Source organism: Vulpes lagopus, chromosome 7 (genome assembly GCF_018345385.1).
Source record: "Vulpes lagopus strain Blue_001 chromosome 7, ASM1834538v1, whole genome shotgun sequence".
In the NCBI taxonomy this organism is placed as follows: Eukaryota; Metazoa; Chordata; class Mammalia; order Carnivora; family Canidae; genus Vulpes; species Vulpes lagopus.
Genome location: NC_054830.1, coordinates 17,287,061 through 17,349,224, shown reverse-complemented (window position 1 = coordinate 17,349,224; position 62,164 = coordinate 17,287,061). Strand labels below are relative to the sequence as shown.

At 45.7% G+C, this 62,164-nt stretch overlaps 2 protein-coding genes across 6 annotated transcripts; one reads left to right on the top strand and one right to left on the bottom strand.

Moving 5' to 3' along the window:
* Nucleotides 1-351: 351 nt before the first annotated feature.
* On the bottom strand, nt 352-2,320 carry LOC121495894 (cathelicidin antimicrobial peptide). The gene is made up of 4 exons (XM_041763963.1): nt 2,073-2,320; nt 1,338-1,445; nt 1,129-1,200; nt 352-553 (listed from the first exon to the last, which is right to left on the bottom strand). The coding sequence occupies exons 1-4, from the start codon at nt 2,268-2,270 to the stop codon at nt 413-415; spliced, it is 519 nt and encodes a 172-aa protein (XP_041619897.1). The 5' UTR covers nt 2,271-2,320; the 3' UTR covers nt 352-412.
* Nucleotides 2,321-35,156: 32,836 nt separating this feature from the next.
* Nucleotides 35,157-61,057, top strand: CDC25A (cell division cycle 25A). Of its 5 annotated transcripts, none has more exons than XM_041760442.1 (16): nt 35,157-35,191; nt 35,339-35,773; nt 37,149-37,222; nt 38,395-38,437; nt 39,145-39,181; nt 39,741-39,770; nt 41,747-41,866; nt 44,782-44,916; nt 45,529-45,603; nt 49,135-49,308; nt 53,465-53,563; nt 54,717-54,779; nt 54,875-54,973; nt 56,480-56,610; nt 58,774-58,885; nt 59,112-61,057. In XM_041760442.1, exons 2-16 carry the CDS (start codon nt 35,604-35,606, stop codon nt 59,250-59,252), a joined length of 1,503 nt encoding a protein of 500 aa, XP_041616376.1. In that variant the 5' UTR covers nt 35,157-35,191; nt 35,339-35,603; the 3' UTR covers nt 59,253-61,057. The 5 variants fall into 5 exon arrangements, with proteins under 5 accessions (XP_041616376.1, XP_041616375.1, XP_041616373.1 ...); XM_041760441.1 differs by having other exon boundaries at nt 39,672-39,770; XM_041760439.1 differs by having other exon boundaries at nt 39,669-39,770.
* The last annotated feature ends 1,107 nt before the right edge of the window (nt 61,058-62,164 follow it).

Here is a 62,164-nt window from a genome sequence, read left to right as displayed (position 1 = left end):
ACAAAATGTCTGGCCCCTCCCTCAGCTGTCATCTCTATATGAGCAGGAACAGCTCTACAGCACCTCCACTACCACTACACACAAGGTAGATCTCCTCCATCACTACTGGGTGTTCAATGAAGATGGTGGGAGGCATGTAAAGGGCATGGGGAAGAATCCTGAGAATAGAGACACTGTCCTGGCCCTCCTGGCCCTGCAGCCTCACCCCTTAGCTGCCCCCACCTTTGTGTTTTGCATGGGCAGGTGCATGCACACATGCACACACATGCATAAGTCCTCCCAGAATTGAGACTTCGGTCATGGTAAGTGGAAGGAGGCAAGATAAGTAAAATTGAACCTTGGAGGAGGAAGTTGCTTTCACAAAAATTTATTTTTCAGGGTCCAGAAGCCTAAGCCAGGGCGCAGCAAGCCCTTAGGACTCCCCCCCCCTGGGCTGAAGATTCTTTAAAAAATCCTTGATTCTCTGGCCAATTCTCCTGATCTTTTTGCCAATCTTCTGCGCCCCTGTCGTGATGAGCTCTTTCAGCTGGTCAATTTTCTTGACTTGCAGGATCTGTGCATCAGAAGGAAGCAGTTTCTTTATGGGGGCTAGGCTGGATCCAGGGTCAAGACAAAACCCCTCCCCTCCTAGACACCCCCCTTCTTGGGCAACCCTAAGAGCCTTGGGGCTCCAGTTCATCCTCTGGCTATAACCTTTAGAGTATGTGGTTGATTGAATCCCTACACCCATAGACAGATGAAGAAACTGTCCCAGAGACGGCAGAGGGCTTCCCAGGGTCTCACAGCTTAAAACTCATTACTCTAAGTGGCTCTCAAGCTTCTACAGGAGTCAGAATCCCCTGGAGGATTTGTTAAACTCCAGGTTGCTGGGCTCCACCCCAGAACCTGATTCTCTAGGTCGGAGTAGGAGCTGAGAATTTGCATTTCTAACGAATTCCCAGGTTCTCAGGACCACACTTTGAAAACCTGCTGTTCTAGGGGATTGTAGAGCCAGTCCTGGAGACCTGAGGTTCAGGTTGAGGGAGAAGCCAAGGGTAGAAGAGGCTTTCTCTGCCTGGATGCGAAGGTGGCTAACTGGCCATGCACCACCACCCCATCAACCCCTACAACCCAGAAGGGATCACTCACTGAATCACAGGTGAGGTCAAAGTAGCCCGTGTCCTCGTCCAGGATGACTGTCCCTTCACACTGTTTCACCAGCTAAGAAGAGGAGGCTCCAGGTCAAATTGGAACGCCCGTGCCATAACCTCCCAGCCTCACCCCCGCGGCTGGAAACAGTCCCAGGAAGCCTCTTGTTCAGTTCCTTGGGGGGCATCTGCCAGGGCCCCCAGCCTCACCCCATTGTCCTTGAAACCACACTGCTCCAGGGGCTGCTGTGTCGTCTTGGGACACACAGTCTCCTTCACTGTGAAGCTCACAGGCTTTGGGATGTTTGGATCCTCATCCTGGGCAGAGGAGGAAGTGGGAAGACGAGAGTCAGGCTCATGCTTACCTTCTCTAATATGTCTCCCTGCCCACCCCACCTGCCTCCCAGCTAAGAGAACAGCTTTTTAACAACCCCTGCTCTCTGCCTGGCACTGGCTTTGTGCTAAGGCACAGAGATGAGGAAGACAGAGCCCATTCCTGCCCTCACCAAGATGAGAGAGCATGAGCGGACCTCAGACAGGCTCTAATGCATAGCGTCTCCGGCTCAGGGGACCAAGGGAAAGCAGAGGCCTCCTGGAGGGAAAGATATTGCCACTGGAATCTCAAGGCCAAGCAGAGCCCATCCCTGGGCAGGGAACTCACACCCCAGAGCCCGAAATCCAACTCTTATCCCTGGAACTTCCAGAAGGCTGATGGGGAGTGACACCTTTTTATACAGTAAAGATGCTAAGGCAAGAAGCACTCATGCTGGGGGGCAGGTAGTGGCACACAGATCTGGGAAGTTTTCCTGGAAGAGGTGGGACTACACTTAAAGGGAGAAAAGCCATCTGGACCTGAGCAAAGCATGAACAAAGGGAGGGACAGTATGGCCAAGACCTGCTGGCTGGAGCAGAGCCTCTTTCCTGACTGCCCCCTCCTCGACTCACTCCCTTGGGCTGTGAGTTCAGCTGCACGAGACGGTAGAGATTCTCCTCCGAGGACCGCTGGTTGAAGCCATTCACAGCACGGAGCACAGCCTCCCTGTAGCTAAGGGCCCGGGAGGCAGCCGGAGTGATCACCAGGCCCAGCAGCAGTAGCAACAGTGACCACCGCCCCAGGGAGGGGCTGTCCTTCTGGGTCTCCATGGTCCCCAAGTCTCCCTCCTCCCAGCCTGCAAGTCTCTCCTTTATGCCCAGCCTGGGCCTGATGCAAAGACCCAGTCAGGAGCCTTCCTGACCCACCTATCCCTGGCTGTCTGCCAGGATGTGGGCCGAGGCTTGCCTCAGTGGGCTGTTGTTGCCCCACCGGGCTTGCTGGGCAGTGCGCAAGTCTGCCTGATGTGCAACTAGAGAAATAGTTTCTCCATCTCCTTGGCAAGGTTTGGGCCTCTCCTGGGCCCCACAGGAGTGTTATTGCCAAGGTTGCTCAAGAGAGTTGAGTTCCGCAGGAGAGAAAGAGAGGCAGACGGGTGTCCTACATCCTTCTCCCCAGATGGCCTCCTCAGGAATCATGGCAATGTAGTGTATTCACCACTCAATATCCAGCTCTAGGCACTGCCTCGTGCCCAATACACACTCAGCAAATGTTTGATGAATGATTAACAGTGACCACCCCTGGTCTAGAGCCTGATGCACTCAGTCAGCCCTCAGCTCTGGCTGTCCTCCTTTCCTGAGTTCATCTCCACTGCCTTCTCAGTCTAAAAATGGCCCCAGCCACCATCAGATGTGGCCCATTGCACTGGCTCCCTGCTACCCTCTGAACCTGAGGTCCTCTACCTTCACTGACCCACTTCCTTGCTCTCTCAAACACAGGCCACTACAGGCTGGCCAGCCCTCATTAGATGGCAGGGTCACTCTGAAGCCTTGTCTTTACCTGTGCAGGCATGATGACACCTGTTTCATTGTCCCCTGATGCTACCCTCCTGGTTTCCCTCTCATCTCCCAGGTACTCCTTAGTCTCCTCCGAGGACCTCTTTTAATATGTGAGGCTTGCAGAATTGTATCCTGAGTTGCTTCTCTTCCCAGGCCTCACATCTCCCTGGGGACATCCCCTTTTAGGATACCAGTTATTGGAGACAGTTATGGTCTGTATCTCTAAATTCAAGACTCCTATAAACACCCCTGGTTGTCCCCACTGGGCCTGTTGACCTGCTGTTTTGCTCAGTGCCATTGCATGAACCCTGAGATGAAAACTTAGGGGGTACCCCATCTGCTCCTTTTTCCCGGGAATACTCCCTTCTGACCTCTCCCAATGTCCCTGTCCTGGTTCCTACCACCATCTTCTCTCCCCTGAAGTGTGACCATATTCTCCAGACTCCACTTTCTCTGAGTTCCAGGCTCTCCCCAGACCACAATCTACCATCCACACCAGCTTTCCAAGGGCTCTTTCAAACTTCTGCCTTTAGGAGCCCACATGCCTCCTGGGCTGCCATCTTGTTGCTTCCCATTACCACCTCCCTGCCCCCACAGTCCTGAACACCCCAGGCACCAGGATGCTATATACAATCCAACTGCTCAGACTCCTAGAGCCTCCTTCTCTTTTTCAACCTCTGCACCAGAATGGCTCATTGGTTGAGCGTCTGCCTTCAGTCCAGGGCATGATCCTAGAGTCCTGGGATCAAGTCACACATAAGCCTGCTTCTCCCTCTGCCTCTGTCTCTACCTCTCTCTGTGTGTCTCTCATGAATAAATGAATAAAATCTTTAAAAAAAAAAAAAAAAAAAGCCTTCTGCACCGGATCCCTCTGTTTGGCGTGCCCTTCCACCTTGTGAAGACTTCCCTGACTTCCAAACAGACACAGCACCCTCCTCCTCTTTGCTCCTCTTTGCTTCCTCCATAAAGTCTCCTCTGAATTGACCCCAAATGACTCTAAGTCCAATGCTCTAGTCGAGATGCCAGGTTGGGAAGGCTGGTTCTGGGGAGTGGAGAGAACACCACTGGGAGAAGTGACAAAGGGGTGACAGTGACAGAGGGGTCCAGAGGCCATGAGGCAAATGCTCATCCCAGCTCTCCTGTGAAATGGCTATGAGGCTGTGAGGCTGGGGGTAGCTCCTGGCTCCAAAGGCCCATGGGACTCTTGGGGGCTCTGGTGGGGCACCTCGGAAGGTGTAGCCTGGATGCGTGCTGCTAGTTGTGCAGTCAGCCTTGGGAAAAGGAAGGAAATGTGGGATGCTGTACAACCTAGTTTCACAGACCAGCTGTTGCCCCAGTGGCCTCTTGTCAAGCAGGGCTTCACATCAGGGCCTTTTATAGCAGTTTTGCCCACTCTGCAATTGCCACTGTGTGCCTTCCTCTCACCTGCAGGATTGTTCTGCCAGAAGACCTGGAATGGGGGTCCTGGGCACCGTCATTTCCTAGCTGTGTGATTTTGAGCAAGTTGCTTTGTTTTCCTGGGCCTCAATCTCCTCATCCTTAGGATGCAGATTACATGCCCTGCAATGTCTGCATGGGGACCGTGTGACAGCGAGTAAGAAAGTGCATGTTTCCTGTCAAGTCTTGCACTCCCGGGGCATTTTTTGTGAGTGAGGTCAGGGGCAAGTCTCCTTGCTCTACAATGACTCTAGCTCAACTGTTCCCCAATAGATATGTGCCCACATGCAAGTTTGGGAGCTGTGCCCTCCTTGCCAACAATACCACCCACTTCCCCAGGCCCTGTGACATTTCTACTCAGGGTCAGCCTCTCCAGGAGATCTGTCCCAGTGTCACCCCCAGTTGGCATCCTCTATGATATACCCCACACCCAACACCAGGATGGGAAGCAGCTCACCGACCTTACCTTTAATCTCAGACTGGTCCCCAGGATAGGACTACCTATCTCCTTAGGCAAGAGTCATGAAGACCTGAGCTGCCCCCTTAGTCTGGGACTCACCAAGCCATCCTTTCTATCCAACCTCTGCCCGACCAAGGGCTTCCCAAATGTGAGAAGTTTGTTCTACAGACAGAGGCTTCTGAGGACAATACTCTGCATTCCTTCATCCCCTAGAGTCTCTAGGGGACAGGACCTGTTTCATCTTTGGGTCCCTCTCAGGACCCAGCACTGGACTCTGCCCTCCGAGGGGCCCAGCAGCCAGCAGGTACAGAGCCAGAAGAAAACATCTGTTGAAAGAAAAACTATACATCGTGGGGGTGATGATGGGTAATTTCTAGCAATATGACTTTGTTTCCTGGGGTGATTCCCAAGAGGGTCCTGGAACATGGTGTCCAGGGAGATGGAAGCTCTGTCCAGCCAGGAGGGGGAAACCCAGATATTGCCCAGCTGTCAGCTCCCAGGGCCCATCTGTCTTCCTCTGGTTGTGGTTGCAAGATGGTGGCTAGAGCAGGAAGTGTCAAACTGAAGTATGTGTCATTCTGGGAAAGGCCAAGGCAGCTGTGAGCAATCACACCCTGTCCTGTGCAAGAATACCCACCCTGGGCCAGGGATACATTGCAAAATCAGATTTCCCATCTCCACATTGCCTCCCATGAGAAAGATGAAACCTCCAGCTTCCTAACCTGGGCAGCCCTTCCTGCTTGCCAGGTGACCTTGTCCTGCTCCATTCCCCATTCCCAGCCTCTCCTGTGGCAGCAATCCATAAGCCCTGTGCAACTCCAACATTTCTGTGCTTCCACATGGCTGGGGGTGGTGCCGCAGGAGAGAAGCCAGCCCCCTGATGAGCCTCCTTCTTTCAGCCTTCCCTTCCAGCCACCTGGCACCCCAGGGAGTCCCCAGAATTATGTGACCCAAGTCAGGACTGGCCCATGACCTCAGTCTTCCCTTCTTTCATACAGGCAGGGCAGCATGCGCCTGTAACTCATATTCATTGCCTGTGGCTGAAAGGATTGGGAAGCAGGTGTCTTCTCCCAAATCAACTCTTTTCTGTTGTAACAGCTTTACTGAGATACGACTGACATGCCACATAGGCCACCCATTTAAAGTGTCAAGTCAATGATTTTTAGTATATTCACAGAGTTGTACAACCAGCACCACAGTTGGTTTTAGAACATTTTCATCATCCCCAAAAGAAACTCTCCGTTAGGTGCACCTGGGTGGCTCAGTCAGTGAAGCATCCAACTCCTAGTTTTGGCTCAGGTCATGGATCTCAGGGTCCTGAGATTGAGCCCCATCTTGGGCTTTGCACTCAGCAGAGTCTGTTTGAAATTCTCTCTCTTGGGATGCCTGGGTGGCTCAGTGGTTGAGTCTGCCTTTGGCTCAGGGTGTGGTTCTGGGGTCCCCGGATCGAGTCCCACATCACGCTCCCTGCATGGACCCTGCTTCTCCCTCTGCCTCTCTCTCTCTCTCTTTCTCTCTCTGTGTCTCTCATGAATAAATAAATAAAATCTTAAAAAAAAAAAAAAAAGGTTGTGGTCATCTAAATGCTCCACAGCCTTTAAAAAAAAGAAATTCTCTCTCCCTCTCCCTCTGCCCCTCCCCCTGCTCACACATATGCATGCTCTCTCTCTCACCCTAAAATAAATAAAGAAATCTTATTTTTTTAAAAGATTTTATTTATTTATTCATGACAGACACAGAGAGAGAGGCAGAGATACAGGCAGAGGGAGAAGCAGGCTCCATGCAGGGAGCCCAACGTGGGACTTGATCCTGGGTCACATTGATCACACCCTGGGCTGAAGGCGGTGCTAAACCGCTGAGCCACCAGGGATTCCCAATAAAGAAATCTTAAAAAAAAGAAACCCCCTGTTAGCAGCCACTCCCCCCCACCAAGCTGCACCCCCAGCCCTAGACAACCACTAATTTAATTTCTGTCTCTATGAATTTTTCTATTCTGAACATTTCGTATAAACAGTTCGGCTTCTTTCACTTAGCATAATGTTTTCAATATTTATCCATGATGCAGCATGTATTGGTTATTTCATTTCTATAGCCAAATAATATTCCATTGTACAGTCATCCCACATTTTGTTGACCCACATATCAATGGGTGGACATTTGACTTGTTTCTACATTTTGGTTATTACAAGTAATTCTAATTGACTCTTTTTAGGTTAAGATTTTATTTATTTATTTTGAGAGGAGAGCACGAGCAGGGGGAGGGGTAGAGGGAGAGGGAGGGGAAAAGGGAGAGAGATTCTGGAGTAGATCCCACTAGGAGTGCAGAGCCTGTTACCTGACTGATCCCATAACCCCAAGATCATGACCTGAGCTGAAATCAAGAGTCAGACACCTGGGTAGCCCAGGTGGCTCCGCGGTTTAGCGCCACCTTCAGTCCAAAGCGTGATCCTGGAGTCCCAGGATTGAGTCCCGCATCAGGCTCCCGGCATGGAGCCTGCTTCTCCCTCTGCCTGTGTCTCTGCCACTCTGTGTGTGTGTGTGTGTGTCTCTCATGAATAAATAAATAATTTTTTTAAAAAATAGAAATTTAAAAAAAGAGTAATTTAACTGAGTCACCCACCCCCTCTAATTAACTCTTCATGTTTGCCAACAGCACAGTGTTGAAGTGGAACCATGCATACCACATTCCAGCCCAGGACCACAGGGGCCAAGTGTTGCCCTCTAGCTGGGCATTCAAGGTTGTCCATCATCTGCCAACCTGTCCACCTTCCTCACTTCCTGAAGAGGAACAAACATCTTAAACTTTGGAACACCACACTGGCTTCTGCCTATAAACCTTGCTAAGGCCTCCCCTTTGCCCCTCCTGGGTGTCTTAGTTTCATCTCATGGCATACTTGAACCCAACCCATCTGTCAAGGTCAGCCCAAACCACACCTCCCCAAGATGCCCTCCCTAATTGTCAATGGCCCAGAGGGAATTCCTCCAGCCACTCCCTGGGGGCCCAAAGTATACATACTATCCCTAAGTGGTCTCACTGGTGATACTTTATCTTTTATCCTTTACCCCGGAGAGTGAAAGAGACCACAGCATCAGAGGAAGAACCTGGGAAAGAGTAACTCAGAACTGAAAAAGAGCTCCAAGGCCAGAGGTACAACCTGAGCAAAGGCACAGCAGCCAGCCAGGGCCATATGAAGAGATAAGAGGGGAATGGGGAGTGTTGAAAGCACTGACAGAGGGGAAAGAACAGTGGTCCCCAAGAGATTCAGTGGGGCCCCAAGGCAGGAAACGGCTTGTTCAAAATCTGAGCAGGATTTTGTGGAGGCAGGTGGGTCAGAAGGCTGCAGAGGCTGGGACTCCTAAGCTCTGGGGTAGCCTGGGACAGAACCAACCTAGCTAGGACATTACCCAGCACAAGTGGTATCAGGGATGCTTGAAGAAAATCAAATGGAGAAAAAAATCTCTTAGAGTCAAAGACCAAACATTATTTTTCCAAGTGGCTCATTCATACAGTTGACTAAATTTACTGATTTGTCCAAAAAGTGTATCATGGATTTATATAGGATAAGGCAAGGAGTGGAGTCACAGGGCCTGAGAGTATTAGAGGGGCCTGGCCTCCAGTGTTCCAGGGACCCCTACCCTCACTGTGTCCTCAGCCTCCACATCTCAGTCTCCCACTTTCAGGTTCCCCATCCCAGATTATGTTTCCATGTCTGCTCAAATTGATTATGAAGAGAAAATAAAAGCAGATCTAGTCGAATTGCATGGAAATCTTCAAAATGTTCAAACCAATCTCCTATAATATGAATTACTGTAAATGGTATAAAATGTTTGAAGACCTTTGAATAATTCTTAAACTTGCTAGATTCTGTGAATTGCTCAGCCTTAAGATATTCTTAAGATACTAAAAGAAGGTACATCGGAAAATTACTCAACTTTTAAGAGACATCAAATGAACTAAAATGTTCATTTATAAAGAGCTAGTTTTTGTTGTATCACAAAAAAGACTATATTAAAAAGACAAATCTGTAAGAAGAATAAATTCCCCAAGCTCAGCATTCAATCTCTTTAACAGATCTGAAAAATATCACTACAAAAACCATGTTCAGGGACACCTGGGAGGCTCAGCGGTTGAGCATCTGCCTTCGGCTCAGGGCATGTTTCTGTGATCCTAGGATCGAGTCCCGCATCGGGCTTCCTGCATGGAGCCTGCTTCTCCCTCTGCCTGTGTCTCTGCCTCTCTATCTGTGTCTCTCATGAAAAAATAAATAAAATCTTAAAAAAAAAAAAAAAAAAAACAACAGGGGATCCCTGGGTGGCGCAGTGGTTTAGCGCCTGCCTTTGGCCCAGGACGCGATCCTGGAGACCGGAGATCGAATCCCACGTCGGGCTCCCGGTGCATGGAGCCTGCTTCTCCCTCTGCCTGTGTCTCTGCCTCTCTCTCTCTCTGTGTGTGTGTGACTATCATAAATAAATAAAAATTAAAAAATAAATAAATAAAAATTTAAAAAAACATGTTCATAAGAATATATTAGGAATGAAAAAAAAAGAATATATTAGGAATGAAGGGTCATTAAAACAAAATGTTAAAAAAAAATGTGGCGGGGGGAGGGGGGGCGCCTGGGTGGCTCAGTGGTTGAGCATCTGCCTTTGGCTCGGGTCATGATCCCGGAATCCCGGGATCAAGTCCTGCATGGGGTCCCCATGGGGAGCCTACTTCTCTGTCTGCCTCTCTCTCTGTGTCTATCATGAATAAATAAATAAATAAAACTTTAAAAAAATGTTGGTAACGTGGTGCACTCTGATCATATGGGGGCCACCAAAGGTGGGGAGACCCTATTGGGTGGAGGCCAGTGGTGCAGGAGGTGAAAGAATTCATCCAAAGCAGAACAAAGGAGATAGAAGTTAACCGAATATACTCCAAGGGATCCTGGGACAGGACAGGGGTAGGGGGCTGTAGTTAAGAGGGAAGATGAAGAGGAATGGGAACATACGGAATTTCCCTTTTTTGGTACCTGTGTCTGGGTGTAAGTAACCCATTGGTCAGCTAGGGCATATCAATATTTTTGGGTTTTGTTTTTTAAGATTTTATTTATTTATTCTTGAGAGAGAAGAGAGAGAGGCAGAGACATACACAGAGGGAGAAGCTGGCTCCCTGGGAGGACCTTGATCTGGGACTCGATCCCAGGACTCTGGGATCATGACCTGAGCCAAAGGCAGATGGTCAAAACAACAACAACAACAACAAAAAACAAAAAACAAAAACAAAAAACAAAGGCAGATGCTCAACCACTGAGCCACCGTCGTACCCCTAAGGGTTAAGAATTTCATTTAATAGGGGATCCCTGGGTGGCTCAGCGGTTTAGCGCCTGCCTTTGGCCCAGGGCACGATCCTGGAGTCCCGGAATGGAGTCCCGGGATCCAGTCCCACGTTGGGCTCCCAGCATGGAGCCTGCTTCTCCCTCCTCCTGTGTCTCTGCCTCTCTCTCTCTCTCTCTATGTCTATCATAAATAAATAAATAAATCTTTAAAAAAAAAGAATTTCAATTAATATATGTAACTAAAATTTCTGTATACAAAGAAAGTAGGATATGTTTTTGGGTAAGAAAGATATGAGGTAAAAAAAAAGAAAGATATGAGGTATGGAGATGAATTTTTAAGGGAAATTAATTTTGTCATCAAGCTAGTTATTTCAGAATTTGGGAAAAAGGAGAATAAAGAACAAAATGGTATAGAAATTTGGGAAGAGAGAGGGGTGTCCTAGGTGGCTCCTTAGTTAACTACCTGCCTTTGGCTCAGGTCATGATCTCAGAGTACTGGGATTGAGCCCAGAGTTGGGGGTCCCTACTCAGCGGGGAGCTTGCTTCTCCTCCCTCTGCTCCTCCCCTGACTTGTGTGCCCACACTCTTCCAAATAAATAAAATCTTTTATTTTTCTTATTTTTTTAATCTTTTTAAAATAATTTAAAAAGTAGAAATTTGAGAAAAGAGAGAAAAAGAATTTTACTTTGTGTGGGCAAGTTGGCTAAAACTGACTTGGATAAGGATTTTTTAAAGATTTTATTTATTTATTCATGAGAGACACAGAGACAGAAGCAGAGACAGAGACAGAGAGAGAAGTAGGCTCCATGCAGGGAGCCGGATGTGGGACTCAATCCTGGGACTGTGGGATCATTCCCTGAGCCAAAGGCAGATGCTCAACCACTGAGCCACCCAGGCATCCCCCCGCCATTTTTTTTAAAAGATTTACAATTAAAAGGATTCTTTAAATAAGCTTTAATATCAATAGTATACTTATGAAATTTTCTTGGTTTTTAAAAAGATTTTATTTGAGAGAGACAAAGATAGTGACTGAGATAGCACAAGTGGAGTGACAGAGGTAGAGGGAGAAGCAGGCTCCCCACTGAGAAAGGAGCCTGATGCAGGGATGAATGTCAAGACCCTGAGATCATGATCTGAGCCAAAGGCAGAAGCTTAACTGACTGAGCCACCCAGGTGCCCCTGAAATTTTCTTTGCTAAAAGGACAAAGTTTTGAGTACCAGTCTGCTCCTAATAAGAGATCGTGAAAGGTTTTTCTTTATCTTTTGAATAATCTGACTAGAAAGCAAGGAATTTGTTTTTTCTCAAAACAATTTTCTGTGCTTCATGTTGTCTTTATCCCATCTTTGGTTATCTAAGACAGTTGAATCTTCCCTATTAAGAGCTAAACTCAAAACAAAAACAAAACAAAAACAAAAAAAAAAGAGCTAAACTCAGGGCACCTGGGTGGCTCAGTTAGTTGAGCATCAGACTCTTGATTTCAGTTCAAATCGTGATCTCAGAGCAGTGAAACTGAGCCCCATGTGGAGCTCCACTCTGGGCGTGGAGGCTGCTTGGGATTCTCTCCCTCTTCCTCTGCCCCACTCCACTGCCCACTCACACATGCTCTTACTGTCTCTCTCTCTAAAAAAAATAAAATAAAATTTAAATGAAAAAAAAGAGGTAAAGTGTTGTTTCTTTTTACAGTTATGTAACTTTCTATATTTGCCTACAGAATCTTTTATTGTCACTTTGGTTAAAAGTATAACCATAGGGATCCCTGGGTGGCGCAGCGGTTTGGCGCCTGCCTTTGGCCCAGGGCGCGATCCTGGAGACCCGAGATCGAATCCCACGTCGGGCTCCCGGTGCATGGAGCCTGCTTCTCCCTCTGCCTGTGTCTCTGCCTCTCTCTCTCTCTCTGTATGACTATCATAAATAATAATAAAAAAAAAATTAAAAAAAAGTATAACCATAAGTATAGTTTCACAGTGACTTACAATCCTATTTAATCGAGCATCCAAAATTTTTGGTATTTTTTACAAATTCCAAATGAAGACTTACAGACTTTAACTGAGATTACCTTGAACCATCTCAAAAGATTTGTTCTCTCTCCTTATAGAAAGAGAGACATTAAACTAATTAGGCTTATTTGATATGTTAAATTATATGGGAAACATTGTAAGATATATTTGTATAAGTATATAAGTGCTTGAGAAATTGTATGAAATTCAGTCATAATTCTAGTTATTATCTTGAAATGTGTGTCGCAGAAATAACCAAATTTCTTAGTCAATCGCATTTAATGAACTCTGAGAAGATCGTTAACCATGACTATTTTTAAGCCTTTTGTTATCTACAGTTATTGTTTTATTCTGAAACTTTTGCAAAAGTGCTTCATCTTCGGTGAGATTCATGGAAAAGGCCCTTTCTGAACAACAACAACAAACAAAAAACAAAAAACAAAACAAAAACAAAGGCAGATGCTCAACCACTGAGCCACCGTCGTTACCCCTAAGGTTAAGAATTTCATTTAATAGGGGATCCCTGGGTGGCTCAGCGGTTTAGCGCCTGCCTTTGGCCCAGGGCACGATCCTGGAGTCCCGGAATGGAGTCCCGGGATCAGTCCCACGTTGGGCTCCCAGCATGGAGCCTGCTTCTCCCTCCTCCTGTGTCTCTGCCTCTCTCTCTCTCTCTCTATGTCTATCATAAATAAATAAATAAATCTTTAAAAAAAAAGAATTTCAATTAATATATGTAACTAAAATTTCTGTATACAAAGAAAGTAGGATATGTTTTTGGGTAAGAAAGATATGAGGTAAAAAAAAAGAAAGATATGAGGTATGGAGATGAATTTTTAAGGGAAATTAATTTTGTCATCAAGCTAGTTATTTCAGAATTTGGGAAAAAGGAGAATAAAGAACAAAATGGTATATAAATTTGGGAAGAGAGAGGGGTGTCCTAGGTGGCTCCTTAGTTAACTACCTGCCTTTGGCTCAGGTCATGATCTCAGAGTACTGGGATTGAGCCCAGAGTTGGGGGTCCCTACTCAGCGGGGAGCTTGCTTCTCCTCCCTCTGCTCCTCCCCTGACTTGTGTGCCCACACTCTTCCAAATAAATAAAATCTTTTATTTTTCTTATTTTTTTAATCTTTTTAAAATAATTTAAAAAGTAGAAATTTGAGAAAAGAGAGAAAAAGAATTTTACTTTGTGTGGGCAAGTTGGCTAAAACTGACTTGGATAAGGATTTTTTAAAGATTTTATTTATTTATTCATGAGAGACACAGAGACAGAAGCAGAGACAGAGACAGAGAGAGAAGTAGGCTCCATGCAGGGAGCCGGATGTGGGACTCAATCCTGGGACTGTGGGATCATTCCCTGAGCCAAAGGCAGATGCTCAACCACTGAGCCACCCAGGCATCCCCCCGCCATTTTTTTTAAAAGATTTACAATTAAAAGGATTCTTTAAATAAGCTTTAATATCAATAGTATACTTATGAAATTTTCTTGGTTTTTAAAAAGATTTTATTTGAGAGAGACAAAGATAGTGACTGAGATAGCACAAGTGGAGTGACAGAGGTAGAGGGAGAAGCAGGCTCCCCACTGAGAAAGGAGCCTGATGCAGGGATGAATGTCAAGACCCTGAGATCATGATCTGAGCCAAAGGCAGAAGCTTAACTGACTGAGCCACCCAGGTGCCCCTGAAATTTTCTTTGCTAAAAGGACAAAGTTTTGAGTACCAGTCTGCTCCTAATAAGAGATCGTGAAAGGTTTTTCTTTATCTTTTGAATAATCTGACTAGAAAGCAAGGAATTTGTTTTTTCTCAAAACAATTTTCTGTGCTTCATGTTGTCTTTATCCCATCTTTGGTTATCTAAGACAGTTGAATCTTCCCTATTAAGAGCTAAACTCAAAACAAAAACAAAACAAAAACAAAAAAAAAAGAGCTAAACTCAGGGCACCTGGGTGGCTCAGTTAGTTGAGCATCAGACTCTTGATTTCAGTTCAAATCGTGATCTCAGAGCAGTGAAACTGAGCCCCATGTGGAGCTCCACTCTGGGCGTGGAGGCTGCTTGGGATTCTCTCCCTCTTCCTCTGCCCCACTCCACTGCCCACTCACACATGCTCTTACTGTCTCTCTCTCTAAAAAAAATAAAATAAAATTTAAATGAAAAAAAAGAGGTAAAGTGTTGTTTCTTTTTACAGTTATGTAACTTTCTATATTTGCCTACAGAATCTTTTATTGTCACTTTGGTTAAAAGTATAACCATAGGGATCCCTGGGTGGCGCAGCGGTTTGGCGCCTGCCTTTGGCCCAGGGCGCGATCCTGGAGACCCGAGATCGAATCCCACGTCGGGCTCCCGGTGCATGGAGCCTGCTTCTCCCTCTGCCTGTGTCTCTGCCTCTCTCTCTCTCTCTGTATGACTATCATAAATAATAATAAAAAAAAAATTAAAAAAAGTATAACCATAAGTATAGTTTCACAGTGACTTACAATCCTATTTAATCGAGCATCCAAAATTTTTGGTATTTTTTACAAATTCCAAATGAAGACTTACAGACTTTAACTGAGATTACCTTGAACCATCTCAAAAGATTTGTTCTCTCTCCTTATAGAAAGAGAGACATTAAACTAATTAGGCTTATTTGATATGTTAAATTATATGGGAAACATTGTAAGATATATTTGTATAAGTATATAAGTGCTTGAGAAATTGTATGAAATTCAGTCATAATTCTAGTTATTATCTTGAAATGTGTGTCGCAGAAATAACCAAATTTCTTAGTCAATCGCATTTAATGAACTCTGAGAAGATCGTTAACCATGACTATTTTTAAGCCTTTTGTTATCTACAGTTATTGTTTTATTCTGAAACTTTTGCAAAAGTGCTTCATCTTCGGTGAGATTCATGGAAAAGGCCCTTTCTGATGTACAAGTTTCTGATGACTTTTAGGTCACACCGTTGAACAGATAAGAGTGTACACAGCTCTAATGGAGAAACTGATGGCTTCATAAAACTGCTAACAAGAGGGGATCCCTGGGTGGCTCAGCGGTTTGGCGCCTGCCTTTGGCCGGGGGCGCGATCCTGGAGACCCGGGATCGGGATCGAGTCCCACGTCGGGCTCCCGGCATGGGGCCTGCTTCTCCCTCCTCCTGTGTCTCTGCCCCTCTTTCTCTCTCTCTCTCTCTCTCTGTGTCTATCATGAATAAATAAATAAATCTTAAAAACAAACAAACAAACAAAAAACTGCTAACAAGAGGGCAGCCTGGGTGGCTCAGCGGTTTAGCGCCGCCTTCAGCCCAGGGCGTGATCCCGGGATCAAGTCCCACGTCTAGTCCCATGGAGCCTGCTTGTACCTCTGCCTGTGTCTCTGCCTCTCTCTCTCTCTCTCTCTGTGTCTCTCATGAATAAATAAATAAAATCTTAAAAAAAAATTGCTAACAAGAGATCAAGAGAATCAATCCTTGATCAAGAGATCAACAAGAATTAATTATAATGGAACAGAATGAACTGATAAGGATGATTATAATTTTTATGACTTTTTTGCTCGAAACATTTATTGGTTCTTTAATATTTTGGGTTTTTTCCAGATTTAAGGAACCCTCTTTTTTCTTTTCCTTTTTTTTAAGATTTTATTTATTTTTTTTTTTAATTTTTTTTTTTTTTAAATTTTTTATTTATTTATGATAGTCACAGAGAGAGAGAGAGAGGCAGAGACACAGGCGGAGGGAGAAGCAGGCTCCATGCACCGGGAGCCTGATGTGGGATTCGATCCCGGGTCTCCAGGATCGCGCCCTGGGCCAAAGGCAGGCGCCAAACCGCTGTGCCACCCAGGGATCCCAAGATTTTATTTATTCATTTGACAGAGAGAGAGGGAGCACAATCAGGGAGCAGCAGACAGAGGCAGAGGGAGAAGCAGACTCCCAACTGAGGAGGGAATCCGATGCAGGGCTCAACAGGATCCTGGGATGGTGACCTGAACCGAAGGCAGATGTTCAACTGACTGAGCCACCCTGGTGCCCTGGAAACCTCTCTTAAGCTACCTATGACTTACAACAATTTGGTAAAGTATATCTTTGTCAACAAAGAGGAAGGAAACAAGTCCTTTTCTCCCCATACCTATTAACTCCAAACTTATAAAACTCTCAACAAGTATTCTTATTTCCAGGGCAATATAGTTATTTACATGAGTTCATTAAGAATTTGTTCTCCTGGGATGCCTGGGTGGCTCAGTGGTTGAGCACCTGCCTTTGGCTCAGGGTGTGATCTCACTGTCCTGGGATCGAGTCCCACATCAGGCTCCCTGCATGGAGCCTGCTTCTCCCTCTGCCTACGTCTCTGCCTCTCTCTGTGTGTCTCTCATGAATAAATAAAATCTTAAAAAAAAAAAAAAAAAAAAGAATTGTTCTCCTTGTGTTAGGACACACTGGTGGTACTATCAGGCTTTGACTGCAATGTCGTATTGAAAGAAATGTATATAGACTCAGATATGACGAGGCAGCTTAAAGGAATGAAGCTTTAAAAAATTAAAAAATACAAATAAAAGGTCAATCTGAGATTCTTTATGAGAGGTTCCAGGGTCACCTGACTGGCTCAATCAGTAGGGCATGCAACTCTCTTTTTTTTTTTTTTAAGATTTTATTTATTTATTCATGAGAGACAGAGAGAGAGGCAGAGACACAGGCAGAGGGAGAGGCAGGCTCCATGCAAGGAGCCCGATGCGGGACTTGATCCCGCGACTCCAGAATCACGCTCCAAGCCAAAGGTACACACTCAACCACTGAGCCACCCAGGCGTTCCTTTTTTCTTTTTTATAATGCAAGTGCCCAATTTAAGCTTTTGATTACCAGATTACCACCCATTACCGAGGAATCTACTTCAAAGAGGCATCCACACCAGATAGCTACCTTGAGTAAAACACAGGAAAAAAATTGAAAAAATTATTTGTCAAAAAAATAAGAAATAAATTTTAAAAAAGAATAAAACACAGGGCCAGCTACACCACAAGATAAAAAAAATCAGGTTCCCTTCCCCTCCTCCCCACAGGCTTTTTTGTTTTAGAGATCTTGGTAGATTTTGATAACTGGCCTTTTGGGTCAAGTGTTTTTTCCCCTTTCGGTCATTTAAATTCCTGCTCTTACTCTTTAAATTCAGCAATAAAGAATGAACCTCAGAAACCCTAGGCCCCCACCATTGACTCCAATAAAAGCAGAACCCCAAGCCCTTGCTAGGTCACTCCCTCACTCTCTCTCTCTCTCTCTCTCTCTCTCTCTCCCTGCAATCTTGCTGTGTGGCCCCAAGTGTGCTGTGTAATTTCCAGGTCTTGTAAGTAATAAACCCTTTTCTCCTCGAAGTTTCCTGATGGTTATTGCTGAAGGGCCTCTTGCTATTATGATAAGAACCACAGGCCTGATCCAGCCACTACATTGTTTCTTGATAGGCTGAGACCTGCACACAACACTGACCCTTGAGAGTCCTGCTGAGATCACCCAACAGAGTGCTACCATCCTGAAGACAGCTGGACTCAGAGCAGGAGGTGGCCACAATTTTTCCTTGTAGGGCATTAGCCAAAGATATGGTGTCATGAGGCTTAGATCATTTCTCCTGAAATATCTGACACTCCCAGCCCCTTATACTCTGCTGAAAACCCACTGCCTATTCCTCAAATGGAGCTACCACATCTTTCCAAGAGCAAAACTTCCCCCCCAGCATCCACTCCACCCAGCAACATCCTTCTCCATCCTGCCCCAATCTTACCCCTCTACCTTGCAAGGTGCTCACCACGTCCACCTGTCCATCCCAGGGGCCATCTCCCCCACCAGTCAACCCAACCACAGAGTCCCTGCACAGTCAGCTCTCTCACGATGAACTCTGCCCACTGGAGCTACTGGGATCCTTTGCTATAAGCCCTCTGACCTCTATGGAGCCTGCCCCAGTCCACTCGATATGTTCTAACAATACTGACCTTCCCAAAAGAAAGAGTTTGGGGTCTCAATCAGGCTGTCCATAGAACTTTTTGTGATGAAGGAAATATTGTGTCTGTGCTATCCAATATGGTAGCCATGGGCAGCCCAGTGGCTCAGCAGTTTAGCACTGCTTTCAGCCCAGGGCCTGATCCTGGAGACCCAGGATCGAATCCCGTGTCAGGCTCCCTGCATGGAGCCTGCTTCTCCCTCTGCCTGTGTCTCTGCCTCTCTCTCTGTGTGTCTATCATGAATAAATAAAATCTTAAAAAAATATATATGGTGGCCATTAACCACATATAACTATTAAGGGCTTGAAATGTGGCTAGTGTAGCATCAACTGATTTCTTTCTTTTCTTTTGTAAGTGGGCTCCATGCTGGGTGTAGAGCTTGAACACAGAGCTTAAACTCACGGCCCTAAAATAGAGACCTGAGCTGAGGGACACCTGGGTGGCACAGTTAAGCTTCCAACTCTTGGTTTTGACTCAGATCATGATCTCGGGGTCATGGGATTGAGCCCCACATCAACCCGCACATAGGGCTCCACGCAGAGTCTGCTTAAGATTCTCCCACCCCTTGGGGCACCTGTGTGGCTCGGTCAGTTAAGCATCTGCCTTCAGCTCAGGTCATTGTCTGTGGGTCCTGGGATCCAGGTCCCACATCAGGCTCCCCACTGAGCAGGGAGCCTGCTTCTCCCTCTTCCTCTCCTCCTCCCTCACTCATGCTGTCTCTCTCTCACTCTCTCTCTCCTGATAAATAAAATCTTAAAAAAAAAAAAAAAGATTCTCTCTTTCTTCTTCCTCAGCCCCTTGTGCTGTAAGCACACACACACAGTTTCTCAAAAATAAATAAATAAATAAATAAATAAATAAATAAATAAATAAATCTGTAATTAAAAAAAAAAAAAAACACACCTGAGCTGAGGTCAAGATTTGGATTCTTGGGACGCCTGGGTGTCTTAGCAGTTGAGCATCTGCCTTTAGTTCAGGGCGTGATCCTGGAGTCCCAGGATGGAGTCCCACATCAGGCTCCCTGCATGGAGCCTGCTTCTCCCTCTGCCTGTGTCTCTGCCTCTCTCTCTCTCTCTCTCTCTGTCTCTCATGAATAAATAAATAAAACCTTGGGCAGCCCGGGTGGCTCAGCGGTTTAGCGCCTGCCTTCGGCCCAGGGCATGATCCTGGAGTCCTGGGATTGAGTCCCACATCAAGCTTCCTGGATGGAGCCTGCTTCTCCCTCTGCCTGTGTCTCTGCCTCTTTCTGTGTCTCTCCTGAATAAGTAAATAAAATATCAAAAATAAATAAATAAATAAATAAATAAATAAATAAATAAATAAAACCTTAAAAAAAAAATTTGGATTCTTAACCGACTGAGCCATGCAATTGCCCCACATAAACTGATTTATTAATTTAATTTTCATTAATTTAAATTTAAGTAGCCACATGTGTATAGGACAGTGGTAGAAATACTTTTTTTCTTGGTCTCCCTGCAAAATGTTCTTCCTTCTTTATAGGTCCATCTTCCAAGGTATTTATGGCAAATGGGTGGACTTTAGTAACCCAAAAAATATTAGCCCTAGCCAACTTAGTTCAGGGCCAAAAGGAACTTCTCAGGATTCACAGAAATAAATAATAAATAATAAATAATAAAAAGGATAAACTTATCACACAACCCAGAAGAAATTCCACTCCTGGGTGATTACCATCAGGAAATGTGGGGTACCTGGCTGGCTTAGTTGGTAGAGCACACAACTCTTGATCTCAGGGTTCAAGCCCCATGTTGGGCATAGAGTTTACTTAAAAAAATGGAAAAAAAAGAAGAAGAAGAAGAAGAAGAAGAAGAAGAAGAAGAAGAAGAAGAAGAAGAAGAAGAAGGAAACACACCTCCACACAAAAACTTGTATGAGAATGTGCACAGCAGCTTCATTCATCATAGTCAAACCCAGGAACACCCAAACATCCATCAACAAGCCCATCAAAGTGTGGAACATCCAAACAATGGAATGCTACCGACAAGTGAAAAGAAAAGAAATGCCAGCATACACATCACGAATAAACCTCATAGACATTATGCTCAGTGAAGGAAGCCAGATACAGAAGATCACCTATTGTATGATGCTTCACATGAAATTTCCAGGAGAGGCAAAACTATAGTGGTAGAAAGTAGATCAGTGGCTGCCAGAGGCTGGGGTTGGGAAGAAGACAGTGACAATGAAAATGTTCCACATCTTGATTGTGGTGGTGGTCACACAATTGCACATATTTGTCAAAACTCATATAATTACTCTTAAAATTGTGAATTTTATTGTAGATAATTTATACTTCAATTTTTAAGAGTTGTAGGTTGGTCAGAGGAGAGCTCCCCCTCACTGGCTCAGTCAGTAGAACACGAGACTCTTGATCTCTGGGTTGTGAGTTCAAGCCCCACATTGGATGTAGAGATTACTTTAAAAAGAAATAAAATGTTAAAATAAAAGTTGTAGAGTGAGGAGATAAGTGCTGGCAACGTGTGGGCATATCCTTCCAGGAAGGAGTGTCGTTCTCTATGCCCACGAAGCCCAAGCTTACATAAGCTGGCCCTTGCACCCAATACAGATGGGAGAAAGGGCTGGAGGTGAGAAAAAGGAGTAGACCTGCAGTGTCCCCTCCCTGCCCACTTGGGACAGCTCTGAGTGTGCCCAGGGAAGGGATACCCAGGTTGTATTCAGGAACAGAGCCTACCAACCTGGGGCTGAAGGGATCCCCTCCCTCCTCTGCATTTCTATTTCCTCATGTGTGAAAAGAATGTGGGGGCCCCACTGGATTAAGAAGGTACTTCTCAGAGTGTGCTCCCTGGAAGAGTGGTCAAGCAAAATTCTCTATGAAAAACATGCCTTATTCAAGTAACTATGTAAAACCTCCTATGCTGGTCCTTGGAGACTCACAATACGCATTAGCTTATTAAAGGCTCTGAAGAGTCCTGCAGAAAAAGACTGATTTACCCCAGGTAATTTCATTCTGATTTACCCCAATTTCCTCAAATTTGCCTCTTTATTTCACAGAACTCACAAACATCCCAGAAGGCCTGGAGCAGACCTTAGAGTCTGGATTTTAGGTGTAAAAGATGAGAAAGATCCAGCCTCATTTCCCTGTAGGGCAGACATAGCTCAGGGATCGAAAGGGATAGGGCCTGTAAACCAAGCCCCATCCTCCCACCTGCAACCCCTCCCACACCTTGCCTAATGGGGCCATTTGTCAACTAGCTAGCAAGAGGATGGCACAAGATGCTCTAAATCAAGATAGGAGGGAGTCACAGGAACAATTTCACTTCCTAGAGGCCCAGAGATTGAGAAAGACTGGGCAATGATACCACAGGTCCAGCTTGTTGGTTTCCAGCCCCTTGCAGCTTTCTGCACAGTGTTTCCTCCCTTCAGGGAAAACTTTAAAAAAAAATGGTATACTCTGGTTGGAGGAAGGGAGGGACAGCACCCTGTAAGGGCTGTAAGATGGGCACAGCTGCTCCCCAGGATCTCTGACTTCCAGAGGTTTGACCCCAGGAAAGCTCACAAGAAACCTTGGCCCTTTGAGGGGCACTTGGGAGGCTCAGTCGGTTAAGTGTCGCCTCTGGCTCAGGTCATGGTCTCAGGGTCCTGGGATCAAGCCCCGTGTCAGGTTCCCTGCTCAGCAGAGAGCCTGTTTCTCCCTCTCCCTCTGCCATTTCCCCTGCTTGTGTTCTCTAAATGAGTAAAATCTTTAAAAAAGAAAAAAAAGAAAACTTGGCCCTTTGAAATGAAGCCCTTCCACTGATCTAGAACCTACTATGACTCCCTATTGGCCCAGTGTCCTCCTCTCCCTGCCTGCTACCTCTGACCTAACTCAGACCTCACCACCTCTACCTGCTGGGGAATCACCTGGGTCAAAATGTCCAGTGCTCCATACTTATGGTAGTGGACATGAGTGTGTGCTCCGGAGACAAAATATGTTTTTTTTTTAAAGATTTTATTTTATTTATTTATTCATGAGAGACACAGAGAGAGAGAGGCAGAGAGGCAGAGGGAGAAGCAGGCTCCATTCAGGGAGCCCGACGTGGGACTCGATCCCAGGTCTCCAGGATCACACCCCTGGCTGCAGGCGGCGCTAAACTGCAGCGCCACCCACCAGGGCTGCCCCAGAGACAAAATATGTAACACAAAGACAGAGTTTGGGTATAAAGAAGAAAAATAGCTTTATTGCTTTGCCAGACAAAGGAGGCTACAGCAGGCTAAAGCCTTCAAAACCACACACCTGCCAGAAGAAGAGGCTGGGGGAAGGGAGTGGTTAGGGAAATAAGGGATCGAGCAGGTTTTGACAGGAATTGTGTACATGTTGCCAACTTCATCTGTCATGTTTTCAAGATCCTACTGGGTTCCTGAAACAAAAGGCCAAGAAAGCGAATGCCCAATTAGCTCAGTCAGAAGAGCGTAAGACCCTTGATTTTAGTGTTGTGAGTTCAAGCCCCACACTGGGGTATAGAGATTACTAAAAAATTAAAAAATAAAACTTAAAAAAAAAAGGACAAGAAAGGAGGAGGTCTGCAGAAGAGAGGAAAAAGATCACTTCAGAAATCAAACTTTCCTGAAGCATTAGCGCAGCCATTTTTATTTTTGTTCAACTTTATGCTTTTAAGCAATTTCAAGTGTAGCGTCACACACTCATTAGATTACATTAACACGGAGGCAGCATGGGGGCCAGTGAGAATCAGCAATCCCCTGCTTTTCTCCCGTACATTTCACTTCAAATTCTGGAACAGTATTTACACTATTTACTTTGTTCTCTCTTGCTAATGCCTCGGTGTGGTAGATTGATCAGGGGTCATGCCTCCCATTTCCTTGAGGGTAAAACTGAGACCAAGAGTAGTCAAGAGGTTGACACACAAAACGAAGACTGACAGCTGAGACCGACAACACGGGTTTAGGGTTCCTGGCCCTGAGCATGTCCCACTTTGCAAAAGGCTCTGGAAACCATCCCCATCAATTAGGGTGCTTTGGGTTTTTCACACGCACTTAGCTTCCAGCCCAAACCGCTCTAACTACAGCTGCCTCAACCCTTCTCAATGCTTTCCCACAGAATATTCTCCTGGGAAACAAGCGCCCTCTGGCGGCCTTCTCAGGTGCTACGCCCATGTCCGGCAGAGAAAAGAGTGGCAGAAAAAATCCTCCACCTTTTCTGGAGAGAAAGGGGACTCTAGGGACCTGCCATCTCCATAAGTCCAGTCCATCTTCCTTGAGGGGGAGGGGAGGGGAATGACGGCTTCTCCGAGGCCCTTTCTAAACCCACCAGTTTCAGGATAATTCTCACATTCTCTTTTTTTTCTTTTTTAAGATTTTATTTATTCCTGAGAGACGCAGAGAGAGAGGCAGAGACCCAGGCAGAGAGAGAAACAGGCTCCACACAGGGAGCCCGACGCGGGACTCGATCCCAGGACTCCAGGATCATGCCCTGGGCCGAAGGCAGGCAGGCAGTCAGCTGAGCCAGCCAGGCGTCCCTAATTCTCACATTCTTAGTCTTCACCACTCCACACATTTCTCCTCATCACTGTGAGCCAGGCTCCAGCCACTGCTGGGAACAAGAAAGCCTAGGTGCTCCAGAAGAGCTCTGGCTCACTCAGGAGGCCCGAGGCTCTCTCCCTGCCTGTTCCCACACTTGAGGAGCCAAATAGCTCCCTCTATCATGACCTCTCTATAGTATCTTTTTATAGGAGTGATTTGAGGTAGGAGGAAAATCTGGAGGATGTTGTCCTACAAGTGAAGCGAATGCTTGTAGGGGTGGTCAACTGTATCCAGTGCTGTAATGGACAGCTTCTGGAGAGTAAGGCAAGGTGTAGGAACTTGTCACCCGATTTAGCAAAACAAAAGTTCCCTGGAGAACTTGCCAAAAGCCATTTCCGCAGAGTAGGGAGGATGAAGGTCTGATTGAAGTGTGTTCAAGACAAAATTAGAGACAATTTTTTTTTTTTTTAGTTTAACTGTGTAGGGACAGGATATAGCTGGAGGGGAAAGTGGCATCAAGGGAAGGTTTTCTTTCATATTTCTATATTTATAAAAATAGTTTTTTTAAGATCTTATTTATATATTTGATAGAGCACAAGCAAGGAGAATGGCAGAGGGACAGGGAGAAGAAGACTCCCCACTGAACAGGAAACATGTCATCGGCACGTCTTGTCACAGGGCTCCATCCTGTGACTCCATCCTGTGACCCTGAGATCATGACCTGAACCAAAGGCAGATGCTTAACCGACTGAGCCACTCAGGCGCCCCTCTATACATACAATTTAATAATAACTGTATCATTAACAATAAACATTTCAGGGGCATCCGGCTGGTTCAGTTCATGGAGCCATGCAACTCTTGATCTCAGGCTTGTAGGTTTGTAAGATTATTCAAAAATAAAATATCTTAGAAAAACAAAACAAGGGACACCTGGGTGGCTCAACGGTTGAGTGCCTGCCTTTGGCCCAGGGCATGATCCTGGAGTTCCCGGATCCAGTCTCACATCAGGCTCCCTGCATGAAGCCTGCTTCTCCTCCCTCTTCCTTTGTCTCTGCCTCTCTCTCGGTGTCTCTCATGAATAAATAAATACAATCTTAAATAAATAAATAAATAAATAAATAAATAAATAAATAACAGAACAAGGGGCACCCTTCCCCCTGCTCATGCTCATTATCTCACTCTGCTCTCTCAAGTAAACAAAATCTTTTTTAGGAAATTTTAAAAAGCAAAACAAAACAATGAACATGTCACTGACATATACCATTCACGCAGAAAAGTAAACAAACCATGAGTGTGCAGCTCAGTGAGTTTCCACAAGGTGAACACTTTCATGCTACCAGCACCCAGATCAAGAAACCACGTGACCTGTTCCCAAAAGTTCTCCTTACAGCCCCTTCTAGTCACCACTCACCCCACACAAACAACAAGTACCCTCACTTCTATCACCAAAGATGAAAAAGCAGGACTTCCATCTTACAAAAGTTTATGTCAGTAGAATCAAACAGCATGTCCTCTTCTGCATATAGCTTATGTTCAACATGGCTTGTGATTTCATCCATAGTATGATTGTCCTCTCCTTTCTGTTGCTGTATAAAAGAACCTCCATTTACCCATTCTATTGTTGATAGGCATTTGGGTTGTTCTCTACTTGGGGCTAAGATGAATAATGAAGCTATGAACATTCATTTAAGTGCTTTTTGGTGCACTTATGAACCATAATGTACCTTCTGTGCCATCTCTTACCTTTCCAGGGCCTTTCTGTGGCTACTTCCTCACTTCCCACCTCTCTCACCACTCAACATGACCAAGACCTCATCTGGCCACCTTCCCTGACTCCCCTCAGGGGAGTCTTAACCGTGGGCTGGCCACTTCCTCCCTTGTGGTTCCTAGCCTGGGCTCCCCCTCCATAAGCTTCTGCTACACCCAGTGTTCAATGCTGGTGCTCCAAAGACCCAGTTTCCAAAAACACTTTTGGCACATCCTCAATGGACTTACCATCCTCATGCTGATGAACCACAAATCTCTCTCCTGAATGCCAAGCCCATAGAGTAAACAACTTATCAAATTGCTCCAAGAACTGTGCTGCCTAGGTTGAAATCACATTACCATCCACCCCCAATTGCTTAAGTCATTACCTAGGATTCATTCGACACTTCTTCCTCCCACTGACTCCCTCAACTCTGTTATCAAAATCCCATGATCTCTACCTCTGGTCAAGGTTACTCCCTCCTACTACTAAGGCCCCTGCCTTGGTTGGGGATTATCACCTTTCCTCACCCGGACTGTTCATTCGGACAGCCCCCACCTTTCAGGCCTTCCCACGCTCCCCCACTGACCCACCCTGCATCAATTCGGATCCCATTATCACCCACCCTCCACACCCTCCACTGTCCACCGGCCCAACCCTTCAGCGAGCTCTAAGTCCTTTGAGAGCTGACTCCTTCCTCCCACTTGGGTCCCTCACAACCACTGGCCCATTCTGGGACTTGGCTGGAGCACTTCATAAGTGGTTCCCAAAAAGTGCCATTCTCACCTCCTTGCTTCTGAGGGTTCTTCTCCTTAGAAAGGACCACACCTCACCTGACCTTAAATTCCCCTCTTCCAAGGCAGCCCGGGTGGCTCAGTGGTTTAGCGCTGCCTTTGGCCCAGGGTGTGATCCTGGAGACCCCGGATCGAGTCCCACGTCAGGCTCCCTCCATGGAGCCTGTTTCTCCCTCTGCCTGTGTCTCTGCCTCTCTCTCTCTCTCTCTCCCTCCTCTTTGTGTATTCTCATGAATAAATAAATAAAATCTTAAAAAAAAAAAAAATTCCCCTCTTCCAGGGACCTACACCAAGAACTGTGCCAGCCTTCAAGCTTCAGCACCTTTAATCTCCTTTGGGAGGTACCCCGCCTCCTCCAGCCTCCCCCATCTCCATCTCCTCCCCTCCTCTGGGTTGTACCAACCCTCCACAAAGGGCAACCATTATCATGGTGATGATTCCAGATTGCATTTGGCTAATGTAAACCCCCTGAGGGTAGGGATTGTGGCACTTTGTTTCAAACCCTCAGTTTGTCCCAGTAACCAATAAATACTTGTTGAATGAATGAATGCAAGAATAGGGATGTTGAACCAAGTATTAAACTCCCCAGACAGAACACCTGGGTGGTTCAGTGGTTGAGCTTCTGCCTTTTTGGCTCTGGGTGTGATCCCAGGACCCTGGGATGGAGTTCCACATCTGGCTCCATGTAGGGACCCTGCTTCTCCCTCTGCCTGTTTCTGCTTCTCTCTCTCTCTGTGTCTCTCATAAATAATAAAATAAAATAAAATAAAATAAAATAAACAAAAAAACACCTCCCCAAACATGAAAAGAGGGAAGAAAAATTTCAGATTTAAGGGAGAAAAATAATTAAAATAGTGGGCTGGGCAGGAAGGGAATCCCAAATAGGACCATAGGAACTGTGACCACAGAGATAGTGTTGGGTTTCTGGAGGGCACTGGTGCTGGAGTGCTTGTGAGGGAAGAAGGAGATGGAGCAGGAGACAAGGGTGCTTCACTGTAAAGAATCTGGTGTCCTGGACCACAAAGGTTTTGGACTTCAGCCTGTCACCCATTGCTTTTGAAACTATAGGTTGAAGGCAATCATAACATTCATTTTTTTTTAAAAAGCCGATCTTTTTTTTTTTTAATTTTTATTTATTTATGATAGGCACACAGTGAGAGAGAGAGAGAGGCAGAGACACAGGCAGAGGGAGAAGCAGGCTCCATGCACCGGAGCCCAACGTGGGATTCGATCCCGGGTCTCCAGGATCACGCCCTGGGCCAAAGGCAGGCGCTAAACCACTGCGCCACCCAGGGATCCCTTTTTTTTTTTTTTTTTAAGCCGATCTTTTTTTTTTTTTTTTTTTAAATCATAACATTCATTTTGTTTGTTTGGTTGATTGCTTTGTGGGTTTTGTTGTTTTAGAGAAAAAGAGAGGGGTGGGGAGGGGCAGAGGGAGAGGGAGAAAATCTTAAGCAGGCTCCACACCGAGCACAAGCTAGATCTCCCAAACCTATGATGAGGACCTGAGCTGAAATCAAGAGTCTGATGCTAAAAAAAAAAAAAAAAAAAGTCTGATGCTTAACCTGACTGAGCCACCCAGGCACCCCTCATTACCAGGATGTTTTAAGTGACATAAAATAAAATAGAAAATAGTGTGTTGTGTGAAGTATGAATAAGTGATGTATTAGAAACACTTTGAAAAAAAGAAAAAAAAAAGAAACACTTTGAAATGGTATTCTGGGTAACAGGTCCAAAATGTATGAGAGCCCCTGCTTTAAGTAATGTTGGGAGTGCTGGTTACAGGAAGGGCTTTGAACAGAGGAAGAGATCAGATTTGCATTTAGAAAGATCACTTCAGGCCAGGGTTTGGGAGTCCGGCTATACCAGAGCAGCAGTGGGGAGGAAGAACGAATAGATGATGGTGCCATTTCTGCCAAGGGCCCTGGGGAGAGTCATAAGCTTGAAAGGAAAAGAGATGCAAACTTGAAGCAAGTAGAGTTGAGTTGCCAGTGGGCTGTTCTAGGTGGATTCAGACGAGGGGCTAGAATTCAGGAAGGAGATCCCAACTGGAGACTAGAACTTGGGAGTTCCTGCGGGGATAAAGCTGAAGAAGTAGGGGGCAGGGTAACTGTTCAGAAGCACCCATGAAAAAATGGAGAGGCACCTACTAGAAAAGACTGTCATTCTAGAGCAAACATTGAGCCATGAGATCAGACATAGCCTGTGCTCAGAATACTAACCTACAAAACTTGTTACATAGCACAATGTAATGGAAATACAAATTGTGTATCTAAATAATGTATGTGATCTTTAGTCCTCAATGTCCTTAAAATCCGTATCATACAGTTCAGTGGTCCCCCACCCTGACTGTGTATCAGGACAATTTAGAGAGCTTTCTGATCTCACAGATTCCAGGCAGGGCCTCACTCAAAAATTGCAACATCAAAAAATTCAAGGGAGACCAGAGCATCTATATTTTCAAAAAAGCTCCCCAAATTGGTAGCCATCAGGAAAAAAACTGAGGAGGGCCCCCCGGGTGGTCCAGCCAGTTAAGTGTCTGCCTTCGGCTCAGGTCATGATCTCAGGGTCCTGGGATCCCTGTGTTGGGCTCCCTGCTCAGGGGGGAGTCTGCTATAAACTGTCTCTCTGCCCCTCTCCAAACCCCGTTCACATGAATGCTTGCTCTTGGTCTCCCTCTCTCTTAAATAAATAAATAAAATCTTAAAAAAGGAAAAAAAAAAAAAGAAAAAAACTGAAGTACTCTATCTGTGATATTGAACCAATCAAGTGAGAAAAGGAATGTTTGGGACAATGTTTATAACATGTTGTGTCTATGAAAAATCAAAAGTGTATGTGGAAGAACATGTACTTCTTAGCATGGACACAGACCCTAGGAGACACAAAAAAAGCTGGCCACCATGGTGACCAACAGGGAAAAAAAACAGGGTAGTGGGCACAGGGATTAGAGTAAATCTCTAGGCCTTTTTGGTATCATTTGAATTTGTGCCATACAAATGGATCATCAATTCAATAAATAAATTCCCAGATGTTTGTGATGTAGAACCAGGATATGAGAACCTCTGATTGTTAAATACTCCTCTTCATCTTGATAGCATCTAAGACATAGGGATTTTTTGTTGTTGTTGTTTTTTAAGATTTTATTTATTTACTCCTGAGAGACACAGAGAGAGAGAGACAGAGACACAGGCAAAGGGAGAAGCAGGCTCCATGCAGGGAGCCTGGTACAGGACTGGATCCCAGAACCTGGGGATCATGACCTGAGCCAAAGGCAGATCCTCAACCACTGAGCCACCCAGGTGCCCCAAGAGACTCTTAATCATAAGAAACAAACTGAGGGTCGCTGGAGGGGAGGTGGATGGGGGGATGGGACAGTTGTGTGACAGGCATTCAGGAGGGCACATGATGTGATGAGCACTGGGTATGATATAAGACTGATGAATCACTGAACTCGATCTCTGAAACTAATAATACATTATATGTTAATTAACCAAATTTAAGTTTAAACTCCAATTTAAATTTAAACTCCTATGGGGTTTTTTTTTCTATGGGGTTTAATTAAAGATTTTATTTATTTATTTATTTATTTATTTATTTATTTATTTATTTATTTATTTGACACAGAGAGAGAATACAAGCAGGGGGAGCAGCAGAAGAAGAGGGAGAGGCAGGCTCCCTGTCTGGGCTCCATCCCAGGACCTCAGGATCATGACTTGAGCCAAAGGTAGACGCTCAACCACTGACCAACCCAGGTGCCCCAAAGACGCAGATAATATACAGGTTCCTGCCTGATAGCCTGGTGGGGGATGGGGGTAGGGGGGTGCGGTGGGGGGGGTGGGAGGAGTTCATGCTGCCTGCCATAACCAGGCAGAAACCCAAACCTGTCTCTAGCATAGTTGGGTGAAAGGAGGATGGGCACAAGTAAAACATGAAATTAGAAAAGGAATGTTTCTTTTATCTCCAGAAATTAAGTCTAATAAATGGATGGAAAATTATTTGGATTTTGTTTTGTTTTTGTTTTTGTTTTTTACAAGACGACTCCCTTCTCCAAGCAAAATGCAAATTTATTTTTTTATTTTTTCCTAATGCAGATTTAAAAGCCAAGTTTCAGGGATCCCCAGGTGGCTCAGTGGTTTGGAGCCTGTCTTTGGCCCAGGGTGTGATCCTGGAGTCCCGGGATCAAATACCACATCAGGTTCCCTGCATGAAACCTGCTTCTCCCTCTGCCTGTATCTCTGCCTCTCTCTGTGTGTGTCTCTCATGAATAAATAAAATCTTTTAAAAAAATAAATAAATAAAGTAAAATAAAAGCCAAGTTTCTGGGCAGCCTGGGTTTAGTGCTGCCTTTGGCCCAGGACATGATCCTGGGGACCCGGGATGGAGTCCCACATGGGGCTTCCTGTGGGGAGCCTGCTGCTCCCTATGCCTGTGTCTCTGCCTCTCTCTCTCTCTCTCTCTCTCTCTCTCTCTGTCTCTCATGAATAAATAAACAAAATCTTAAAAAAAAAAAAAAAAAAGCCAAGTTTCTGTGGTTGCCAAGGAATGTCAGGGAGGAAGCAGGAACCCTGCTGGGGCACCTCAGTATTTAAGAGACCCAGTTGTGGTCTGCCTCTTGTCACCATTCTCAAGTACCAGAGAGGCTTCCTTCCCACCTCTGCATCATCTCTTGCCTCATTCAAGTCACCACCTTCTCCTAGCAGGACCTGGTGATGATACCCTCCAAACTGATCTCCTCAGCTCTACCACTGCTGCTCTGGAATCAATTCCCCATTCTACAGCCAGGGTTAGGGTTATCTTCTTAAAATGTAAAAGTTACTTTGTTTTCCCATAGCCTTTGAGATAAAGGCCAAGTTCCAGAATGTGGTCTTCAAGCCCACAAGCCCCTGCAGAGTCTGGGCCCTCCCCACCCTCCTCTTCTCCCATTGTTCTCGGCTATGCACAAGAGACTCTGGCCAGCCTCAGAGCCCTTGCTTACAGCCTGTCCCTCTGCCCAGAATACTCTCTCCTATCTCCTAAGGATTTATCCTTCTGGACATATCAGATTCCCTTCTTTTTTTTTTTTTTTTTTTAAGATTTTGATTTTATTTATTTGGGCAGCCCGGGTGGCTCAGTGGTTTAGTGCCACCTTCAGCCCAGGGCCTGATCCTGGAGACCCGGGATCGAGTCCCATGTCAGGCTCCATGCATGGAGCCTGCTTCTCCCTCTGCCTGTGTCTCTGCCTCCCTCTCTATCTCTCTCTGTGTCTCTCATAAATAAATAAAATCTTAAAAAAATATATATATATTTTTTATTTATTTAGTCGTGAGATATACAGAGAGAGAGGCAGAGACACAGGCAGAGGGGGAAGCAGGCTCCCTATGGGGAGCCTGCTTCAGGAATCCAGCCCAGGACCGGGATCACGACCTGAGTCAAAGGCAGATGCTCAACCACTGAGCCCCAGGCACTCCTCAGATTCCCTTCTTAAACACTCAACGCATTCATAGTTTTTCTTTCTTTTTTTCCCCCCCGCAGGGGTCACACTTTTTCTTTGTAACATGTATCCAATCTTTATGTTCGAGGAGTCCCTTGAACCAGGCACTGGCTGGTACTATATAAGGGGCTCAAAAGGGTAGGGACCCTACCCTTTAAGTTTATAGTCATTTGGGGGGGTACTCACCCCAATCCAATAATCACTGAATCAAATGTAAACATACGGTGCCTGTAAGGTGGATGATAACTAGGGAATATATCAGTTAGGATGTCTGAGGGTAGAGCTCTCCTGGAATGGGTGAATGTTTGCTGAGTGAAGTGACTATGGAGGTGAGAAGGCCATTTCAGGCAAAGGTCCAGGGAAACACTGACCCTGTTTGGATCTAGCAAATTGGTAGGCTCTTACTAAAGACTGAATGAATGAGCAAAAATTGACTTGTCCCAGAATCATATTAGAATTCAGGCCTTGGGACGCCTGGGTGGCTCAGCAGTTGAGCAACCTCCTTTGGCTCAGAGTGCGATCCTGGGGTCCCAGGATTGAGTCCCACATCGGGCTCCCTGCATGGAGACTGCTTCTCTGCCTATGCTTCTCTGCTTCTCTGCCTATGTCTCTGCTTCTCTCTTTGTGTCTCTCGTGAATAAATAAATAAAATCTTTAAAAAAAAGAAAAGAAAAGAAAAGAAAAGAAAAGAAAAGAAAAGAAAAGAAAAGAAAAGAAAAGAAAAGAAAAGAAAAGAACTCAGGCCTCCCACTCAGTGTAGTGTTCCTCCCTTACCCTAGGGCTCCTCTTGGATTTTGGAGAGCATGCCCTAAGTGAATGTGGGAAGTGTTCTGGTGAAATGATGCTTTTCCTTTTGCTTCCATTTCACATTTCAAATATCAGGTTTTTATTCCAGTACTTGGATTCGCTGGTGGAAGTGCTTCAATATGTTAGCCCTCTTGGGCTGATCCATTTTGGGAATGTCTGCTTAGGCAAGGAGGGAGAGCTTTCAATTCCTTTCTTTGACTATGAAACGAATACTGATTGTATATTTACACTACACACACATGCAAAAAGTTTAAGATGTTGACATTTGTGTCTTTGAAGATGGTAAAATAATGATTTTTTAAGAGTTTTAATTTATTTGAGAGAGAGTGTGTGAGCTTGAGCAGGAGAGTGGGGGGAGGAGCAGAAGGAGACTCCTGACTGAGCAGGGAGGGGGATCCCAGAATCCTGAGACCATGACCCCAGCTGAAGGCAGACCCTGAAGGGGCCCTACAGATGATTTTTTTTTAATTGTACTGATCTGTATTTTTTAAGCTTATAATTATTTGTATTATTTGCGTAACACAAATCTATAAAAGCAAAAGCTTTTCTTGTCTTTTTTAAAGATTTTACTTATTGGGACGCTTGGGTGGCTCAGCAGTTGGGCATTTGTTTTTATTTTATTTTATTTTTTATTTATTTATGATAGTCACACACAGAGAGAGAGGCAGAGACACAGGCAGAGGGAGAAGCAGGCTCCATGCACTGGGAGCCTGAACGTGGGATTCGATCCCGGGTCTCCAGGATCGCGCCCTGGGCCAAAGGCAGGCGCCAAACCGCTGCGCCACCCAGGGATCCCCAGTTGGGCATTTGTCTTCTGCTTGGGGCGTGATTCCGGAGTCGCCGCATTGAGTCTCTCTTCAGGCTCCCTGCATGGAGCCTGCTTCTCCCTCTGCCTATGTCTCTGCCTCTCTCGCTCTCTCTCTCTCTCTCTCTGTCTCTCATAAGTAATCTATTTATTCATGAGAGTCAGAGAAAGAGAGGCAGAAGGAGAAGCAGGCTCCCCGTGGGAAGCCTGATGTGGGACTGGGTCCCAGTACCCCAGGATCACTCCCTGAGTCAAAGGCAGATGCTCAACCACTGAGCCACCCAGGCCTCTCAGCCAAAGTTTTTCAAAGAAACAATTTGGGGCACCTAGGTGGCTCAGTTAGTTCAGTGACTGCCTCTGACTCAGGTCATATTCTCAGGGTCCTGAGATCATGCCCCCACAACTAGCTCCCTGCTCAGAGGGGAGTCTTCTCCCTCTTTCACTTCTCTTCCCCCCACTCATCCACTCTCTTGCTCTCTCTCTCAAATAAATAAAAAAAAATTTCTTCAAATAAATACAATCTTAAAAAAAACCCTTAGTTTAATGAATTTAATGGTTGGCCCTAACCAGAGGTAATGGTCATAATCACCACCCAAAATATACAATTTAAATAAGCAGATAAGCAGAACGTGTGCTCTATGCATGCTGTCTACAGACAAGTGCTCTTGCAGCTCCATCACTTTTATAAAACCATTCAATCTAGGATCTGTCACTGATGCAGGAGTTACAAAAATAAATATGGCCACCCACAGGGGCGCCTGAGTGGCTTAGTCGGTTAAGTGTCTGCCTTCTGCTCTGGTTGCTCTGGTGGGACCCAGGTACAGGGATGGAGATCCGCATCAGGCTCTGGCTCTGCCGGGAGCCTTGCTTCTCTCTCTCTCTTGCTCTCTCTCTTTTTGTCAAATAAATAAAAATAAAAATCTTAAAAAGAAATATATATATATATATATATATATGGTCACCTATAAAATGGGAATAATTTCTCCCTCTCAGGGTTGTAAGGATTAAATGAATTAATACATATAAAGCACTTGGAACAGTGTCTGTCACATAAATACTATATGTATGATGTATTTATGTATTATGTATTTATTGTATTTATGTTGTTGCTGTCTAGGAGCTCCCAATAGGGTAAGGGTAGAAACGAAGGAAATGGTTCTGAAAAAGTATGGTATGAGCTTAGAACGGAAGTGAGCAATGAATGTGGAGTCCAGCAGCCTGCAGTGCAGGACTCGAGTCTTGTGTGTCCGTGGCTAGCACTGCAGGAGCCTTAAGCGCTTTGTTGTTGGGGCCTAGAGGTCACAGAGCCCAGTCGTTGGGTCATTCGGTTCCTACTCTTCTTACAAGAATTGGGGCCTGGAGGCCCGGGAGGAAGGGAGAAGTGGCCTACAGCACCGCACGGTTATAGGTCGAGCCACGGCTGGACCCCGAGTGGTCAGGACAGCTCTCTCCAGCCTGCGCGTCCCCTCCGCGTGTGGACCTCAGGGAAAGGGCTACGCAGTCGTGGCCCTCCGCGGGTAGGAGGTTCCCGGGCCACGGTGCGGGTTGGGAACTACGCTCCCCAGCATGCAACGGGGCAAGAGAGGCGTCTCGGTCTCTACCCTCGCCTCCCAGGTTCTGCTGGGAGTTTTCATTGACCTCTGAGCCCCTATCCATTCGGATCTGCTCTGGCCTCCTCTCGGCCCCGCCCCTTTCAGAAAGCGGATGACCCCTCAGAGCCCCGCGAGCTGCTTCCTTCTTCCCCTCTCATTGGTCCAGCGTAGCTGCCTTTCCGGAGCGAGGAGGCGAAGTTGCTCACTGATTGGTGGATTCCGTTTGGCGCCAACTAGGAAAGGGGGGCGGGGCAGCGGCGGTCCCTAGTGAGCAGCTATTACCGCGAAAGGCCGCCTCGGCAGCGACAGTCCGGAAGAGAGGTGAGAGTCCTCTTGGTGCTCTGCGACCCCGGGTTCGGGCAAGGGGGTGAGAGAAAAGTGAAGAGAGTGTGAGCCCTGGCCGTTGCCTTGCGGCCCTGGCCGCTTTCTCTTCCCGACCCGACGCGTTTGTTTGGATTTAATCCTCAGGTTGCCGGCGCCCGCCCGCCCGCTGGCCTCGCGGGGTGCGGGGGAAGCACCCGTGCATGTGCCTGGCGCCTGCCGGGTCTAGACACCCGCCCGTCCGCGCCGCTTGCCCGCGGCAGCCGCATCCCTGAACCGCGGGGTCGTGTTTGTGTTTGACCCGCGGGCGCCCGCGGCGGGGCGCGCGGCCGAGGCCGGTGCCGGCGGGGCGGGGCGGCGCGGCGGAGGCGGAGGAAGAGGGAGCGGGAGCCCTGGGAGGCCGGGTGCCGCCATGGAACTGGGCCCAGAGCCCCCGCACCGCCGCCGCCTGCTCTTCGCCTGCAGCCCGCCTCCCGCGCCGCAGCCCGTCGTGAAAGCGCTGTTCGGCGCGTCAGCCTCGGGGGGCCTGTCGCCTGTCACCAACCTGACGGTCACCATGGACCAGCTGCAGGGACTAGGCAGGTGAGGAGGGGCTGGCGAGCGGTGCCACAGGCCGCTGCGCTCCCAGATGGCTCTCGGTGGGGCGGGCGGGGGGGATCTGGCTGGGAAACGGGTCCGGAGCCGGGCGAGACCTGCCCGCCGCTCGTGGGCCGCCCCGCTGAGCTGGGGCCCGCCATGTGCACCCTCCCCCCCCAGGCGGAATGTTGGGCGGGAGAGGCCGTTCGGACCCTCCAGGGCCGCCCTCAGCCCCGAGCCCGGCCCGGTAGGGGGTGGGGTCGGCCCGGGTTCCCCACTTAGGCTACCCATTTCAGATTGCTTTGTACTCTCCTTCTGTCCCAATCCAGGGAAGTTCTTTGTAATCTCCCCCCAAGAGGGCAAAGCAGACCCTTCAGGCGCCTCACTTCCACCCTTTCCTGAACCACTTCGCAGGATCTTAGCTTCCTGCGAGCTTTGTTCCTTTTCTGCAGACACATGGCATTTTCTTTCCTGTCGTTTGTGCAAAATCCTCTTCGTTCCTCACCACGTGCACATTCCTGATGTCCACCCCTCCTTTCCTAAGGCCAGGCTTTTTATTCAACTCTCCATCCTCAGAAGCTCCCTGGACTTTTCCTTCTAGCAAAACCTGCATCACGGTGTTTCTGGTGGGGTTGCTTTCCCTTCGATTTTGGATGTCCCATTTTCTTTGTAAGCACATGTCTTGTACATTTCTAACCTCTGAAAAGCAGGAACTTGCCCAATTTATCTTTCATCCTAGCAGCTAGAACACATGCTCTCCCTTCAGAAAATACTCCAGCATCATAGTCCTCTTGCCTACAGTGTAACCCAGGCCATGCCTTCCCACCACTTATGCATCTTTTATATTCAAGTGCTGAGTGTTTTGGGTGGCAAAGTGGGTTCTGTGATGTGGCCCAGAAGTAGATGATTGATAGCAGCCTGGATACTTGTCTAACCTCGTGGCCTGTCTCCTATGTGTAACCTTGCAGTTATGTTTTGGAAATAGAAAGAGGGGCAGCTGGATGGCTCAGTGCTTGAGGCGCTCTGCCTTTGGCTCAGGTTGTAATCCTGGGGTCCTCGGATCCATCCACATCAGGCTCCTCCCCACAGGGATCCTGCTTCTCCCTCTGCCTGTGTCTTTGCCTCTCTCTTCCTGTCTCTCATAAATAAATAAAATCTTTTTAAAAAATACATAGGGATCTCTGGGTGGCGCAGCGGTTTGGCGCCTGCCTTTGGCCCAGGGCGCAATCCTGGAGACCCGGGATCGAATCCCACGTCAGGCTCCCGGTGCATGGAGCCTCCTTCTCCCTCTGCCTGTGTCTCTGCCTCTCTCTCTCTCTCTCTCTGTGTGTGACTATCATAAAAAAAAAAAAATACATAGAGTTCTTTCTCTTGCTTTCAGTGAATATGAACAGGCGCTGGAGGTGAGAAACAGCAGTTTGCAGAGAATGGGCTCTTCTGAGTCAACCGATTCAGGTATTCCTTTAGTCTCTACCATTTATTATGTGTTTACTGTGTGAGGATCAAAACTTGGAATGTGCTGTGAACGTGTGCCCCACCTAGGAACTTAGTCTGGTGACTACCTGAGACAGTAAACCAGAGTCATGGCATTCAGTAACCAATACCCTTAAAATAGGCCAGATAAGGCCCTATGGTAGTTCCTGGAGGAAACCAGCGTCAAGTGTCTGCATGGAGGTAGAGTGTGCTAGATCTTGAGGATGAGTAGGTGGGTACAATGAACCATAACACCAAGACCAGAAAGGTGTATTGGTTGAAATGCAGGGCCAAATTATTGAAAGTGTGATGACATTGTTTCAGTGAGCCTGCCGTGGAGGAGATGGGCCCCGTGCATTTTACTCTAATTCACAACTTCATGCTACTGCAGGGTTTATATTTGCACAGATGCTTTAGGCTAGGGAACTACAAGAGCAAAGATCTTAAAATGGAAGCTTCTTAAGAACTAGGGATAGGATTCTTGTGGCAGCATGGCAAATGAGAATATCAGAACTAACACTTGACTTTCTGCAAAGTTATGTGGATCTCATGAGGAGAGGTGTGCAGTAGGCAGACACTGGTGGGTCTGGGCCATACTGAGAGCAGTGTCTCTTCCACCTTGCTCCCTTTGGTGAGATGAGCACCTTACTTGGTGTTATTTTGTTAAAGGCCATGAATACTTGGCTTGTTTGTCACATGACTGATAAATGTATTTTTCAAAACCCCCAAATTAAAAAAAAGAAAAAACCCAAATTACACATATGATCTGATAAGATAAAATATTTGAAGTCAAAACTATTCCAGAAAACAGTTACCTATTCTTTCCATAGTCAGAACTCACAGAAAATTACCTGGGTAATCTCTATTTGAATAACCAACCATTCATTAAAAGATTATGTTTAATTCTCACATCCTGTTCCCTTGATGGTATTTGCAAATAGGTAAAGGATTGGTAGAAGATATACTATGAAAATGTTGAGACTTGTGCAAATATGAAGTTTTTGACAATTAGAGACACCACTTTAATTCTGGCAAAAGTCCAAGGTGTGAGTTGATTGATGGCTTAAAGAAAATACTAATAGTATTTTTGTTTATTTAATGACAAAGTGGCGTTTTGTGTATTATTTCCTGAGGTTTTTTTTTTATTTCCACAGGCTTCTGTCTAGATTCTCCTGGGCCCTTGGACAGTAAAGAAAAGTATGTATTCACTGCTTTTTTAAAATTTGTGCTTAGAAAAGACTTTTCTTAATTTTTTATTGAAATTCTTTGTGTTCTGGACAAGAGCCCTGGATTTAGCTAACCCTAGTAAAACTTCTGGATCCTATAAATAAGTCTGGTGCCTTTATCGAAAGTAGTTTGTGTTAGTAGTCGTTAAGACTTCCCGTCCTTTATTGTAGCTGTAATTTTTGGTGTTCTCTTGTTGGAATCTCACCCAAACTTTTACTTTACCCTCTGACATCATAGCCTTAAGAGAAATGTGTATTTTATTTTATTTTTTTTTTTATTTTTTATTTTTTTTATTTATGATAGTCATACAGAGAGAGAGAGAGAGGCAGAGACACAGGCAGAGGGAGAAGCAGGCTCCATGCACCGGGAGCCCGATGTGGGATTCGATCCCGGGTCTCCAGGATCGCGCCCTGGGCCAAAGGCAGGCGCCAAACCGCTGCGCCACCCAGGGATCCCGAGAAATGTGTATTTTAAAAGAAGACCAGGCTTGCTCATTTTACCCAGAAGCCCAGTAATGTTGGGGGTGCTTGTGAGAACAGGACAGTCTCAGAAACCTGTACTTGCATCTTGCCTAAAATGGGAATGTTTGTGCCCTCCCCAAACTATAGGCTAGACACTGCATCTGCTAATATTTCTCTTGTTTTAGTCTCATTGTTTATCTTCTGATCTCATTGCAGCCTTGAAAATCCCATGAGGAGAATAAGTTTCCTGCCTGTAAGTTAATTCTCTTGTTTATCTTGAGTTAATTAGTATTATCTATCTCCTTAGCTGTTAGGGTGACCTTGATAGTAGGTAGACTTTCACTTGGACAGCAAAGACTACTTTTCTTTAGTCTTGTAGCACTCAAAACACATAATCAACTCACCTTCAGTTCTGACTACCATTTTAGATACAGGAAGCATTCTTTTTTTTGCAAATGATGTCTGGGGATTGACTTGGCACCCTAAATCCCTGCTGAGAAGGCCATAGACCTATCTTGTGAGGTTGGATGGAAAGCCATGTAGCAGGATCTTCTGTTCCATGTTGTGACAGCGTAGAACCCTGGCCACATTTCTTGGTTCCCTCCTGCAGTATATGAGGAGCTAAACCCTACCCTCCCACCACTGCCATTTTTGTTTTTCTTTTGAACCTGAGTTTCATTGAATTGCTTTTTGTACCCTTTTTTCAATGTCTTTTTTTTTTTTTTTCCCCATTTTGACAGCAGAAGCTCTTGGGATGTAGCCCAGCCCTGAAAAGGAGCCATTCTGATTCTCTTGACCATGATGTTTTTCAGCTGATGGACCAGGATGAGAACAAGGAAAACGTGAGTGGCATCAATATACTAACAGAGGATGGAGGTAAAGTCACAAGTGTCAGTGGCTTACAGAGGAGTGTGGCTGGGCTGCTTTCTGGCAGACTAAAGCGTCACCAAAGTCATGCATGGTCTTTGCAGTCAGAGAAATCTAGATTTGAATCCTGCTTACTAGCTGTGTGACCCATTACCTCTTTTTAGGCTTCATTTCTTTGCTTATAAAATACAAGTAGGAGTAACTTGTAGGGCATTATGGAATGAAATAAGATAATGTATATGAAGCATTTAAAATGATTCCTGGCAAGGAGGAGTTGCTCAGATGGTACCTTTAGGAGTAATTATATCCATGAATGCCCTTATCCAGAAGGGTCTGCTCGAGGCCCTGCTTGTTTGTGCTCACCCTATCGTGAGTTGTAAGCTTAGGGAAAGGCTTCTTGGCAGTATTTGTAAGAACAGGGCCAACAGGTCTCGGGGAATCGCAGAGTAACTGAACTGGTTGCTTAGAGGGTAAGCTTGTGATGCTCCATCCAAAAGAACACCCCGGCCTGGCTTTTCTCTCATACCTGCCAGGTGCCTTGCACAGGGTAGGCATCCAAAACAGTTCAGTGAATTGGCTCAACTTTTTTCTGGCCTTTATTCTCTCTATATCCTATGTCGATTTCATCCTGTATTCCATTGCCTGCTAAAATGCCACAATTCATAATCATCATCTTCTGACTTTGTGTACAACCTACTGCCTCCATAAATTCTCCCATTGATTCCCTTAGCAACTTGTGAGGTGTTCAGAGGGAGAATATGAAAGTGAGTTGAGTGCTGCCTTGAGTGCTTAGAGCACTGCCTCAGCCTCTGTGTATATAGTGCTTTCTACTGAACACACTGAAGCTGTACTGCTGCCTGGTTTTTCCCCTGCCCTTGGCTCTTCCCAGGGTTGCCTGCTTGGAACTTTGTTCCGGAGAGGGGGACAGCATAGGTGGTAGTTAAAGAGCTCTTGTGATCTTAGGCACCTCACTTAACCTGCAAGGCATCATTTCCTCATCTGTAAAATGGGGATGATCAGGTTGTAGTTGATGGTTATATGAGTTAATGCACAGGAAGTACTTAGTGCTGTGTCGGCATGCAGATACTCTGAGATTAGCCTGTGACCACTCTGAGCACTTACAAGCGAAGTGGCTATCTTGGGTAGGGAGATTATAAGTGCTTTTAAACTCAAAGTAAGGGGCACCCTGGGTGGCTCAGTGGTTTAGTGCTGCCTTCCGCCTGGGGTGTAATCCTGGAGGCCCTGGGATCGAGTCCCATGTCGGGCTCCCTGCATGGAGCCTGCTTCTCCCTCTGCCTGTGTCTCTGCCTCTCTCTCTCTCTCTCTCTCTCGTCTCTCATGAATAAATAAATAAAATCTTTTTTTAAAAAAATAAATAAAATAAAAAGTAAACTCAAAGTAAATGCAATTGTACAGAATGTCTTCTGTCACTTCTGGCTTTCACTCAACATGTGAGATTGATTCATTCATGTTGTTGAGTAAAACAATAGTTTTTTAAATTTCCCATTGCTTCTAGTATGGAGTACAATCACTATAAGTGGAAAATAATTACCTCCTGTTGGTTAGGAAGAAGGTGGAAAATATAAAATCTTGAAACAAATTGAGTGTGAAAAGTTGTGACTCCCATTCACAGGCAATAATATTGAAGCACTTTGCTTTGGATTTGAGGAAGTTGTTGCTTTGTGTACTTGGAAGATAATTATGTTTTTGTCAGGAAATAGTCTTTGTGGTGAGAGAAAAACATGCTGCCTTAGGAGTTAGCTGTCGACAGGATGTTTGAAAATCGTAGACACCGATCCAATGTTTGAGTGAAGCTCAGAAACGGGTAAACCCTTAGTTTGGAGGCAGTTACAAAGGTGAGCAGTGCCTGCTCCCTTGACTCTCACCCAAGCTACAGTTAGGGCCCTGGTTTTCATGGACAGTGGAAGATGTCTTGACTGCTATCTTGCAGGAAGCCTTTGAGTTTAAGAAGCCAGTAAGACCAGCATCTCGTGGCTGCCTGCACTCTCATGGACTTGAGGAGAGTAAAGATCTCTTCACACAGAGGCAGAACTCTGCCCCAGCTCGGATGGTATGTGCTCTGGCTTTCATGGGGGAGTTCCTGGTGGGAACAGAATTAAAGCACTCACTTTCACCTGGATTCAAAGACACTCTAGTAGCTCTTGTTGTCTTTTCCTTGACTTTTGAAATTAGATTGTCACATGTTTTGGTGGTTTTGATGTGCCTGGAAAGCAGACAGAAGCAGAGTGAGAGATGGTATGTTTGCAATATGGAACTTGAGCAAGGAATATTTGACTTTGTCAATCCTGAGGAAATAATCTGCAGGCATCCTGAGTCTTTCTTCTAAATGTGTGTACAGTGGAATTATATGTCTCGAACCTTGCTCTTTCATAGCGCCTCCTGAGTGCTAAGAGGTTCCCAACATGGTGGTGTTCGGGGACAGTACTTGGCTTCTTCCAAAAGTGGCTTATTAAGAACTGTTAAGGATTCTAGTGAATCCTTACCTCTGGGCTACTTGAGAGTATTTGGGGCCACCTATCCCAGGGTTATTTTTTGCCAAAAAGAGGCATCACCATTTCCAAAGCTGCCTCCTGATGATCTGCTAGTGAAGGCTAGTGAGGCCCAACTTGAACAAAACGGCCACATTTGGTTTCCAGGTTTTCCTGGGGACTTGCATGTGAAAATATACAGTCTGGCTTGTGGTCTGAGGTTCACCCAGTATCATGGCTCTGTCTAGCATTTGCATAAGGCACTTTTATATATGTTCCTGTCTTTAATCTTCATAGGCCTGTGAAGTAGCTGGTGTTAACCCATTTTATAGATTGGGGACGTCTGGTCAGGGAGGTTGGGCTGATTTGCCAAAAGGACACACGTAGGTAGAACACTAGGATTTAACAAAATCTCCAAAAAAAAAAAAAAAAAAAAAATCTCCAGATTCCTGAGTACACAGTAATTCTTTAAGCACTGGGTATCCAAAACTAAATATCTTTAGTGTGCCTCTTGAAGACTGCTGCATTGGGTTTTATTGTGGTCACCTGGCCATCTCTAATTATAGGTGACTTGTCCATCATTTGCTGTATCACATGTGCACTAGGGATACCAGAACCTCGGTCACAAATAATAGTAATACAATGTGAGCCTTCAGAGGATATTGTTGTCCCACAATAAAGTCACCCGCCCCTTGGTTTGCTGGTTTAAAACTTGCCACCATCCCCAGAGTGCGCTCAGGTACATTTGTGGAGAATCAAAGGAAGCCTAGAGCTTCCGTGAGTGAAACAAGTTGGTACCTGAACCAGAGTAGGCCAGCTGCAGAGCAGATATCTCAGTAGGTGGGCAACTGACTCCAAAAACCAGAGGGCAACTTGAGGATTAATGCCATCCTGTCACAAAGAGATTTGGGTCTGAAGGATTCTCTGTAGGACTTAGGTTGAGACTGCTTCCTTACTGTGGAAAAAGATAACTGATCATTTTTCCTGGTTTTGGGAAGCACCTGGAAAAGATGTAATGGACTATCAGCAATGTTTGTATTAATAATGTTTCAAGTCTAGATGGTAGACTTATGAGCCATCTTTCTAAATTTCCTATATTAAATGTATATTAGTTTTATGATGGGGCTTCCCCCAAAACAACAACATAGGGTTGCTTTTTGAGATTCCCCTATTTTTATTCCAGAAATGGTTCTCCTAGGAGAAAATGTAGTGGGGAGAGAGGCGTGGGCTTTGGAGTCAAACAGATGAGCCTTGTGATCTTGGTAACCTCTTGGTTTCCTGATTTGTTAAATACATAGAAAAGGATTAGCACCCCTGAATGTATCGTGAGGGTTTTTTTGTTTTGTTTTGTTTTGTTTTAAAGATTTTATTTATTTATTCACGAGACAAAGAAGCAGAGACATAGGCAGAGGGAGAACCAGTCTCCCCACGGGGAGTCTGCTGCAGGACTCAATCCCAGAACCCTGGGATCATGACCCGAGCCAAAGGCAGATGCTCAACCACTGAGCCACCCAGGCACCCCTGGGACTAAGCACTTAAGATGATATCATAGTGGCCAGCACACAGTAATTCCTCAGTTAAAAAACTGAGCACCGAGGGATCCCTGGGTGGCGCAGCAGTTTAGCGCCTGCCTTCAGCCCAGGGCGCGATCCTGGAGACCCGGGATCAAATCCCACGTCGGGCTCTCAGTGCATGGAGCCTGCTTCTCCCTCTGCCTATGTCTCTGCCTCTCTCTCTGTGTGTGACTATCATAAATAAATAAAAATTAAAAAAACAAAAAAACAAAAACTGAGCACCTGTCATTCATTCATTCATTCATTCATTTATAAAGATTTTATTTATTTATTCATGAGCGACACACACATACACACAGAGAGAGAGAGAGGCAGAGACACAGGCAGAGGGAGAAGCAGGCTCCATGCAGAGAGCCCGACGTGGGACTCGATCCCGGGTCTCCAGGATCATGCCCTGGGCTGCAGGCAGCGCCAAATCCCTGCGCCACCGGGGCTGCCCGCACCTGTCATTTAAATTCCAAGTCTAATGGACCAGGATAGACTCTCTAGAATGAGGCCACCCTTTACTTCCGTAGGAGCTAAAGTTACATAAGCATTCTCCAGGACGCTCTGTGAGCAGAGATTATCTTCTCACCCTTCCCTATTGCAGCTGATTTTCATACTGTATCACAACCTGCATGTTGATCACTGTTCACCAATTATAGTCCTCTGATACAGCAAACTTTGCTCTTCGTCAAAGGCTCTCCCCAGATCCCACTGTAAGGTGAATTGCTTCTGAGAAGAGATTTTTGTGAAGGTTTCCAGGCCTGATTTTACTCAGGACCATGTATAGACATCAAATCCTTTAACACCTTAGGCTGCATTTTCTTTGAGTAAAATTTTACTTCTAATAAATGCAGTATGTTTCCTCATAAAATCTAGTGACCCATCCAAGGAAATCCAATCTGATCAATTATTAACAAGCTGTGAATTCTATCTTCCAGCTTTCCTCCAATGAAAGAGATGGCAGCGAGCCAGGGAATTTCCTTCCTCTTTTTATGCCCCAGTCCCCTGTGACGGCCACTTTGTCTGATGAGGATGATGGCTTCATGGACCTTCTTGATGGAGAGAATCTAAAGGTGCTGTGTGTGTGTGTGTGTGTGTGTGTGTGTGTGTGTTGTGTATGTATGTTCTTACTCATTCCACTAAGTACCCTGGAGAAGTCATGTGAGAAAGAACAATAATTCCCCAGGCCTTTGGGGTGACTGATATTTTTGTTCATTTGGTGAGAATTTATTGAGACTCTGCTCCCAGTTCGGGGTGGGAGTGGGGGTGGTTCTTCAAAAGAAGACCTGAGAGGATCCTTCTTACCCTGATAGAGTTGACAGTCTATTCTGTGCAAGAGACCTGGAACTAGAGAAACGTAGGATGAGCTGGCGTAACACAGGAGGGCCAAAGGCTACCTCCTCATGTACCCTCAGGGTGGAAGGGATGCTTGTAGCTACATTCAGATGTCTGAATTGTGAAATGTGATGCTCTTCTGACCTTAACATACTGGGGAGTGGGAAGGAGGAGTGAACATTAGAGGTTTCATATCCAGGCCTGTCTGATACTTCTCAGAGGGAGAAGCAGGCTCCATCCCGGGACTCCAGGATCATGCCCTGAGCCAAAGGCAAGACGCTCAACTGCTGAGCCACCCAGGTGTCCCACTGCTGAATCTTTCTTTATAATAAATAGCTTTTCTCTTTTAGAATGATGAAGAGACCCCGTCATGCATGGCAAGCCTCTGGACAGCTCCCCTTGTCATGAGAAGAACCACAAACCTTGTAAGTTGTCCTGGTGTGTCTGGAGGGAGCCTTGAGTAATTAGGCCTCTGGGACAGAGTGGACTAGACTAAATGGAAAACTAATCCTTCTGTCCATATCACCACAGGGTTTCATCTGAGATTCTGTCTTTGGGCTTATGAGTTTCCCTTTGACTTGATTGGTCAAGTGTTCTCTGGTGTTGTAAAACACGCTGGCTCTTCAAGTTTTCTTTTATCTTCATTGGTATGTGAGGAAGTCTGGCTAATGTATATACACATAGTTCTTGTTTTGATAATTTCTAGTTTATCCCAGCCATTCTTGGTCAAGTTAATATTGTGTGTGTGTATTAATGTCCTATCGATACAACTCTTTCTTACTTTCTAGTTTAAGATCTCAGGAAAATATCTGCTAAATTGAATTCCTCACAAGTGGCAGTGATTGATGACACCTTTGCGTTCTAAGCTGTAGGTGGAGGTATGGGTTAGTCTGGGGATTGGCTTGAGTTCACAGGATGGGGCCTTGCTTGGCCTCAGAACACAGCATCCCTCTCAGCAGCTATTGAGGAACACACCTGCGTGGGCACTCTGAGCTCTTTAGAGCTCCTGTTTGCAAGATGGGGAGCTGGCTGTCTTCTCTCCCTGGGTCTCTGGCTCTCCTCTTTCCCAGGCTTGTTTGGTTGTTTTGTCCTTGCCTTTCAACATTTGCACAAAGTCTGCCAAACATTTGGAACACCATTTTATCTCTGTTTCCTGCTCAAAGGTTCTGTTTTATTTCAGGTATCTTCCATATGGAGTTTAGGATTATTTCGGAGCTTAAAGCTCCTGAGAGTATTACTTGTAGATAATTGAAATTTTAGATAATTTTTATGTTTTTCCATTTCTCCTGTATAGACTCACTCACAGCACGTATTTAGGACAGATACTTGTGTTTCTCTTGCCTAGTTTAAGTTAGAATTGCCTTTGACTCACCCAGGCATTTGGTTACAACTATTATGGATATAAGCATATCCCTGGATGACTACTTCATTGGAAAAGTGTCTGAAAGTGGCTAGTGAAGTTCCACCTCACGCCTTTGGAGCAGAGCCCCCCTCAGGCTCCCACAGGTTGACCTGCTCTAAGAGGTGGTCTGAGTTTGAAAAGGGGCAGGGTGCTTGCTGTGGCCGTTAATATTTGCTTCCTCCAGGAGTTTGAGGGGTCAGTAGATGAACTTTTAGTCTGTGCTTTCACAAAGAGACTTTTCTTTCTCTAGCCAGGTTGATAGGGTTTGTCCCACTGTCATCCTGAGTTACATCTTTGTTTAATTCAGATCCCATATTAAAACTTCACACTTCAAGCAGTAAGACAGCCAGGAGTAGGTTGTTTTTCCACGTCTTGGTCTCAGGGTAGTACTGGAGTTATGGAGCACCAGAGGGTGAAACAGACAGCAGCTTACCCTGGATGTGTGGCCTTGTTAAATGCATGCATGGGGCCATGTGTATCCCATTGAATGGATGGGCCTTGTGGACACTTAAGAGCAGTAATGTCCATCATCCTGGAAAGAGCCATATGCTGAAGTTGGGGGGCGATCCCTCAGAGAGGGCATGTTTACCCAGGGTCTCAGGATATGTGGGGACTTGTTGAGGAGCAGGATATATTTTATGAAAGAACAGTTCATCTCAGGACATAGCACGTAGCCCTGTGAAGCTGCGAATGGGATGTGCGGTGGGCAGGGGCAAGGTTGTGACAGATGTCACTTGTCTGCCAGTCTAAAATGTTTGGATGGATTTCCCCAGGGACACAAAGATTCAGTGAGTGTGACTGTTAACTGGAAAGGAGGAGGAGTCAGTTACAAACAGGCCACTCAGGAGCTGATTATGACTATTTGGCAAAGTGCTAAAGACTTTTTCTGAATTATGGGGAGAGGAGGGAATAGATTGAAGGAATCCTAAATTAGGAATGGGTGGTATTTAGGTTAATAGTGGTAAAGGAGAAGTCATGAGAGTGACACCAAAATTGTCAGTGTGAGAGGCACTCTTAAAATATGTCCTTAATTTTGTTGGGTGTCTTTGTGTGCATTTAGTAGATAGAGAGCCTGCTGTCTCCTGCCTTCTCCAAAGCATTTGTGATGGTAGAGGTGTGCCCTCAATTATGCCGCCTTAAGTGAGTACAATCAAAGGTCAAGTGGAATGACAAGACTTAGGGATCTGGGTTTTAGATCCCACTTGAGCTACCCACAAATGGGGACCATTAGTGATACACTTTATCTGTCTATGTGTTTCCCAATTTGTAAAGTAAGGAGTGTTTTGTTTTGTTTTTTGTTTTGTAAGGAGTGTTGATTAGGGGAAGGACCGCATTTGTTTCTAGCTCTAACATCTAGGGTAGTTGGAATAAGACTTCAAATATGAAGCCTTTAGTCTGAAGACTATTTGCCTTTTTTTTTTCTTAAACATTCTCCTGTGTTTGTATCTCATCATCTAGCACCACACTTGCCGAACAGTAACTCAGAGATTTTCTATCAGTATATAGCCTATAGACTTCTGTTTCCATCAGAGATATTTTCAAACAAAGCTGGAAGCGAGGTATACAGCCTCACATTGTGCAAATACCTGGAGAACATTAGATACTGTCACAGTACAAATTCAGAGCCCCATATCCTTAGGTATACATAGAAATTGATAAATTTTTTTTAGGTTTTATTTATTTTATTATTATATGTATATATATATTTTTTAGATTTTGTTTATTTATTTATTTATTTATTTGGGAGAAACAAGAGCTAGCTAGAGAGAGCACAACCAGGCGGGGAGAGGGAGAAGCAGGCTCCCCACTGAGCAGGGAGCCTGATGCAGCGCTTGATCCCAGGACTCTGTGATCATGACCTGAGCCGAAGGCAGATGCTTAAACCAACTGAGCCATCCAGGCACCCTGATATACTTACATTTTTAAACTATCACTGCCTATGAACTATCCTCCTGAGACCACTTAACAAGTTATAGTATTAAATTAATGTGCATAGTCATGAGGAAATAGATTATCTCAGTACAAATGCTTTGACTAAACTTACTAGGTCTCTTGAAAGACATAAATTATGTATAGAGTAAGGAAGCTTGGGAAATACCTATCAGGTTTTTTTGGTGTTTTGTTTTGTTTTTTAAGATTTTATTTATTCATGAGAGAGAGGCAAAGACACAGGCAGAGGGAGAAGCAGGCTCCATGCAGGGAGCCCGATGTGGGACTTGATCCCGGGTCTCCAGGATCACACCCCAAGCTGCAGGCGGCGCCAAACCGCTGCGCCACCGGGGCTGCCCTTTTTGTTTGTTTTTTATTTGTTGTTTTAAGATTGATTGATTTAGAGAGAGCTCAAACAACCAGGGGGAAGGACAGAGGGAGAGAAAATCCTGAAGCAGCCTCCCCACCGAGTGCAGACCCTATGCAGAGTTTGATCCCAGGACCCTGACACCATGACCTGAGCAGAGATCAAGAGTCAGCTGCCTAACTGACTGAGCCACCTGGGCACCCCTCAAGATAGCAGGCTTTAATGGAAGATGGGTCTCTTTTTTTCCCCCCCTCTTAGGGCAATCGATGCAAGCTGTTTGACTCTTCTTCCACATGTAGCTCCATCGCCCGGTCAGTGTTAAAAAGACCAGACCGATCTCAGGAGGAGTACCTACCCGGAAATACGAAGCGGAGAAAGAGCATGGCTGGGGCCAGTCCCGAAGAGGTAGCAAGTCCAGAGAAACCCCAAGAGGTTAGTTTTGCAGGTACCTTTGTGCTCAAGAAGAATGATACTGTGTTTTTTCAGTTCTGAAATTTCCATTTTGTTCTTTGCTAAGATTTACTGTTTTTCATTTGTTTCAAATATGTTCGTAATTGGCTATTGAAGCATTTTTATGATGGCTGCTTTAAAACCCTTACAGATAATTCCAACATCTGTGTTGTGGTGTTGGCCTCTATTGATTGTCTTTTCCTATTCAGGTTGAGATTTTCCTGGTTCTTGGTATGACAAGTGATTTTTCAATTGTATCCTGTGTGTTTTGGGTATTGTAAGACTCTGGGCTATGTAAATTTTCTGTTTTAGGCCTCTGATACTGCAGGGATGGTAAGCATTCCCCAGCACAGCCTCCCTTGACACAATGGGTGGGGTCATTATTGCTGGGTAGGAGTAAAGAGTTCAAGGTCTGCACTAGGCCTCTGCTGACACCATCCCAGTGGAATGGAAACTAAGCACTTAATTATAGCTGGGCGAGGGTTGGAAGTCTAAGCTCCCCACTTGCTGACCAGGCGTGTTGTAGGGCCTTCCTTTTTCCCTTAGTGTTTTGCTACAGTGGTGGTATTGCCTAAAACTTTTCTGTCTGGATAGGCTGCCTTTTTCCCAGTGCTTTGGCTTGGGGGAACAGATTTTTGTAATTTTTTTTTTAATTTTTTTTTTTATTATTATTTATTTATGATAGTCACAGAGAGAGAGAGAGAGGCAGAGACACAGGCAGAGGGAGAAGCAGGCTCCATGCACCGGGAGCCCGATGTGGGATTCGATCCCGGGTCTCCAGGATCGCGCCCTGGGCCAAAGGCAGGCGCCGAACCGCTGCGCCACCCAGGGATCCCCAGATTTTTGTAATTTTTAAAGAGCTGCATGAGGATCCTTGTTATGTTCCTGTTGTTATGATCTTGTTATCCTTGTTATGATCCTGTTGATTAAAATTTAGATTGTTCCTAGTTTTTTTTTTTTAGTATTTTATTTATTTATTCATGAGAGAGTGAGAGAGGCAGAGACACAGGCAGAGGAAGAAGTAGGCTTCATGCAGGAAGCCCAATGTGGGACTCGATCCTGGGACCACACCCTGAGCCAAAGGCAGACGTTCAACCACTGAGCCACCCAGGCGTCCCTCCCTGTTTCTAGTTTTCAAATGCTATAAACAATTACAATATTCACTGTCCTTGCATGCTTATTTTGGGGGGAATAAATGGGGTTGCTAGGGCAAAACCTATGTACATTTACTATATTTACCCCCTCCCCCATTTATATATTCATTCATTCATTCATTTATGGAAGGAGAGGCAGTGGGAGGGACAGAGAGAATCTTAAGTAGGCCTGACACAGTTTTACCTCACAGCTCTGAGATCATGACTTGAGCTGAAATCAAGTCAGACACCTAACTGACTAAGCCACCCAGGTGCCCCAGTATCATTTCTAATGGTCTCCTAAATGCATTTCAAATTTGGGTTGAAATAACGTCTGTGCATTGCAATTGGTCACTAGGTCTCTTATTATTTGGGCTCCTGTGCTCCCATCTTTTTGTTTCCTTCTTGAAATTTAGTGATTGAAGAACTCAGGCCATTTGCCCTGTAGAAGTTCCCATAGTCCTTTGGGATCTTCTAATATTGTCTTCTTTCCTTTATATTGCCCATAAGCCTCTAAACACTAGGAAGACTTGATGAGATTGAGATTCCATTTCTTTGGCATGAATATCTCATGGGTGATTTTGTTTACTTTGATCAGGAGACACATTGCTGGGAAGTCATTGATGATGATTGCCTAGATTTCATTTAACCAAGGTTTCAAAAAAGTGATCCTGTAGTTCTGTCATTTTTTTTTTTTTAATAATTTTTTTTAGAAAGTTCTGTCATTCTTTCTTCATTTATTGGCAGAATGTTCCTCAAAGAGAAACTTCCGTGCATCAAACTCTTTGGTCACCTGTGGGAAAGGCAAAATGCATGCTCCCTCTCTTTAAAATAAACATATCTCCGTAAATGCTAACCATGACCAAGAAAGAACATTAGCAGCAGCCCAGAGCCCCTCCTGCGCTCTCTCCCTCAGTAACACTGATCTGAACTCTGTTGCTATAGCTGAGCTTTGCCTGTATTCAAATCTTATAAACTTGAAGTCCTACTGTATGTATTTCTTTTATGTTTGGATTCTCTTGTTCAGCATTACTTTTGTGAGAATCATCTGTTGTATGTGTCCATTCTGGTGAGTGTACAGTGTCTGCGGTTTTAGTTTTTATATCCCTGATAGTCATTTTTTTTGGTCCTGGATTTTCCCTCTCTGTATTGCTAGTCCAAGTGAATGCCCATTTTTCTATTGGGTTATCTCTTATTTGTGGAAGTACTGTATACGTTCAGAGAGGATTTTTTTATTTTATTTTATTTTTTAAGATTTTATTTATTTATTCATGAGACATACAGAGAGACAGAGGCAGAGACACAGGCAGAGGGAGAAGCAGGCTCCATGCAAGGAGCCCAACCTGGGACTAAAGATTGTTTATCTTCTCACTCTGGCTTGCCTTGTCTCTTAATACTGTTCTTTTGAAGAGCAGAATTTCTGGACTTTTTAAATGTATTTCAATTAATCAGTCTTATTTGTGTTTAGTGCTTTTTGTGTCCTACTTAAAAGAAATCCTTACCTCCCCATGACTAACCCTTTTGACATCACTCTACTAGTCTAATAGCTTCCTTGCTATTATCATAAGGCATTCCAGGTTTATATTGTACATTTCTTATCCCAACCTGGAGTCAGTCACTTCAAAAAACCTGGTTTATTTGTTTGTTTGTTCCTTTCTTTCTTTTTCTTTTCTTTTCTTTTTTTTTTTTTTTTTTTAATTTTTTATTTTTAAGTCCTCTACACGCAATGTGGAGATCGAAGGACACCCGGGTGGCTCAGGGTGTGATCCTGGAGTCCTGGGATCAAGTCCCACATCACAAGTCCCGCATCAGGCTCCCTGCATGAAACCTGCTTCTCCCTCTGTGTCTCTGCTTCTCTCTGTGTGGGAGTGTCTCTCATCAATAAATAAAATCTTTCAAAAAAAAAAAAAATAAAACGAGACCAAAAGTTGGCATGCTCTACCAACTGAGCCAGCCAGACACCCTCAAGCCCTAGTTTCTTTTTTCTTTTTTTTTCTTTTTAAGATTTCATTTATTTTTTTATTTTTTTAAATTTTTATTTATTTATGATAGTCACACAGAGAGAGAGAGAGAGGCAGAGACACAGGCAGAGGGAGAAGGAGGCTCCATGCACTGGGAGCCCGACGTAGGATTCGATCCCGGGTCTCCAGGATCGCGCCCTGGGCCAAAGGCAGGCGCTAAACCGCTGCGCCACCCAAGGATCCCTTAAGATTTCATTTATATATTCAAGAGAGAGACAGAGACATAGAGGGAGAAGCAGGTTCCCTGTGGGGAGCCCCATGTGGGACTCGATCCCAGAACTCCAGGATCACTCCCTGAGCCAAAGGCAGGCACTTAACTGCTGAGAAACCCGTGCCAAGTCCTGGTTTCTTTTAGTGGAAAATAGTATTTAGAGACCATGGTATCCTTTAGGAATGCTCATTGTACCCCCCGAGAGAGAGCAGAGTGAGTGGAAACATACATTGGCAAGGGAAAGGAAGAAGAAGCTCCCCACTGAGCAGGAAAGCCAACGCAGGGCTTGATCTCAGGACCCCAGAATCAGATTCCCAGTTGACTGAACCAACTCAGGTGCCCCTTAATTTCCCTTTTAAAAAAAAGGTAGAAAAGAAGGAAAATTTAGTTTCAGAACATTTCAGTTAGATGCTAAAATAATAGTAGAACTAGCCAGTGACCCATATTCTCTTTTTCAATCAAATAAGGAAAATGTTTTATTTGCTAAATATAGACATTTACATGTCACTCTTTTTAAGATTTTATTTATTCATGAGAGACACAGAGAGAGGCAGAGACACGGGCAAAGGGAGAAGCAGGCTCCATGCAGGAAGCCTGATGCGGGACTCGATCCCGGGTCTCCAGGATCAGGCCCTGGGCTGAAAGCAGGCGCTAAACCACTGAGCCACCCGGGCTGCCCTGTCACTCTCCTCCTGGTGACATGTTCTAGGTGAATGTTTTCAAAAGTCCTATTCAAAACCCTGGCCTCATTTTCTACCTCTGATTTGTTACAGATTCTACATCAGTCTTTATCCCTGATATCTTCCCCGAAAGGGACCATTGAGAACATTTTGGATAATGACCCAAGGGATCTTATAGGAGACTTCTCCAAGGTAATTCTAAGTAGATGCAAGGAGAGCTGCTCTGACTAGGTGATTTGGGCTTTAGGTGCTTCCTAGAAGGCTCCCCTGCCTTTCTCCCTCACTCAGTGGCTCTTGGCAATGCCCTTAAGGGGACACAATTTAACGTTTTTGAAGATAAGGAAACAGACTCATGATCAGATATATCTTGGTCTCTGTGGGACTATAGACCTTACTGGTACTAATCAGAGGAAGTAGGAAGCCACCCACCAGCCACCTTGGCTCCAACACAAAGGCCAGGCTCTTTGGAAACTGTCTTTCTGATTATAAAAATAGTAATGCAGTAAAGTACAAAGAAATAAGAATAAACCTGTAGCCTTACTACACAATTGTATATCCAAAGGTTATCTTAGAATATCCAAGGTTGATGAATTTAATTTCTCTGTTGTCCAGAGAAATATAGCCTTTGAAGGAGAAGGCCCTCAGGGGAGTGCAGAGGGAGATCTGCTGATGGCCTGATATGTATGGATTTGCTGAGTGGAAGAGTTAGCTGTCTTTGGGCTGTGGTGAAATATGAGGGTGGGACAAGGAATGTATCAGTAGCAGCTTGTTTATACACATAGGATGCATGTGAAGGCTACCAGAGCATCATTGGTTTAGCTAACATTTGTTGAAACACTTACTATTACATGTTAAGCAAAGATTCCAAAATTAAGTCCCAGTTCCTTCTCTCAAACAACTTATCCTGTGGTCAGTAAGACCTGTCATGCTGTCGACCACACAGTAGATGGAAGTTTTTTGAGGGCAGTGTGAGCAGCCTGGAAGAAATAAAAGGGAGTTGTCTCACCTAGAAGATTGTGGAAGGTATGGGTCTGGGCCATATTTCATATTTCAGCCAGGTGAGTTTTGAAGAAATAGGGACACATAAGGGGGTTAAAAATAGGCAACAACTCCATCTGAATGGAAGAAGGAGCAAAGACTGGGTGTGTCTCCATTGGTGGAACCTTCCACTTGAATTGAAACTGGTTATATTTGTCATAATGACCTTGCCAATGGCCATGGGGATGGGTGAGCTCTTGATTCAGCCAGTTGCCTTAATGAGTAATTGCTGGTGTGCTTATAATTGTTATATTTATCAGCCTTGAGATTTGCTAAAAAAAAAAAAAAAATTTTTTTTTTTTTTAAGGGTTATCTCTTTCATACAGTTGCTGGGAAGCATCAGGATTTAAAATACATCTCTCCAGAAATTGTAAGTCCTCTTTTTGGATCCTGTCATCCATGAGGTATTTGGATCTAGTTGTTCCTGACAACCAAAGTTGATTCTCCTGGGTTTTGTCTCCACAGATGGCATCTGTTTTAAACGGCAAGTTTGCCAACCTCATTAAAGAATTTGTTATCATTGACTGCCGGTACCCGTATGAATATGAGGGAGGCCACATCAAGGTATGGGTTCTTTTATTTATTATTTTTAAGATTTTACTTATTTATCCATGCAGGGAGCCCAATGTGGGACTCTATCCCGGGATCAGGTGTCCCAGAATCTGTGATTTTTAAAAGGGTGTGGGATGGTCAGGGTGCCTGGGTGACTTAGATGGTTAAGCGTCCGACTCTTGATCTTCAGTTCAGGTCTTGATCTCAGGGTTGTGAGTTCAAGCCCTGCACTGGGCTCTACACTGGGTGTGAAGCCTATTTTAAAAAATGAAAATAAGGGACACCTGGGTGGCTCAGCGTTTGGGCATCTGCCTTCGGCCCAGGGTGTGATCCTGGAGTCCCAGGATTGAGTCCCAGATCAGATTCCTTGCATGCAGCCTGCTTCTTTCTCTGCCTGTGTCTCTGGCTCTATCTGTGTTTCTCACGAATAAATAAATAAAATCTTTAAATAAAATAAAATTAAAACGTAAAATAAAGGAGAGAGGTGGTAACATCTGGCTACTTAATAGCTCATGTGCTGGTTTTGAGATTTTAATTTTTTAATATTAATATTAATTTCACACATAATATATTTTTTTAAGATTTTATTTATTCATGACACACACACAGAGGGAGGGAGAGAGGCAGAGACACAAACACAGACAGAGGGAGAAGCAGGCTCCATGCAGGGAGCCCAACATGGGACTCGATCCCGGGTCTCCAGGATCACGCCTTGGGCTGAAGGCGTTGCTAAACCACTGAGCCACCAGGGCTGCCCTGGTTATGAGATTTTTTAAAAGACAATTTGATTCCTAGTGCACTGAAGAACGTTCCCTGCCCTACACTGCTCTTCACCACATTGTACAGCAAATGCTGCCTGTCCTTTGCCTCACACCATCACCATCAAGGGCATTTCTAGGTGGTGCCCACTGATTTCTAAGCCAGGCCTGGGCACCCCAAGGCTTCTGACCAGAAGCCAGTCTGGTGACATGTCCTAATCTATGCTATACTTAGTGGTGCCTCTAAGTCTGTAGTTGAATTAAGCTGCAGGGTGGAGGGCAGGCATTGGGTCATGCTTTCCCAGGAAAGAAGTAATTGGTTGTGCCAACTTCATCTTTTAACCAATAAAATAGTGTTGAAATACAATTAAAGGGTACATTAAGGGATCCCTGGGTGGCGCAGCGGTTTGGCGCCTGCCTTTGGCCCAGGGCGGGATCCTGGAGACCCGGGATCGAATCCCACATCGGGCTCCCGGTGCATGGAGCCTGCTTCTCCCTCTGCCTGTGTCTCTGCCTCTCTCTCTCTGTGACTATCATAAATAAATAAAAATTAAAAAAAAAAAAAAAGGGTACATTAAATAAATACATTAGCATTTGCCAGTGTCTTAGTAGCTTTCAAAAGTTCCGAATTCATAAATACCACTCCTGTCTGCCATAGTCATAACAGAATATGAGGTGCCCAATTACAGGTGACTCTCACAGAAGAATCATTGGCAAGTATGTTATGCCCAGGTTCCAAGAGTCTCTGGTGCCTTCACAGGGTGCAGTGAACTTGCACATGGAAGAGGAGGTTGAGGACTTCTTACTAAAGAAGCCCATTGTACCTTCTGATGGCAAGCGCGTCATTGTCGTGTTCCACTGCGAGTTCTCTTCTGAGCGAGGCCCTCGCATGTGAGTACTGCATGAAACTGGGCTCTGCGGCTCAGGCCTGCGGAGACTGGTGGGATGTGGCAATGGATGGCTCACCCTCAGGGCGTACTTCAGCATACTGAGCAAGCACCCTCTCCCACATCCTGAATCATTTCCATGCCTTAGCCTGCGCACATGACTTGTAAATGTTCACTTTTGTGAAATTTCAAATTCATGTGTAGCAGATGTGTGCCCAAATCCTTATCTATTAAGCAGTCGATTTGATGAACAGCTTCCTTGAGTATGGCTTTTTATAGGCTTGACCTATCAGTTTCTGTGGCCAAGGGCTTTAGGCCTTCTCCAGCCCAGCCCTGTCTCTGGCTAGTATGGTAGGTGCTGGGAGTACAGAGGGCCAGCTGGAGACAGGGGTGAGGGGTGAGGGCTGAGGCAGGGTGGAATGCAGCCTTGATTGGGGTAGGACAAAGTAGACTTTTCATAGGCCCCCTAAGCCTGGATCCTTGTGCAGACTTTTCATGTTGAACCAGTTCTAAAGTCAGGCCACACGGGGGCGCCTGGGTGGCTCAGACTGTTAAGTGTCAGACTATGCTAAAGTTGTGAGATGAAACCCTATGTGGGCTCCATGCTCAGCGGGGAGTCTGCCTGAGATTATTTCCCTCCCTCGGCTGCCCCCTTCTCCCTGCTCACACATGCTCTTGCTCAAACATAATGTTTTTATTTTTTTATTTTTTAATTTTATTTATTTATTCATGAGAGACAGCGAGAGAAACAGGCTCCCTGCAGGAAGCCCGATGTGGGACTCGATCTGGGGACTCCGGGATCACGCCCTGAGCTGAAGGCAAATGCTCAACCACTGAGCTACCCAGGCGTCCCTCAAATATAATCTTTTTTTTCTTTAAGAAAATAAAAAGGCCACTTGCCCGCGTGTGCTTCACCTGACTTCATCAGCAGCTTCTGTTTTGCTGCATTAGCACACATAGAATTACACACACAACTACAACAGGAACTTGTCTCCCCACCAACCTCCTGAGGACAAGGACTTGTCCTGCATTAAGCACAAAACTGTGATCACATGAAGGGGTAGGATTTGGGTGAGGACTAACGTTCACTCACTCTACAGGTACTTCCCGTTGCCTCTCACATGCGAAATAGTGTTCTGATTACTGTGGAGAACAGCAAAATGTAGGAGAACAAAAAGCCCTGCCTTCACGGAGCTTGCATTTCAGACTGGGCAGGAGCAGACAAATATAATAAATAATATGTTAACTACTCTGTGTTAGAGTTAGAACTACTCTGTGTTAATAAATAATATGTTAACTACTCTGTTTCAGAGACAAATAAGATGAGAGGTGGGTGCTCCCAGGAAGTTTGGAGGAGCAGCAAGGGGGCCAGAGTGGCTGGAGTAAAGGGTGATGGGGGAGGAGGCAGGGGCAGGGTACCCAGATGGGGGCCACTGTAAGGACTTTGGCTTTTGTACCAAGGGTTGGTAGGTAAGAAGCCATACCAGGTGAGGGTATTAGTGAGAGTATTTAGTATTCCATGCAGGGGTACAAGTAGGTGCCTTGAGGCAGGAGCAAGCTCGGCTGCTGGCTGGCTGGCTTGTTTGTTTATTTATTTATTTAAATTTTTGATTTATTCATGAGAGACACACAAAGAAAGGCAGAGGCAGAAGCAGGCTCCCTATTAGGAGCCCACTGAGGGACTTCATCCCAGGACCTTGGGATCATGCCCTGACACTCAACCACTGAGCCACCCAGGCATCCCAAGCTCTGCCTGTTTAAAAGCCACAGGAAGAAAGCAGCTGGCTTAGTTAGGAAGTGAGGGAGGGACCCTAGTGGTGAGGAGCTGGAGGGTGTGGTGAGCGGAGATTGCAATGGGGAGCCGTCACTCCACATGAGGTGTGGGTGGTAGCATAGAGGACGGTGGGCAGGGGCCAGACAGTAGGGCCATTGAGCCTGGAGGAAGGACAGCTTGGGAGAGACCATCCATCTCCCTATGAACTCTTCCTAAAGACCATATGTGGCCTGGGACCCATAGCTCAATTCTGGTTTCTAAGAATGACTGAGAAAGTGAGAAGTTGTGTGTCAGGAGTATTCGCTCGGCACTGCTGTGCTCACCGTGCCGTTGGTTCGGGTTGCCCCAAGTTAGGAGAGCTAACCTTGCTCTGTCCTGCCTCCTCGCTGCTAGGTGCCGGTACGTGAGAGAGAGAGATCGGCTTGGTAACGAGTATCCCAAACTCCACTACCCGGAGCTGTATGTCCTGAAGGGCGGGTACAAGGAATTCTTCCTGAAATGCCAGGTGAGGCGAGGTCTCTGGAGAGCACAGTGCACCCCTCACCCAGGCTGGATGGGCAGATCCGTGTGCTTGTCGTGGCTGTCTCTTGTTCGGGGTCTGGGGATTTGCCTCACACAAAGAAGGGCCCTAGGCCCTGCTGCGCATCCCAGCCTTGCAAGCCCAGATGGGGGGAGAGCCGGCTTAGGAGTGTGAGGCATGGGCCCCTCATCTCGTCCTCTGTCGTCTGCAGTCTCACTGCGAGCCTCCCAGCTACCGGCCCATGCACCATGAGGACTTCAAAGAAGACCTGAAGAAGTTCCGCACCAAGAGCCGGACCTGGGCAGGGGAAAAGAGCAAAAGGGAGATGTACAGCCGTCTGAAGAAGCTGTGAGGGCGGCCATGCCAGACAGCAGCAGCCTGAGCTGCCCTCTGTGCCTCCCCCCTTCCCTCTTGGCTGCAGAGAAACCTGAGCAAAGAGACCAGCCACGGGCATGACATGTGGAGAGAGGACCCGGGGCTTGTGCGCCTACTGCTGCACTTGCGGGGCTGGAACATCCTGCCGGCCACGCCTCTTCTGTCTCTGTAAGACCTTCTCCTTCTGCCTCGGGACTGTCTGCCAGGGCTGTCGCCTGCCACAGTACGGTTCTGGGTACCACTTCAAGAAGTTCTGACTTCTCACCACCACCACTGTCGGACAGGCCACCTGGGGCCTTCCTAGGTGCTGTTCTCTGGGGTGTGGGGGGGGGGCCGGGAGAGAAGTCCACGAGCAGAGATGCTGCTGGCCAAATACCAAAGACAGCCTGGGAAGGGAATGGTCTTTGTGGGATAACCCATATCTTTAATTTATTCAACTTCATCAATCACTTTAATTTTTTTTTTTTTTTTTAACTCCTGGAGACTTATTTAACTGCTTCTTTAAGTCATAATACTGCCATTCTGGGTAGGGTTTTATCATCCCAGGGACTACCTCTGCTTTAAAAAAAAAAAAAAAATGGGGGAGAAGAGGCAAACTTGTGTTGAGAGACAGAACCAGCTCTGTCACCCCCAGGGGGCACTGTGGTACTGGGGCTGCTGCTATTTAAAGCCAAGGACTGAGGTACTGGTAGGAGCAGGCACAGGACTCCGACTTGGCTACAGGACATAAGCTAAACCTCCCAGACCTACCTCGAAGGCCACTGAGATCTGTGGGGGAGTGACCCTGTTCTTCCTCACCCCGGCTCCTTGTGACGTTGGCTGGTATAGGAGTCACAGTCAGGAAAGCACTTCAGACAGCTTCCATTGGACCACCCCCAGGCCAGTGTTGAAATGTGGTAGTGTAGGTGTCCTAGAGTAGGCGGGGACCAGGGCAGGGGGGGCTCTGCGGGATGGGGGAGGGGAGCATACACCGAGTGTCTTCTATTACTCTGATACTCTTGAATAGCTTTTAATTTTCTAAAAATAGGCATTTTATGAGTCAAGGAGTATCAAATCAGTGTTGGCTGGGCCACCCAAGAGTGAAAAGAGGGGCTGGAAGCCCTGGGCTTTAGGAGAGGGCTGTGGGTGCTGGCATACAGATAGATGACTGTATTAAATGTGTTTCTCAGGAGGCAGCGTGGTGGATTTTGAAGGTAAAACTTTGGGTTTATCATGTTTGAATTTGAGGGACAGGGAGTGATGGATCATCACTAGTTGCCCCCTCATCTAACCCCTTGGAAATGGGGGTCTCAGAGGAACAACTCCTATCCAAGGAGCTGGGGTTGACTTGGTTGATTCTGGACAGGCCTACTGGTCTCTGCTTATCCCCACCAATAGGCACCAGCTTCTTCACCATCTTTGCTCCATTGGGGTGTAGCCAGCTTTGTCTTAAACACAAGAGCCAGTCTCCCTGCTTACTTTGCTTCCCCCTTTGGGGGGTAGGGAGGGAAGCAGTGGTATAGGAGATGGCTTGTTGCTGTTATGGGTTTGAGTTGCATTTGGCTATAAAACAATCTTGTTAGAAAAAGTAAGTGGGGAGGAGGGGAACGGGAAGAAAGGAAGGCCTCTCCCCCTCCTCTCACCACACATTGAGACACATCTCAGTTGGTCTCTAATCTTGTTTGTAGGGATTCTGTTGGTTGAATGCCTGGGAAGGGAGGTGGGATGGCCTTCAGATTGGACCAGCTTACCCAGCATGGCCGACCAACTGTTGCAGGCTCTGAAAATAAAAACAGTCCTGAACCCATGTTCTCTGCCTAGTTCTTGGTGGATTTGAAGAGAATTGTGTTTTCTTTGGAGGAATCATATTCAACTAAAATCAGTATAGGGGTGGTTACATTTCAAGAGGCCAAAGGGCTCCTGTGTGGCATGGCTCTGGGGGTGGCCAGAACGACTTCTACTTGCTGCCCTGACTCTAAAAACTTGCGATTCAGATTGATTTACAAGATGAAATAGGGCCATCCAAAGCTTACCCAAACCATTGGCATTGAAGCAACAGTTCAATTTCCCCAGGAAAGGATCCTGGGGATCCCTGGGTGGCTCAGCGGTTTAGCACCTGCCTTTGGCCCAGGGCATGATCCTGGAGTCCCAGGATTGAGTCCTACATCGGGCTCCTAAAGGAGATAGGAGTTTCAGTTGTGCTCTGATGGAGAGGATGCCGCCGAAGGAAATAGGACGGGTGCTGGGAAGTCATGAGCCCACACACAGATCTTCCTAAACCTGCAGCAAATGCCAAAACCTAAAATATCTCACCCTTGGTCCCACCTCAAGTCAAGATTCATTGAGACATTGATTCCCTTCTATTTGCATCTATAATAGAGACATTATTTTAACTATTTTGGAATTGTCAGCATGGAAAGAAAGTCCCCTGTAATTCTTATCTCCAGTATTACATATTTATAGGTCAGGAAGACAGGAGAGAACAAGTCCACAGATTATTAAAGGGACCGGAGCGCTCTCAACTCACATCCCATTTCCTCTCCCAGAATTTTTTTTAATCCTTCCAAGGAGACCTCGGGTATGTAAGCATCCCCACTCTTCCCTCCACTCAACTTTTGTCACACTGTATGTTGGAGAGAGTGCACAGAGTGTATATAGAGATGATTTTCAATTGCAAAAAAAATCCGATGGCTGTACTCTTAATGCATCCCATATTCCAACACTTTCCAAGAGACCAGAGTCCATCTTCCTAGTGAAAAGATTCAAAAGTTTTGATTAATTAGACCACAGGGTCACCTGGGTGGCTGTCAGTTAAACATCTGCCTTCTGCTCAGGTCACGATCCCAGTGTTCTGGGATCGAGTCCCATGTTGGGCTCCCTGCTCCATGGGGTGCCTGCTTCTCCCTATCC

Excerpts from the sequence above, each read along its gene's own strand:
- LOC121495894 (XM_041763963.1), bottom strand. The coding sequence starts at position 2,270 with ATGGAGACCCAGAAGGACAGCCCCTCCCTGGGGCGGTGGTCACTGTTG. Across the intron at positions 1,201-1,337 it reads GTGGTTTCAAGGACAATGGG|CTGGTGAAACAGTGTGAAGG; the intron begins GTGAGGCTGGGG and ends TCCTCTTCTTAG. Across the intron at positions 554-1,128 it reads TTGACCTCACCTGTGATTCA|ATCCTGCAAGTCAAGAAAAT; the intron begins GTGAGTGATCCC and ends TCTGATGCACAG.
- CDC25A (XM_041760439.1), top strand. The coding sequence starts at position 35,604 with ATGGAACTGGGCCCAGAGCCCCCGCACCGCCGCCGCCTGCTCTTCGCC. Across the intron at positions 41,867-44,781 it reads ACTCTGCCCCAGCTCGGATG|CTTTCCTCCAATGAAAGAGA; the intron begins GTATGTGCTCTG and ends TCTATCTTCCAG. Across the intron at positions 45,604-49,134 it reads TGAGAAGAACCACAAACCTT|GGCAATCGATGCAAGCTGTT; the intron begins GTAAGTTGTCCT and ends CCCCCCTCTTAG.